This window comes from Arachis stenosperma, chromosome 4 (assembly GCF_014773155.1).
Source record: "Arachis stenosperma cultivar V10309 chromosome 4, arast.V10309.gnm1.PFL2, whole genome shotgun sequence".
NCBI classification, from domain to species: Eukaryota; Viridiplantae; Streptophyta; class Magnoliopsida; order Fabales; family Fabaceae; genus Arachis; species Arachis stenosperma.
This window is the reverse complement of record NC_080380.1, coordinates 5,544,996-5,614,219: the sequence shown is the minus strand read 5'-3', so window position 1 is coordinate 5,614,219 and position 69,224 is coordinate 5,544,996. Positions and strand designations below refer to the sequence as shown.

Here is a 69,224-nt window from a genome sequence, read left to right as displayed (position 1 = left end):
TATCTATAATTTTAGTGAGTCTACCTTCAGTTGCTGTCACACAATTATCTTTTCTCATAATGGCTTTTATCTTCAATTTCTATATGGAAAAATTACTCCCACTGAATTTTGGAATTTCATATTTTGCCGCCATTTTTTTAGACAACAACTCGCAGCAGAAAAAAATATATTAATCAGCAACCTTTGACTCTAATACCACTGTTAGGTACCAGACAAATGACACAGCAAAATATAGAGATGAAAATTAACGCCATAATTTGAGAATTGAATCGAAGGGACTCCTCAATCTTCTGTCCAATTTTTCGATGCAACAAGATAAGAACTCCTCAACCTCAATTGTCCACATCATAGTTTTATCACAAAAAAAAAAGAGTTTTCAAACCTCTAAATCATTCTGTATATATTACGACTACAATAATTAAGGAGGTCACTACAAAAAAAGGCCTATGGTTAGCTAGTGAAAAGGGTGACCATAGATCTATGGTCACGGTTTTTTTACCGTGGCCATAGGTTTATGGTCACAGTTTTTTTACCTATATCTATGGTCACGGTTACAATTTTCAAATTCTGACACTTTAGGCCATGGTTTTTAACCATGACCATAGCCTCTATGGTCACCCTTCCTTAAAACTGTGACCATAGCCTTATTTATGGTCACGGTTTTGGCCGTGACCATAGAGCCTATGGTCACCCCTCCTTAAAACCGTTACCATAGCCATATCTATGGTCAGGGTTTTGGCCGTGATCATAGCCTCTATGGTCACCCCTCCTCAAAACCGTGACCATAGTCTTATCTATGGTCACGGTTTTGGCCGTGACCATAGAACCTATGGTCACCCCTCCTTAAAACCGTGACCATAGCCATATCTATGGTCACGGTTTTGGCCGTGACTATAGCCTCTATGGTCACCCCTCCTCAAAACCGTGACCATAGCCTCTATGGTCATCCCTCCTTAAAACCGTGACCATAACCTTATCTATGGTCACGGTTTTGGCCGTGACCGTAGGTTATCTATGGTCACCCTATTTTAAAATGGTGACCATATCTTGTTTTGTTTTATGAGCTTTATTTTTTTAAAGCATAATCACATCTCAAAATAATGATAATCACAAAATAAATTTAAGAACAAGAAATGTAAATCATAAAAGTTTCATTATAAACTAGATATGTTTAATTTTTAGTCTAAACAACAGAAATCAAAATAGAGTGCAATGTATCCAATTATATATAATACCGAATAAAGTCTCTTTTCAAAGTAAGTAAAATTAATTTCATATCATCTATGAACTAACATTCTACGGTAAAAAGTAAGTAAAATTGAACAGCATGAATATGACAAAGAATTTATTACTATATACCCTTTGTTTTTGTTGAGTCTTGAAAACTTAAGACATGAATGTAAAACTTGACAATGATCTAGTTATACCTTTTATGTTGTTTGAACTGATATTAGAGGCCAAAAACTCACAATGTCCAACTTTGTTTCTCAATTTCTCTGTCCCTTTCATTCACCAATCTGCACATGGTGCTGTAATGTGGAACTGAGATAACTATTTTCAACAAAGACAAAGGACTAAGTGTGAAAACTGAAAAGTCAAAACCAAAATGGATCATCTAATCAGCATATCCAATTAATGGCTCTCAAATAAGTACTACCAATAATGTCATGGCCAAACACTTTTCCATAACTAACTAACTAACCTTGAGATACGAGACTTCGAGAACTTTCAAATAGAAGCACTTCTTGCAAAGAAGGTCAACGCCAAGATCAGAAATCTCAAAGCACCACTTCAAGTTGAGGCGCTCTAATCTGCTGCAACCAACAGTGATCCTGGCCAACCCAATATCAGTGACACCTAGGCACAAACAATTGAAAAAACTTAGCTAATTACAAAAATTAAACTAATTAAATTGAAAAAAAAAAGAAAAGCAAGAAAACAAACTTACTTGGAATACTCAATTAAATGAGTAACTGGGTGAGTCACGAAGAGCTTTGAGAGCTCCTGAAAAAACAAAAAAGGATAAAACAAAAGGAAAAAACGAAAAAAAAACACAAAACAAAAAATTCAATCCGAAGCAAAAGGACCATCCACAATCTCAGCTATTCATAACAAGTTAACAACAGAGAATTACTATCTACTAACAAATGAACCTTAAAAAATAATGAAACCGTGAAACCACACATGAATTTGAACAAAAAAAACCACAGTTATTATTAATTTTAAAAAAATGCCGAAACAATTGAAAAAGCGTGAAAAGAGATTAACCTTTTTTTTCAGGTAGTTGAACGCGATTGAGGTGAGGGATGCGGCAGTAAGGGGTTGAGAGAGAGAGACAGCCAGCGATGAGTGAGGGTTTGGGAGAGTGGGAGTTGAGAGAGTGCCAGATCACAGAGTGTTGAAAGCTTACTCCTTGCCCTAAAATAAGCCAGTTTTGAATCAGACTTGAAAACTTTCAAAGTCCAGGAGTTTCAAACTGAGATTTTATTTTCTAGTCAAAAGGGGTTTACCAGATCGAAAGAATCCTGTAGTAAACGGGATTGATTGCACTTCCTTGCTGTTAAGTACGTCCCTCTTATCTCTTGCCGATTCTGAACTCCAGGAGTTTGGTAATGCAGTTGATCTTCTTACAGCTGAGAGTCCATCAGATAGTGAGGGTTCAGAGAGGAAGAAATGTCGTTCAGAGAGGGATAGTGAAGGTGAAGAGTGGAACTTACGAGAGAAAGGGGTAATTTGGGGGGGGGGGGGTGGGGGATTTTTTTGGGACGACGTCGTTCTGGACTTCTGGGGTTAGGGATTGAAAAAAAATTTTAAAAATGTGATTTTTAAAAATGGGGGGTGGGAAACGACGCCGTTTTGGACAGGGTACTCCATGCCTCTATGGTCATCATTTTTTAAAAAACCGTGACCATAGATCCTTTTAGGTAACTCTTTCTAAAAACCGTGATCATAGACCCTTTTAGGCCACCGTTCAAAACCGTGACCATAGACCCCTTTAAGTTACTCTCTAAAACCGTGACCATAGACCCTTTTAGGCTACCCCCAAAAACCGTGACCATAGACCACTTTAGGCCACCCCCCAAAACCGTGACTATAGACCCTTTTAGGTCACCCTTTTTTGAAAAATCGTGACCGTAGACTCTTTTTTGTCACTGTAAAAAACCGTGACCATAGACTCCTTTAGGTCACTCCCCAAACCGTGACCATAGACCCTTTTAGGCCACTCTCTAAAACCGTGACCATAGACCACTTTAGGTCACCCCCAAAACCGTGACCATATACCCTTTTATGCCACCCCCCAAAGCCGTGACCATAGACCACTTTAGGCCACCCCCCAAAACCGTGACCATATACCCTTTTAGGTCACCCTTTTTTGAAAAACTGTGACCAGAGATCCTTTTTTGTCACTGTAAAAAATCGTGACCATAGACCCCTTTAGGTCACCCCCAAAACCATGACCAAAGACCTTTTTAGGCCACCCCCAAAACCGTGATCATAGACCACTTTAGGCCACCCCCCAAAACCGTGACCTAGACCATTTTAGGTCACCCTTTTTTGAAAAACCGTGACCATAGAATTTTTTGAAAAACCGTGACCATAGATACTCTATGGTCACACTTTTTCTAAAAACCGTGACCATATCTTTTTTTTGTCACAGTCTATAGTCACGGTTTTTTACTGTGACAAAAAAAACCGTAGCCATAGACCCAAAATGTTGTAGTGGGTATTTATAATGGAAAAGTCTAAGGAGCTAGCAGTTTTATTGAATTTTGGCCAGCATGTAACCAGCAGAGAAAGGTGAGCTATTGGATGAAATCTCACACCAATTTTACACCATCAAATCATCATTGATGGCTAGTTGACGGCTAACAATTACAAAAATTGATGGTCCCTAACATTGCTCATTTATAATCTCTTATTAGATTAAAACAAAGAAAATCTTAAAGCTCATAAACATAAGTCCCAATATAATAATTAAATAAACAAAAATAAAAATATATCAAATTAAATTAAAACATTCTAAATAATACTTGAACTCTCCATATCACAAATATTCGAAGAACTTCGACAATGAACTATTCCTTGCTCTTGGGCTTCCTCGTATTCCTCTTGTTCTCCAATTCCAATGCCTTCCTCTTCAGTGTTTCTGTTGGGTCATCACGCCGCCGAAACGTCCGCATCAATCTCTGTCTAATCACGTTCATTCTTCATCTAGTCAATCACAACAACGTACATCCAATTTCTTCTTCTTGCTCCTTTCTTTACAACTCCAAGTAAAAAGACAAGATTGCCCTTGGTTCTCTCAGATAATTACACTTTGCACCTTACAAACTTGCTTGTTTTTACTTGGATTGAGTTCGAATTTTTTATTTTTAATATTGGAGTGGTAGTGATATTTTTTTAAAATGTGGATTGTTGGGGTGTTATACTTAAATGCGGGATCGTTTAATTAGAGAAGCAGAAATCGGACCGTCCGATTTATTAGAGGTGTAGAAATCGGACCGTCCGATTTGCAGAGGCGCAGAAATCGGACCGTCCGATTTGCAGAGGCGCAGAAATCGGACCGTCCGATTTGCAGAGGCGCAGAAATCGGACCGTCCGATTTGGAGAGGTGCAGAAATCGGACCGTCCGATTTGTGGGAGGTGCAGAAATCGAACCGTCCGATTTGTGGTAAAAAAAAAATTTTAAGGTACAGAAATCAGACCCTCCCATTTCTGTACTTCTACAGTTTTGAAAAACACCAAAAATTACAATGTTAAAGTATATCACCACTTCTACTTCCATAACAAAAAAAATTAGCCATTGAGTTCATCATATTATGGGTATTTGAATAAATAACCATTTTGAACTTTGAAATATTACTATTTTGACAAATGATGAGTTTCAAAAGATGCAGAAGATAAAATCATTTGGTAAAACTAGATCCTGTTTGATAAACTAAACTAAATATTTAACGTACTTAATTTATGAAGTCGTAATAACGATTAAATATTATTATTATTATTATTATTATGAGAGGAAATTAAAGGCCCTCAAGAGGAGTGGTTGCTGGCGTGGTGGTGGTGGTCAGAGGAGAAGAGGTGAAGGAGGAGGTCAGCGAAGGCAGCGAGGATGTAGTTATGAGTGTGTGGGTGGTTGAGAGAAAGGTAGCACAATAGAAGCTGCTGCAGATACTCGCAGTCTTGTGTGTCCCTGGAATGAACCATTTCCTGCATGGAACGCCGGAAATCCATGTAGGGGTCGAGGGAGTGCTTGGTGACTCCCACTCCTCCCTCAATTACATGCTGATCAATGATGGAGTTGGATTGGCTTGGTGAAGAGAAGAAGAAGCGCTTTGAGGAGATCACGGATGGCAAGTGAGGTGGTAACTCATCATCACATGTGTCAGAGTCTGCTGAAGACGAGTAGAGCAAGTTGTCGTCTTCCTCCATGCTTGATTGGTGTTGTTGTTTGGTGAAGCAGAGGTGAAGGCGTCGTTTAGAGAAAAACTTGGACATTCTGATATTCATTATTTAAAGAGTCAGTTTCACAAAACCACGGATTTTGAACTTTAAAATTATGGAAGTCTTTACAGGGATTGTTGTTCAAGCTTGTATTATATTCCTTGTCGCATTAGCTCTATAGTGCTACCTGTTTAAAATGATGCTCCGTGTTGACTTGTTGTGTTAGAAATAGTGGTTATCCAAGTTTGTGAATCATGGTACGGTGTGCTGCATGCTTATGGTCGTTGAAACTTTAAAAGGGAGCTAGTGCAGTACCACTGTCCCTTTTATATTGCTGAGGAGACACAGCGGCAAACGCGTCTCTTCCAATTCCTTTGTCAATAATGTATCCATATCCATGCATATGAATCTGCAATTTGTGATGGTTGCCAACTTACTTGCAAGTCATCGTGCATATCACATCAATGCATTTGCGTTAGATATAGAGCTGGCATCAACCAACACTACCTTTCATTATGTAATACATCCTTTTAATCATTCTCACATAGTCACATATATTTGAAATGAGAAACTTTTGGCTTCAACCGTTTTTGGTATTTTTAGCCATTATTTGATACATTCCGTTAGGGAGACAATGAACTATTTGTACAATGTATACAATGACCTATTGAGTTACAAAATAAACATTCTCCATATTATCTAGAATAACCATTCGAGTACGGGATAATAAACATCTTCCCGAAAAATTAAATTGATTTTAGGGTTCACCAAAGAACAAATTATTGACCTTTCGGATCTAGCGCTCTAATACTATGTCATGATACCACTCATCCTAAAAGTTTTTGCTGATAAAAAAAGGTAACACAAATAATTATATCTCTAATATTCCATAAATCTCTATTGTACACATTGTATGAATATTCCATTGGCTCCTCATATTTACCCTTTATTAATTTATGTGTACAAATTTTAAAAAATGTAAATATAAACGGTATTGATTTATGTTTGAAAATTCTGATAAAATATAAGTGTAAACTATATGTTTTTTTTTTTTGCATAATCTTTTTAAATATGTGTGCAAATTATTACTAATCAAGTGTTGACAAAAAATAATAATATTTTTTTATTATATAGCATTTCATTTGAAAATTCATATACATTGTGAAATTGTGCTGGTCCTCACTAATTTTTTAACAAGTTAAAGATAATTCCTAAATGAGAGATATTTGTTGTTATATTTTTTTTATTAATATTAGCTAATGTTTTGGGTTAATATTTTATTTTTTATACTATCAAAATTTTATGTTTAAAATTTATGATTTAGAATTAAAAATTTAATATAAAAATATTTTTGTTAGACAAATATTAATTTAAAATAATAAATTTTGTTAATCACTACACTATTAGTCTTTTTTTTTTTGGACTTGATTATTAGTCATTAATTCCTTATACATTTCCAAGTATGTTTTCCCGGGTTGATGCCATCCTCTTTAACGAAAAAATAGCCCAAAATTGGATGGGTAGTAGAGAGAATTGGTTAGCATTGGCCTGAAAAAAAAAAGGGATTAAAAGGTAACCTGGAGCTGGAAGGGAACATGAACGGTGAACCAAATTACTAATTAGGGTTCAAAGGTGCCCCGTGCCTTAATAGTTAAATGGCGGTGGCGAGTGATGCAACGCAACGCAACGCAACGCAGGTATACATCTCCTTTTGATTTGATTCTGATCTGATAGAATGAGGCAGTGACGATGGTGTTGTGCATTTGAGCATTGAGTAGTGAGCGAGGAGGAACATGGTGGCGAGGCGTTGTTTTTGTTGACGCAGCCATCTTGTTTGGTGTATTGCCCCTCTCGGTGTGAATGCCAACCTGAGCCTCCCTTCGATCTTATCATTAGTTTAAGTATGAGGCTTCAGCTCTCGATGCCTATGATTACTTCCCCTCTCTCCATTCCATTTCCCAACATACAAGCATCAACAACAACAACAAAATTCAAACACACAAACCATTCCCTCTCTTTTTCTCTCTCTCTTTCCTTTCAACGTTAATGTTATTGCAACTGCTTCTGCTTGTACTCTCATCATACTATGTATAGTACTACACTACTGCTTTTTCTTCTTCATCTTCTTGTTATTATGACGAGGCAATGATGATGTTCTCTTCAATTGGAACAGACTATGAGTAGGGGGTTAAGAGGTGTGTGTGTGATGGCGAGGTGACTCAGTGCAGTGTTGACGCAGCCATGCATGCATGCCTTCCCCGATTTCTTCTTGTCTGACAAAAGGCGAATCTGAGCCTCCTCCTTCATTCCCAACACTCGCTTTTCCTTTCATTCTTAGCAATCATGGACAACCAAGCACCAACATTCCTAACTTTATTTATTTATGTATTTCAATTTTCAAACTACTTCTTTCATGAATGGTTTTCTTGTCTTTCTTACTGTTGTTCAACTATTACCATGCAAAATCATCATCATCAATTCATCATCATCATCATCATCATCATCATCAAATTCGAAGTTAGTATGAAATGAATAAAACAGTTGATTGAACCTATCAAGAGCGCAAACTTGAATTTTGAAGAGATTGGTGGCTACAAGAGACTGAACCAAAGCTCGCAAAACAATTGGTTAATCAAGTCATCAGTGGCGAGGTATGCTCCGCCAACATCTCTTTTTGTTGGATTTTGCCTTGGTTGGCAAGTTTTGCTTGCCATGTGCAAGTCCGATCCTATTTGAAAATATAGATTTTCAAGCGTTCTCCATATTAACTGTGATATATGCTAATCATTATGTGGGATGGATGATTTTGTTTTAACTTGATACATTTATGTTTGTGTATTGTCTTTGGTATGGATATATGAGAAATATGCCATTTAATTGCCAGATGAGGCCATATTAATTTGTTATGTCCTAAAACTTGAAAGAACTGATGATGCTGTAATTGTGCTTTTTTAAGTCTAGCATTTTTTTTAATAAAAAAAAGAAAGAAAAGAACACCACTGAGCATTGCAGGAATAAAATATACAATTTCCACTTTGGTAACGTCCAATTGTTTTGACTTCTGACATTGTTTGGCCTATGAAACTTTTAGGGTTAGGATTCTTTTCATGGATCTTGCCATTTTTTCATATTGTTTCTTAATGTGTAAAAACTGGAATGGTTATCCTGAAATGGGTTAGGCTGGATTAAGGTGGTGACTTTTTACTTGCCAAGACATTTTTGTCTCTAGCGTTTGGTATCTTTTTTGGGTATTTATTTATGGTACTTAACAGAAGGAGAAGACCATATGGTTTCATATCTTTCTTGGTTTGCAGTTCCATCTTAAATATATTACAGATGCATTCACAGAGATGGATGATACACTGAATTGATAATGTCCAGTAGTTATATTGATAATTCCTATATTGTAGCTCTGTTATCTTTGGCCCTTCTAATAAAATGTTTGCTTATCAAGTTGAATTTTGTCTTGGATAAAAATAGTTATATTCACTGTTCAATTGTTTTGGTATGTACAAGTATATATGAGAATTTCTGCAACATCTATTGTTCAAAAAAACCTCAAATGAACACATAGCCAAGACAACAAACAGAACATAACTTTCCTCTTGTCTTCCCCTTCTTCGAAAATCTTCTAGCTTCCAATCTTCATCAACGATCTGCATAGGGAGCTCAGCCTTGCCTTAAAAAATATGAGCGTTTCTAGCTTTCCATATTTGCCACAAAAGGTAGGCTGCTTGCAGAATCATCTTTTTTCCATCTCCATGGGTCTGTGTCTTGGTTCAAGTTGGGGATTGCTAATCCATCCAGAGTGCTGCCATATAAAAGAGGACTGAGGACAATTAATCAAGCAGTGTAAGGTATTCCCTCTGTTTTTTACACACTTTATTTTTTACAAAATCAAATTGTAACACTTTAATCCTTTCATATATGTTACAGTATCTATTGTTAATGCCATATTAGATTTTATATATATATATTTCTTAGGTTATTATTAGATCTTTTTCCTTTATGGCATTTACTTGATCATATTTTTCAGATGAAGATTCGATTAGAGCTAATATAAACTGAGTGTAAATGTTTATAGTTTAATAGTTAAGTATTGATGTGTAAAAATAAAATCTATGAATAGGAAATTGGAAGCAAAATATTGATGGCAGCGCATGAGAAGACAAAGGTGAAAGCTCTTCGCAAATAATTAGAATTTGGACTTTGCACTACATCTCAAATTTTATCGGAGACAAAGAAAGGAAGGCGAAAGTTTGAGGTTTTACAATCGCCAGTCTCAGTTTCGCGCAATTTCTGTCCCTGCATGCCAACTGTTCGGTGTTTTGCTACTTTGAGAGCTTTAACATTTTGGGTCGTGCTATTCTCATGTAAACAGAGCCATCCACTTCTGTATCCAAAACTCCGAAGATGGTGTTCTTCCTCTCAACAAGTGCGGCTTCCTTATACAACCAACGATTTCTGTTGAGAAAATCCAGTTTCTGGTTCAAGTATCTCACCACCATTCCCAATAAGGATGATGGCCATGGAGCTGCATCTGTGCCACCTTCTGAGAGCTCCACTACCCTTCATCTTTCACCATTTTTATCCAATTTTGATCACCCTCCAAGTGGATATAACATAGAGCTTGTAGATGGTGATGCTTGGGGTGTCTCATCTGGGGTGGCACAAGCCTGGCCAGGAAGGCATTCGACTACATCAGCAGCTACTACATTTGCACACCATGGTATTGATGAACCCGATGGTTGTAACCCTTCTCATGTTGAGGATGACATGGATTTGGAAGATATGGATAACATGAGGCTTTGCGGGAATCTGTTCTATAAGCTCGAGCTCAGTTCCAAGGAGTTTGAAGAGTATGATTTAGAGTTTCACCGCAAGAAATCTTCCAAGAAGAAAGACAAGAACAAGAAGGAAAACACTAAGGAAGCAAAGAAAGCTAAAGAGTGTCCAAATCCAAATGTGACTTCCAATTCCAAAGATAAGCTTCCCAAATATCATATCGCAACAAGAAGCAGAATTGTTATGCCCCGGTTGGATGAAATTAAAGATGTTTCTCCGGATAACAAGAGGCAGAGGACTCCCACTTTTAACCAGCTTACGGGTCCTTATCATGAACCATTTTGCTTGGACATTTACATATCTAAAGGCTCTGTTCGTGCTTGCATTGTTCATAGGGTAACTAGCAAGGCTGTTGCAGTGGCACATTCCATTTCTAAGGATATGAAGTTTGACATGGCTTCTACCAAGAACAAGACCACCTGTGCTGCTGTGGGTGCCATTCTGGCTCAGAGAGCACTGGCTGATGATATTCATGACGTTATTTACACTCCAAGAAAAGGAGAAAAGCTCGAGGGAAAACTTCATATTGTTCTCAAGTCTATCATTGGCAATGGCATTAATGTGAAGGTAAAGATTAAGCAAACATTCAGGAGATCAATTAACATTATCCACTGATTTTAAGCATTTTGCAACTGTGAAGTGCCATTTTTTTATCCCACCCCTTGTAACATGTGAACAAAGTTTAGTATCCCTTGTAACATGTGAACAAAGTTTAGTATTTAAATAAAATTGCGTGCACTTCAGTCTTGACCCTAGGTACACCACAATCATGGTTTCAACATTTGATTAGAGTCAGATCTATCTGTTTTATGCATCAAAGTAAATGCCGAAAAATTGGAATATACATTAAAGCAGTAATTATAAGGAAGACAGGAGCAAGAGAACTCAATGGCATTGAAGAAAATTCATTAGCAGGATAGAATTACATCTAAAAAAGTGAAAAGTAGATTAGTAATTTGAAGTGGCTAATATATTAAAATGATTTAGATATTAATATTCTTTTTATATGTGCCTTGTGAATAATTTTTCAAATATAACAACAAAAATGTAAAGTTCATGTAGAGTTTAATTTTTTATATGTAGTTTTTAAATAGTTTTTGAATATACCAACAAAAGAGTGGATTTAAATATATGAATTATTTCTCACTTATAAAATGAAATTTTAAATTTTATCAAACTAAGGTCACCTTTAAAAAGACAAAATGTCATTTTTTTAAGATTATTTTATCAAAAATTGATTTTTTTTAGAACCAAAATTATTGTTTAATCTAAAGAAACCCTATAGCTATAATAATGGTACAAAACTTACGAATAAGGAAAATGAAGTTGTATTAAAATCGTCATTGTATCAAAATCGTCATCGGTGATAGAAACCTTGACTTAGCTTGTGAACTTGTGTGTAAGTAAAGAATATGATCCAGTATGATTAGGGACTTAGCTTGTTATCCTTTTTGATGTGTCACATTTTAATTGGGTGTTGATTTTAACTTGAGTTATATTTTCTACTCATTGGGTGTTTTGTTTTCTCTTCTTAAATCATTCTTCTAGAAAATGTACTCCAATTATCTCTAATTACCTTTACTCCTCTCCATTGTACTCCTTCATCGCCGTTTTATTGGGTGTTCTATTCTCTTCTTCTGTCAGACCGTCACCATCTTCCAAAGATATTATTAACTCTCATCAGATTAAAGTAAAAATAATCACCCAATTAGAATATATCACTTCAGAAAATGTAACTTACATGTTATTTTAGAGAGGATAAGATAATATTTACCTTATTATAATGATATATTAATACTCGTCAGTTTAAAATTTAGAGATTCAGATGACTTAGTTTACATTATTAGTTTAGTAAAAATCCACATTTTGACATGATTTCATTTCATAAAGTTTTAAATCGAGGAGATTCATTTTCAATGTATATTTATCTATTGTCTATGTTACATTATTGTAACCAATAAAATAGTTCATCCATTTATATTGATTAAAATCGACTACCATATGAAATATTATTGCGTGATATTTATAGCACGTGATACACTAATATTAAATGTGCCATCTTTTTAGACTCTGAGCACTTTAATTTAGGAAATATATATAATTATTATCTAATTATGACATTATTATTATAATTTTTTTTGTCAGGAATTATGACATTATTAAAGATGTTACATATATGAGTGTGTGGTGTGAAATATGATGAATGCATGTGAACAGCCAAAAAATGATTGAAAAAGGTGGGAACACAAAGAAAACTAAGATTCAAAGCTGATAAATGATTGGGTGACACCGGTATACATATTGAATTTTTATGGCTCTGACTCAAATACTAGTCGGATACTATAATGAGTATAATTGGAACCATACCAAAACTATTAAATAATTAATGTTACCCTAAACCACTGAACCATTAGATTTTATCACTTTGTACTAGTTGAGTCTCACTTTTTTTTTTCTATGTTTTTGGAGGAATACTACAAATTATATGTACTTACTTATCTATAAATGTTTGAAATTAATGAGATCCGTTAAGCTTGGATTTTTTTCAGGAAGTAACACCTATCAAATGTTATAAAAAAAAAGATGAAGTTGAAATGAATTATTGGCACAATGAATATTTTACCAAGATTTTTGTGGTTATTTTTTTTATATAAAAAAATATTAGTATTTTTGTTGAAAAAGGGAGTATTTGATGTAATTACAGATCGGTGGATTTTTTAAGTAGAAAGTCAATACGTAGAAGATGTGTTGCAATATGTGGGAGCGTATTAAACACGTGGCAGTATCTTAACCAACACGTAGGGATGTGTTGCATTACGTGAAAGCGTATTAAATAATTTCTACAATACTATAATACATTTTAAATATCAATATTTAACTAAAACATCATCTTTCTTTCCATATTAAAAATAATTTCTAAATTTTTGTTTGTGGTTATAAATGAATTTCAACACAGGTAGTAAAATAAAGCACTAGCATTGACTGAGTAGTGAAGTTGAAATAAAATCAGGAGAGGCGTGAGAGGGAGAGAGTTGGTGGGTCCAATTCAAAGCCCCAAACGTAAAAGCATGCGTGCCACTTGTTAAATAATAGTGGTTAATTCATTAGTCCGTCTAAATAAAATTTGATGGTTTGAATCTCATTTTTTGCATGTACCAGCCATTAGTCGACAGTAAAATTTTTAAATAGAGATCTAATTTGTGACGAATTAGTTTTTGGTTTAACAAGTTGAAGAATATCGTGGAAACAAAAGTAAAAAATAAATAAATTACGTTAAATGTTTTATATATATAGCTGTACTTCTCAAAGAAAAACTGTGTGCTATACATGAACCCCGCTGCTCTGCATGTCCATTCAGATTCATACACACATATATATTACCTTATTTAAAAAAAAGGCAATTTACCAATTTAAAACAATTGGTTGAAAGCTTTACCAAATTACAACATTTGGAATTTGGTTACCATTTTGTGCAAAATCAATTTATATAGAAACCGTGGGAGGCAACCACGGATTCCAAATGTACATAAACCGTGGGAGGTAGGAAGGGTTTATGATCAAATCATGTTGTATGTAAACCGTGGTAGGCAGCCACGGTTTACGTGAAGAGAATGTAAAGCATAAACCGTGGTAGGCAGCCACGGTTTACGTGAGGAGAGAGCCATACATAAACCGTGGTAGGCAGCCACGGTTTATGAAGGATATAATTCGATGTTAAAACCCACGGTTTATAAATAATTAGAATTTAAATTATAAAATTTGTATTAGTTTGTAATTTGAAATTTAAATAGACATAATTTAAATTAATAATTTATAAAATTGTATGTATTCGTATTATTGTACTCATATGATTTATTTTTACTATTGTATTCATATGAATATTTGTAACTAACTATAACTAACTATAAGTTTACAAATATGATACTATAAATTTACAAATATGATACTATATAAATCAATGATATGTGTAAACTTATAGTTAGTTATTGTAATTGTGTAAAGTAAAGTACTTTATAAGGATATTTATTGAAACTAATATGTTAATTATTTATATACTTAATCTGGACACTATAATTTTGCATTAAGATAAAAAAAAAAACTATTAAAATTATAATGGCTTATTATAATCAACTACTATTAATATTATTGCACATCATTCAGCCACTATATTTATAATTCAATGATTATAATGTAATTTGAAGTATTCCAAAGTTAAAATACATGATATAAGACATCCAACATAATTACATTGTGAACTTTACATATATATGTACTAATATCTCAAAAACTCAGTCAAAGATCAATAGGCATATTTAACGATTGTCACTGAAGTTATTAAATATAATTCAAAAATTAAATTATACCACTCAATGGTATTATCATATGATAATTTAAAATGTTGAGGATAAATAAAAATAAAAGATGAAATTAGATGATAATTAAATACATTCATATTATTTTCAAATTAAAAGAATATACTTATTTAAAATAATATGATTACGTTTATTTAAATTTAAAAAATTTTAATAAGAATATGTTTATTTAAAATATTAAAATTTTAAATTTTAAATAAACCTGCTTATATTAATTTTAAATTTTATTTAAAATAATACAAATATATTTATTTAAATTTAAAATTTAAAATAATAAGAGTACATTTATTTAAAAAATTTTAATTTAAAAATAATATAAGTGTATTTATTTATTAGTTAAAAATTAGCAACTGTTATTTTTTAAAATAGAATAAATATAATTAATCATATGAATACAATAGTAAAATAAATCATATGAGTACAATAATACGAATACATATAATTTTATAAATTATTAATTTAAATTATGTCTATTTAAATTTTAAATTAGAAACTAATACAAATTTTATAATTTAAAATTCTAATTATTTATAAACCGTGGATTTTATGCACGAATTATATCCTTCATAAACCGTGGCTGCCTACCACGGTTTATGTATGGCTCTCTCCTCACGTAAACCGTGGCTGCTTACCACGGTTTATGCTTTACATTCTCTTCACGTAAACCGTGGCTGCCTACCACGGTTTACATACAACATGATTTGATCATAAACCCTTTCTACCTCTCACGGTTTATGTACATTTAGAATCCGTGGTTGCCTCCCACGGTTTCTATATAAATTGATTTTGCACAAAATGGTAACCAAATTCCAAATGTTGTAATTTGGTAAAGCTTTCAACCAATTATTTTAAATTGGTAAATTGCCCTAAAAAAAGGATCAATTAATTAATTGATGATACGTATTAGAAAGAATCCAATGAACATATATACATGAGCTAGTAGAATAGAACCTACTTTAATTCAATTAAAATGAAAGTGTTGAGAATTAAGTCAAGTCGAAATACTTTTGTTAATCCCACAATTATATGCTATTATATAATAAATCATAGAATAAGCATTGTATAATTAATAAACTTTTTTTAAATAAAAATTATATTATTTGTCACTGAAATCCTAGAGATATCATGCAATCACAGTATGTAGCTGGGTCAGTACGGTAAGTGTGTATAGGGGGAAGTGTGTTGGAAGAGTTGACTCATTTTTGCCAATAATTGTTCCCAATTAATGCCAGCACTTTCTTTCACACCAAGTTTCGGATTCCTTTTATATAAATATATTTTTTTTTAATAAAAAATCAACTTTGGATCTCAAAATACCAAGTCTGGAGGGAAGAAAGAACTTGATTAAATTAATTAAGTAATTAATCCTAAGTGAATATTCATACATAGTTATATAGAGTAGAGAATCAAACAGAATATATATAAAAATTTGCTCACTGCTAGTCAATAATGTCTTAAAATAATGTTACTGGAAAGATTATGCCTAAAAATATTTAATAACAAAAATTTTAACTAAAAACAGTCAAAATTTATCTGTTTTTTTATAATTAATTTTTTTTTTGTCTTCCTACTATTAAGGATGATTGTCTGGGTGTGGTGATATTATTGAAGTTCATCAATGGATACCAAAACATGGAAAGTGATGTTGAATTAATTACTTGTTTCAATAATTGTGTTGTTCAGATTAGACTGGGCATAATGATATTTATAGTAGCAGATCAGACATCACTTTTGATATGAAACTTAACCACTACACCGACCGCATGCAAGCATTGTCATCATCATGATCATGATTTGTTACATTGATCAGATCATCAAGAAGCACCTGACATTTCGATCATCTTTAATTAAACATCATTACTCTCCCTCTCCCTTATTATTAGTCACACTTAATTAATCAACACTTGTTTGATTAAGAGATCGTAGAAACTCAAGTGTAGTCAACTTTATGTGAAGTTGATAATTAGGATCCTTTAGATGATTTGACCAGTAGAGGGCTTAAAGTCGACTGCACCTGAGTTTTTACTTAAAAGATAGATTTATATACAAATAAAAAAAGAAAGAAAGAAAATAACGAAGCAAAGTAATGTTGAGGCATGCATGCATTTGAGTCTAAACAAAAAGTATGATTATGATTATGATTATGAGTATGAGAGATAATAAAGAGAAAGATGAAGTAGTTGTTGATTATAGATACAAGAAGAGAGAATCATTTGATGAAAGGAGGAAGTGCTGTAATAGTAGCACTACTACTTCCAATTGCAAAGAAGCGCTTCTTCCATGCTTTGAATCCATGGAATCCAGATAGGATTCTCTTCCTCAACCTCCTCAACCTGTTTCCGATCTTCACCTTGAGCTTGCAGATTCTGATTCTGCGAGAACAAGAAGAAGAATAAGAAGAATCAGCTTGCTGCAAGACCTTGTAGATCAAGAACTGTGCCCTCCTATGTATCATCTCTTCAGAATCCTCCTTTTCCATCTTCGAGTAACCATGGAACTGCTTCCTACTACAAACACCAGCCATTTCCTTAGAGAGAGAGAGAGAGAGAGAGAGATGTTGCAAATAAAGAGTGGTATTGAAAGAAGCATTTATAGTGCTTATTTTGGTGATGAACCATATGGCATGTGCATTATTAATTAATTAATCATTTTCTTTATTTAATTTAGATGATGAGTTTCCCTGAATTGGCATCTCATACAATTTCGTCCTGAATGGAAACCTCCCCAAAACAACACTTTATAATGAAAAATAATGGAAACACACTCTCATCTGTAAATCCAATTTGCCAATATTTTTAAATTAAGTTTTTTATAGATTTAAACAAATTTAAAAAGATATCAAATGACATTGGGGGGGGGGGAGGTTGGTTTTGTTTTGTTAAATAATCATATAGATTTCATTGCATTGTATTTAAAATTTGAAAAAAAAAGATAAATAGGTATCTGATTTTTTAATTCATGTAAGTTTTTAATTATAATAAATGATCATTTGTACTCATAAAAGATGAAAACACTGATATATGTATCAATACTAGATCAAAACTAAATTTGTATCTACGCAAGATGCTCTCAGTGACAAAAGTACCCTATGTGGCACTCTAACCCTCTAAAAACAAGGTACTTTTGTCACATGGAAGGCATCTTGCGTTTAGTTTCGATTTAGTTTGGATATATATGTCAGTGTTTTCATTTTTTATGGATACAAATGGCCATTAATTAAATGGCCATTAATTCTTTTTAATTAATTAAAAATATAAAAATACTTTTTAATTTTTAAAATGTGAGATATTTAATAGAATAATTTATATGTCTCACATTTTAAAAGGTAATTAATATTTTTATATATTTAAATAGTCGATGACTTATTTATCTTTAACATAAAAGATCAAAAACTTATTTGTAGTTTCCTTTTAAAATCCCTTCAAGTTTTTATTTCATTTTTTAAGTCTTGTGCCATCTTATTGCTAAGTAAACTCTACATGTCCAATTTATATTATGCTCTTAATTTTAATATCAAAGAATAACTCACATACAGCCACTGATATTTTTCATTAAATATTTTTTTTTCAGCTTGTATTAAGTAATAATAAGACAAACTCGAAGAGAAAAGTTGAAGTTGAATTGAACGCTAAAAACAAATGCACAAACAAAAAAGAAAGTTTAGGGTGGCATTTGGCAAAGTATTAGTTAAATTAATTAAAAAAGTGACTCTAATGGCGTCATTTGGCTAAGGTTTGGTAAACAGTAGAATAAGCACTATTATATTATGTATACAATAATACTAGTTTAAATAAGGCACGTTGACAACAATAATTGTTAGTTATTTGTTTTGGTATTTATATAATAATACCACTAACATAAAATATTGTTGAATAAGTATCTATTATACATATATTCAATAATTTTTTAACCTAATCATACATATTTAATTTTAGTAGAATAATATATAGAAGTAGAAAAATGGTTAGTTTCAACTTTCAACTTTATTTTAAACTAATGTATGTGTATGTACTCTCTTGACTTGAACTAAGTGCCTGATTAGCTACAAGGTTTACAAATGAGCTCGCAGATCAGCTAGTAGTGACTATTTTAGTATAATATAATAGGTAAGTATTTGTTTCGATCAAAATATATGATAGCAAAAAAGAATTATTAAAAACAACTAAGCTCTAAAAAAAATAGTTTAAATAATAAATATTTATATTAAAAATAATTTATAAATAAATTATTTTGTATTTAATTTTTTAATTTTAAAAATATTTATTTTAAAAGAAATATAATAAAAAAATTATTATGAGAGAAGTTAATTTTTTAATTTTTTTATAAGTATTTAAATAATTTATTAAAAAACTATAATTTAATTTTAAAAATTACACAATATTAATATTACTATTTTTCATAAGTCAAAAACTTAAAAAAATAATTTTTAAAATTTCTCAAATAAACTCTAAAAATTTGAATCCTCTAAATTTTGAACTTTTACTTAGAGGATAAAGTGTAATCTTTCACCATTTATTTTATAGGTGAGACCAAGAAAAAATGAGAGAAAAACTATTCAAGGGTGAGAGATCACACTTTACCCTTTAAAGTAAAATTCAAAATTTAGAGAATCCAAATCCAAACTCTAAAATTTATTTTATTTAATATTTATTAATTATTAATAAAATAAATTGACTATAAAATGGTGTTAAAGAAGAGTTCATTAATAAATGAGTTATGATTAGTTCAAAAGAGTATGAAACACTTCACTCACTTGGGAAAGAATAGAATGTACCGGTGATAAGCAAGATTAATTATAAGGTATGAGATATGAATTATGATATGATAATGTGTAGGTAGGTGTGTATATTAGGATCATACAAGATGTAGTGTGAAATGATGAGATGGCACACATTGTAATATACTTTGATTTTTGTGCTAGCTGCACTCTTGTTGTAAGATACTTAATGATTGACCCCCAAAAGTCAAACTGCAAAGTCACAATCCATGAGACTTGCACATTGTAGAACAGACCAAATTTCCACCGCCACCATGCAGGGATCTTTGAACTCTTGAAGAAATCAAAAATGGAAATTAAAGTCACCGTCTTCAGTATAGGGAGTATATAAAAGTTTACAAGGATTTACAGTTTTGCACTAATTTTTTTTATTAAGATGTCATATGATTAAGCCTAAAGTGTAAAATATTTTCTGTTAAAATAAATTAGAGTAGTGGTGCTACTGTTTTTTACTTATGATGTCATTTTACATATAATTTTTCCATGAATTTGTAAAAAGAAAATATTATTAAGATAAAAATGATAATATTTATTTCTAATAAATTATTTATATAGAATATAGGTTAAAATATATAATAATTAATTAGATGAATTTGATTTGACTGGCTAATAATTCATAATTAAAGAGAGTTAAACAATATGCGAATCTTGAAAGAATAGGATGACAACCAGCAGCACGCCAGTGACAGTGCGTGACATCTAACGGAAATTCGAGGCATGATTTGCATCACCTTCTTGCACCCTTAATAATTTATTATATTATTTCATCGTCAATTTTTCTCCTAGTAATAGCTTATATAAGTATAACAAGAATCTTCTTGACATTTTAATTCTAAAAATTAATTTTTTACATTAATTATTTGTCTATGTCTAACATTGGATTGAGAAGGCAGTGAGTGAGATCCAACGGTGTAGAGTGGAAAGAGAGGCAGAGGCAAGAAAGGAAGTAACAAAACATGCGATGGAGGAGGTGGTCTTGTTGGGTTTGGGAGAATGACAGGTGGGTTATACAAAGGAACATTTGGGGTAAAAAATATAGATTTGTATCTTCTAAAATTTGAATTTTATTTTAGAGAGTAAAATATAATCTCTCACCATTAATTTTATAGGTGAAACCAATAATAATTATAAAAAAAAAACTATTCAAGCGTAAAAAATCACACTTTACTTTCTAAAGTGAAATTCAAACTTTAAAAGATCCAAATCCAAAAAATGTCAATTATCAACTCAAAAAATTAGCAATTGGAATATAACTAAAACTATTTCAAATGTTAAACAAAATTAAACATCAAGAATAGTTTTAAAAATTTTCAAAAAATTAAGAAGACAAGACCTACTTTATCATAAAATAAACATGTTTAATCTCTGTACATTTTGTAAATAACTTGACGTAACACCGAGTTAAATCAGAACGCAAATTTAAAAGAAAACACGCATCATATCTGAACATTAAATAAGTACTGAGCAAACAACTCGTTATGCATACAGTAAGAGGGTTTGAGTGTTTGGGAGAAACATAAAAGGGGAAAGCAAAAAGGAGCAGAGACAGATTTCCACGAGACTCGAGGATAGATAAAACAACTCAACAAGTATCATAACATGACAATAGTAGATGACAGAAATGTAGTAGTAACTTCTCAACTATATCCTAATTGCTGCTGTTGCTGCGGAGGTTGGTAGTTAGGATACCCCGGATAACTGCCATACATGTTGGGGTCCTGTCCAGTAGCAGCATAACCATAATTTTCATAGCCTTGAGCGTATCCATAGTATCCGCCACTCCCGCCGGTACCACTCCCGCCACTCCACTGATTTGTTTCCGGCTGAGACTGAAAAAGCATCATCCAACTCATTCATCAAGATCCATAACTCATTTTTTGCAATTGCTGTGCTGTGCAGTTTCAATTACTGAAATTAATAAACTAGACATTGAATACCTGTTTGTTTGAAGGACTGCGGCCCCATGAGAGCCGTACATTTTGTCCACCCAACTGGGATCCATTCAAAACCCTTAGTGCCTCTTCTGCACAGCTCCTGTTGCAAGAAAACAAAAACAAGATCGGATGCTGCATTTTGATAGCACAACAGTGTCACAAGGTAAATATCAGATGTACAAGAGCTTATGTTACCTGTCTGCAAATTGGACAAACCCACATCGCTTGCCCGTTGGAATCTTCACATGAACTAACTCTCCGTACTGACCAAAAACTTGTCTCAGAAGATCATCAGTGACGTTGGGGTCCAAATTGCCCACAAAAATCTGCAAAAGAAATTCAGGTCAGAAAGAAACAAAAATAAAGCAGATTCTATATGCAGAGAGGTACCCACTGTTGTATTAGTTGGATCATTCTCGTTCTGTGCACCTTGAGGATTCTGATAAGATGCTGCACGATCAAAGTAGAAGTGAAGTGAAAGATGAATAAAAGTGAACATGAGTGTGAATCATATTAGAACAGTAGTAACCAACGAAAACGCCATAAGGACACCTCAACTTAAATATGGGCGCAACTTAATCATAGACTTGAATATTAACAAAAAAAAGAAAAGAAACCTCAAAGGTAAGTAGGTAACAAAATGACATGTTCCTTGCATGTACCACAGACCTTTGATTAAGTACTATATCACACTATCCAATCATTTTAAAAAATATATATAATTATACATATCCAAGAAGAGAAGACAGCAAAAACACAAATAGGCTAGGTGCAGAGCAAACAGAGAAGGAACAGAGTAGTCAGTGCCATACATACACCACACATCAAAAGCTAGACACAATCATCATAAATGAAGACAATAAAATCTAAACATATAATCAGATAAATCCTAGTAAACTCAACAGAAAAAAAACTGTCATTAATACATGGTGTTAAGTGAGAATATAGAGATCATACAGAAGGGATTTAAAAAAAAAGCACCGAAGTATACACACAGACAACACCTATAAACAGTATTGATCGGCTCTAGTGTGCTATATCTAACATTCTCATGCATTAAAGAGTTTCACAAGTTGCGACATCCGAAAGGAATGAGAAATATACAGTGAATTATTATAACTTTACTTTCATAGCACAGTTCTCAGCGATTCAGAAAGACAAAGGGAACAAAACCTATATCACAGAAATTAAAAAAGGATGATAAAAGAAACCACCCGGAACAAGTATAACTTCTAGAAGATAAAATCAACGAACACTGGGCTTTCTGTATAAACAAGCTAGAGATTGGTGAAATTAAAAGGCATCTACCAGAAGAACAGATGAAATGGGCTAAATAAATACATCTGATTTGGCAGAGGGGCCAGCTAATAAAAAATTAAAATATTCAGTTCTTATGGTAAACTAATTGGAACAAATTAATGGAGCAATGATTAAAGGATGGTGGACTGAAAAAATAAAGTAACTAGAAAAGTTACATAATGTAATTTGGGTAAAACTAAACCAATAAACGAAATGAAAACTGAAAAGAACAATCTAACATTGTAGGTGAAAAGAAAATGCCGCGAAAAATAACGGGCAAGACATAAACGGATAACTGACCTAACCAAGGCCATGCACTAAAATGGTAACCATTTCAGCTGAAATCAGTTCCAGGCTCCGAGATGACAGAGCCTCTTGACACCCTGCTTTGAGACAACATGAGTTCTATAAGATTTTACTACTATATATCATTTATTTTTGCCCAAATTTTTAAAGGAAATTGCAGGAAGAAATGACTTTGGACTGCAAAGCTTCAAGAACACAACTGAAAAAAATCATAACACAAATCTAGCATCTGCCACAAATATAATTAGGGACATAGAGCCCAGAATTCAACCAGCATCACTCAATAAGGCATATGACATTTGGAAGGCAATTCAAAGTTTCATAGCAAAAAGTGGCAGAACTGAAGAACCACAAAATTGACAAACCTTTCTGCTGAGTGGCAGGGTTTTTATTAGAGGCCGGTCCAATCCTCATGGGTCTAGTTGAACAAAGAACCCCTTGCATCTCAGTCATAGCCCTCATTTGTTCACTTTCATCCGCAAATCTTACAAAACCATAACCCTTAGTCCGGCCAGTGAGCCTATCAATCACAACTTTTGCCCCCTTCACCGAGCTATAACGAGTCCTAAATGTCTCCTGAAGGAGGTAATCAGTAACATCTGCAGCCAAATCACCAACGAATATGGTGTGATCTGGACTATCATCATGACGCTTCTCACCGGCACTAAATGTAGCCCAGTTCAATCTGAAGCTCTGCCCACCATTTGGCATAATCGCTCCATTATATGACTGGAGCACTCTCTCAGCTCCGGCCCGGCTACCAAACTCGATAAAACCATAACCCTCAGACTGACCAGTTTGCTTGTTCCGGATAACCTTTACTGAGGTCACCTGAAAACAAAACAATCCCTCACTTAATTAGCATGACAACAATATCATAAACCACCTTCAGGATCCGCAGCTAAATCAATACCCCAGTTCAAACAAAAATAAACGAGAAGTACTAAGGGGCAGCAACTTTTGTGTTTTGTAACCATCAATTGGTCATCAATAGTGTTTTTAATGGTGTGAGATTACATTCAATGGTGAAAGATCACTCTTTTCTTTTGATGGTTAAATGCTGGCCACAAAACACAAAAGTTGCTCGCTCCCTAGACTTTTCCAAAATAAACAGAGCACATCTCGGCAAATCCTAAATCCAGGATATAGACTTGATAAACCCTAATTTCACATATAATAAATCAGAAAATCCTATTCAGCTCGATAACAAACTCATAAATCATTGATACATCATCACAAAAGGTACCAAAATTTTATATATCACATAGATTAGAAGGGATTGAATACAAGTTCAAAAAATTTTCTTAATTCATACCTCGCCGGTGTGAGCGAAGCAGGTGTAGAGGTAGTTCTCGTCCATCCAGTACTGCAAGTCTCCGATCCAGAGGGTGCGGACCTCGTCGGCGCTGGTGGGCTGAGCCGATTGCTGCGGCTGAGCAACCTGCTGAGGCGGCGCCTGGGCGGAAGGAGCCCACATGGGTGGAGGCGCCTGAGGCTGAGGCGGCATCATCATGTATGGCGGTTGCTGCTGCGGCGGCTGCTGTTGGTACTGCTGTGGTGGCTGCTGGCCCATGTTTGTTGGAGGCATTCCGGGTCCTGGCTGCATCATCTTCTTCTTCTCTCGGAGAATATCTGAAGTTCCAAAGAGAAAGTGAAGCGCGGAAGAGAGAGAAAATAAAGAGGGTGTGCGAGTCCTTTAAAAGAGAGGAGAGGGGAAGAGTGGAACCCTAACCCTAAAAAAAGGAAAGGGGGAAAAAGGTGCGTGCTTGCGTCTTGCGTGGTAATTGAGGATAGATTAGATATTTTATATTTTATTTCAGAGTATATAAGCTGCGTTTGTTTAGCCTGAGACACAAACACACAAAATATAGTCTTTCACATAAAAGATATGGATAAAGATATTAAGTTTAAAAATATTAAATAAGTATATTTTATATTTATTTTAATAAAAGAGATATAAATATATAATTAAAAATTATTATTTATTATTTATTATTTATTATTTATTATTTTATTAATTTATATATTTTTTAATATAAAATATTAATTTTTGTATTTTTATCTTTTATATTTTGTTCTAACGTTTTATCACAAGAATTAGAATTTTAAATCAAATTAAATCTTTGTACCTAAAATATATATTTTTTCAAGTAATAAACAAACTACTATTATTATTTGAATATAAGTAATGAGTAGGTTTATTATAATTAAAGTTGTTATATTACTTGGTTGAGATCAATATAATCTTTTATACATGAAATTACGATTTAGTAAAAATAAAAAAATTAAAAAAAGTAGAAAAAAGAAATAACTTTTTTTATATCTAAATAATTATGATTCAATTCTTATGGATTGACCGCAGCTTCCAAAAATAATTAAAGGTGGTGATTATTCATTTTTATTATGAGGAGAATCGAAAAAAAGAATAATTTTACAAGATTTTGGAGATTATTCACTTTTCGGATCAATATTCTATGGTGATAGGAGATTTTAACGCCATTTTATAATACCACAAAAAAGAAGGAGTTGTATGAAGACGAGAAGCTCTATTCAGACGTTCAATAATTTCATTAATAAAAGTGAGTTGGTGGACTTGAGACATATTAGAAGCAAATTTACTTGGAGCAACAAATAAGTTGGTGAAAATTTTGTTAGAGAAAAGCTAGATAGATGTTTGACCTTAACACACTTGAGGTTAACGTACCCGAAAGCAACGGTCACCCACATGGAAGATACCGAATCAGATCATTGTCCACTTCTATTACGTTCCAACAGCGAAGGAAGAAGAACTAAAAGGAGATTTCGGTTCTAAAAAAGATGATGTGACAGCGAGGACGTATCAAACATTGTGAAAAAGGCGTAGTAGACCTAAATAAATGGATCTCTTATGTATAAATTATTTTGCAAACTGAAAAAATGTCGCTATATGCTTGTGGAGTGGCAGAAAAGTAGCAGAAGCAACTCAAAGGCGCTCATTACTAATCTTAAAAACAAGCTAGAACAAGAGAAGGAGAAAGGAAATGGTGCGGATAGGAGACAGATTCTAAATCTAGAGGCTGATCTAACAGATGCGTACGAGAAAGAAGAGCGGTATTGGCGAAAAAAGTCATGAGTTCAATGGCTAAAATGTGGGGACCAAAATACCAAAATTTTTCATGCAAAATTTTATAATAGAGCCAGAAAAAAATAAGATTCAAAAGCTGCTAGACGACTCGGGTAACTACAAATATGATCAGGAAGGAATAGCTCAGATTGCACAACAGTACTTCACTGAAATCTTCTCAACCTCAAACCCAAGTTCGGCTATAGAGAGTATAAAGGACATGGAGATAAGGGTCGATGGCACAACTAATAGAAGATTAGTGCGGAGAGTTACAGAAGAAGGGGTTAAAACAGTAACCTTTTCCATTAATCCCTTTTCGGCCTAGGTGATGACGGATTCACAGGTAAATTCTTTCAACATTACTGAGGGATCATCAAAAGGGATGTAACGGAGGCAGCCATAAGTTTCTTTGCAGGAGGAAAGATGTTGCGAAGTTTTAACCACACATATTTGTTTGATACCAAAGATTTAGCAGGCAAAAAATATAGCCCAAATCAAACTCATTAGTTTGAGTAGTGTTTCCTATAAAATCATCTCAAAGATACTGGTTCACGGGATGCAAAGACTGTTGAAAAATATGATTAGTAAAAATCAGAGCGTATTCATCAAAGGAAGGCTTATTAGTGACAATACCCTAATAGTTCATGAGCTCATACATTTTTAGAAGAATAAAATTTGTGGTGATCACAAAGTGGCCATGAAGCTTGATAGGAGCAAAGCCCAATTTTTTTTGTTTGGAAAAAAAAATAGTTGTACTAGATGGACAAATCCATTTCAATTCTAAAATAATTAATATTACTTTTGTTTCTGTTTGAACAAAAAATATATATATTTGTTTGAAAAATGGCATATATCAATAATTATTTTTATGTATGGACAATTCAAGATTTTAGACACTATTTTTTTAATTATTTTCTAAGAATTAAGACAAAATATTGTATATTTATCTTTTCTTTGGTAATTTTAGCAGGCGTTTAAACTAACAAAAAAATATAAAATCATTTTTAGGTACAAATATAGCTATTTCAATTCAACAATATATAAAATATATTGATAAATTTCAACAAATAACAATGTTGGTCATATACTATTTTAATTCTAAGAATGAATATGATACTAGAATATAAAACAGTTATAAGTAAATTTTAATAAAAATAGTTCTCCGTAATAGTTTCTTTTACTACGATAATAAAAAAAGTAATCCAAGAATAAATTTTATTTTATGCTAGATTGAATTTACTCAAATCGATTTTAACATATCGAGTAATATGATTTAAAAATTTTACTCATGAATCATGAAAAATTGTTTACAAAATCAATAATTAATATTATTTAAAAAATTTTGAAAAGATAAAATTTTAGTATAAATATTCTAATTTAATCATAAACTATATATTACTATTAATGAGTAATTGTTATAGTTTAAAAATAAGTAAAATTATTACTCATTAATTTCATCATTTTTAATATTAAAAATAGTTAAATTTTAAATTTAATTAACTTTATAAATTATTTATTATAAAAATTACTTTCATTTAAAAAATTCAAATTTTTTTTATATATTTTTATATATTATCTGTGTATGACAAAGGTACATATACTAATTCTAATTAGGAGTGTCAAAAATTCTCAAGAGGTGGGGATCCCTGCGGGGACCGCCTTGAATGGGGCTCGTGGAGAATTTTTTCCATAGAGATGGGGATGGGAACAAAATTCCGTCGAGACAGACGCTCGGGATCCCCGATAATTCCCCAAATTTTTTAATTTACTTAATAACTCTTACTTTATTTCTAATATAAGGGTTCTTTTAGTAATTTCACTCATTGAAAAGCCCTAACCGTATTGTTCAAAATTTTATTTTATGAACTATGATTTGCTATGTTATATTTCTGGACTTATAATATTAAATAAGATATGTTTGTGTGTTTGTAATTATATTTTGCAGTTTTTTTTTGTTTTTTTATATTTTTTATTATAATTTCCATATAAATGTTAAATATAAAAAGATGGAGAATGAGACCCGCAAAAATTACGGAAAACACAGAAAACGGAAATAGAGACAATTATTATTCCCTCATAGCAGGAAACTGAGAATTAATTTTAGGGTGAAAATGGAGAGCAGGAGGACATCTTCTGGCTCGCCTCATTGACATCTCTAATTCTAATAATACAAAAGAGTTTAAATAACCAATAATTTTGAACTGAGAGTTTTATTTTTCATTGTCCTTTCTTCACAAATAAAAAAAAAAAAGAGATAGTAAATTAGTTAATCTTTTTTATATTAACCACATATTGATATAGCAACTTGGCTACTTGACCTCTGAAAAAGGCCAACCAACTAACCTTTCCTTTTCTTGATTCCCATTAAATCTATGATTCATGATTCATAACTCATAACCAACAATGGAGTTCTCAGCATCCCACTCTGTACCATGGCAATTCCTTCTCCCTTCCCATCTCCTCTTCCCATATGACTTCATCCCTGAAAACTATGTTCACTGGACTGAGACCCCTGATTCTCACATTTTCTCAGCTGATATTCCTGGTAAGCAAGCAAAGCAGCCCTTCACATCTCTTTTTCTCTGTCTTCTTGTTTATTTCTTAATCATTTTCTGTTTAATGGCTTAAATGTAATCATGATTAGTAATAAAAGAATATTACTCTATTTGATCTATGTAGTTGATTCCATAACGTGAAATGAGTGCTACTTGTTATTGTTATATATTGTATCTGTCTTGGGGTACTTGTTTGAAGTTCTAAATACCTTTTTGTATATTTGTATCATGCTTTTTACTACCAAATGCAACCTTAGTCTTTATTATAGTATCTTAGAATTGGGTCTTTTTTTTTCTCATTCTTCGTATGGTAGGTGTGAGAAAAGAAGAACTGAGAGTGGAGGTTGAGGACTCAAGGTACCTTATAATAAGAACAGAAGCAGTGGATGAATTCTCAAGTGAGCCAGCAAGGAAGTTCAGGAGGAAGTTTAGGCTTCCAGGGAGGGTTGATCTTGATGCAATCTCTGCTGGCTATGAAGACGGTGTCTTAACCATCACAGTTCCAAGGTCACTTAGGAGAGGCTTCTACATTGACCCCAATGATATTCCTCGTACATTGGATAATGTTCTTGCAAGAGCTGCTTAATTGATTTATCAGCTGCTGCCACTATAGGCTTAATTAATTAACTAATCAATTCTGTGTTCTTGGGGAGATTATTAATTTATTAGACATTGGTTAATGCCTAATGACTGTGTTATGTAATTTTGCATGATTATTTAGGTATCTTGCTATTTCTCAATGGTTGTTATGTACAAAATTGTTTGAAGTGACATCCAAAATTTGAGTTTTATGGATATGGACATGGAACTCAAATAATTGTCACCTAATGTTCCTAATTTTACTAGCATTATTTATCATGTGGGTTAGTCTTTTTCACTTGACCCTCTGTAATCACTACTTGATGGCATATTGGGGCTGATTTTTTATATGAAAAAAATATTGGTGTATTTTTTAGAGATGAGATTATTTTGTGTAATTATAGATGAGTGAATTTTGTAGGTGAGAAGTCAATACGTAAAGAGCATGTTGTAATACGTGAGGGACGTGCAGGACACGTGGTAGCATCCTGGCCAACACGTGAGGGACGTATTGGATACGTGGCAATATATTAACCAACACGTGGGAAATTTGTAGCCATCAATAATAATTTTAATAGTGTTAGATTAGTGTGAAATTTTATTCAATAACTCACTTTTTTTTATTAGTCACATACTAGTCAAAATTTTATTTAATAAAATTGCTGATGGTAGACTTTTCTTTAATATTATTGTTGGGCCAAAAAGGAAGCAATTTGACTAACTAGTTTCCAAGGACAATCTTAAAAGAGATGTTGGTGTCAATGGAATCTCTTAATGAGAGGCAGAGTGGGTATGGAAAATTTGGATGCGCATGATAATAATCAATTTGCCTCCCCCTTTGGATCTTCTGTAAGGAGCGAACTCCAAATAATAATATTAAGAAATTCCTATCACTGAAAAAGTGAAAATATCTGCTTACCACACATGCAACTTGCAAGTGGCCGCAGATATTTTTTACGGCTTTTCCAACTTGGTTTCAAAGAATAATTGAGGCGTTTTTAAATATTATTAGTATGAGATGAGGTATTTCAATAGCAACTTATAAATAATTAAAATAATAAAAATGGAGGATAATTTAAAAAATTAGCATTATATTTTAGGGGTGATAAAATCACTCATCTATTTCATTCGTCTTTTATTTTTGCCCCCCTGATAGCGTTCTTTTCACCAAAATAGAATACTGGTAGTGTAATTGGTATTTTATTTTCTTCGAATATTATAAGAAAAGTTGGTGTGTTTTTTATGACCTTACTAATAATTAGTTGTATATTAAAATTAATTATTGAATACAATACCTATTAAAATATAAAATATATATTAAAAATAAATTTTAAATTAAATATATATTTATATATAAATATATAATAATTAATTTTTATAATTAATTTTAGTGTGTTAATAATATTTTTGGCTAACAAGATAGCCAAAGTCCTTGGAAACGTATTCATTTTGGAAAAATTCTAGTCGTCTCTATTACGAGAGAAAAAAAAGAAGATAAAACATATGTCACAGAAAATTTTAGAAGGTTAAATTTAATTGTGTTTGTATAATTTTTTGGAATATTTGAAAATGCTTTAGATGATTTTGGAATGTTTTAAAATGTTCTAGAAGGTCTTGAAATACCTTAGAAAGTTTTAGAAGACTCTAGAAGGTTATAGAGTATTCTAGAAAAGTCTTGATGTATATAGAAGTATGAAGAGTAATATGGAATAATCTATAAGCATTTAGAAAGTTGTGTTATGATAGATATTTGTAATAAAGGTTCTGAATTATTAATCTAAACCGTTGATTAGATTTAATCCTAACTATCTATTAAGGAAATGGATGGCTATAAGTAGGAGGAGAGAGTTAGAGTTTGAGTGTATGAGTCATTTGTAACAAACACTTAAGTAATAAAGTGTTCTTTTCACCAAAACTTTATTTCTCTTGTATTTTCTTGTGTTCTTAGCTTTCTTGCTAAATGTTGAGGGTTAGGCTAACTTGGTTTCATCTCAAGAGGTTGAGTAAGTTCGAGTGCCGGCACGGTAGCATTGGAGTGTGTCCAAGACCGTGACAATTTGGCATTAGAGTAAGGTTTGAGAGGGAGCACAATGGGTTTGTGGGTATGGCTTCTAGTATGAGTGTTCATGGGTCGGGTAAAATCGGGTGTGATTTGACATAGATCCGGCCCGAAATATATAACGGACTTATTTGTTAGATCCAAACCCGGCCCTAAACCAGATGAAACCTAAACACTTTCGGGTCACGATTATACCGGGTGAAAATTGGGCCGTTAAAATTACATTACCTTCATATCTTCTTGTAAGCTAGCATGTGAAAATATCCAAATTTCCAAAACTCCAACCATTATTTGACATGGTAAAATTCACATAGAAAAATATAACAAAAACCAACCATTCTCTAAAATTAAAGCATAACCACAATCAATATCAATATTGTATAATAACGCCAAATATTTAAATCAATACAAATAACACAATATTATACATTAGTCTAAAGTCTTATGCATTTTAAACATAAAAAATTAACTTATAGTATTATAATGACTAATAATACAAAATAATTAAGATTTACAATACTTAAATTTCACATAAGAATAGCCATCATCCATCACTAATAACACAAAATATTAATTGTGTATGAGGACCGGACCACTGGGCCGGGTTCAGGTGACCCGACCCGAAATAATGACCAAGTTTATTTTTGAGATCCTTACTCGGCCCTAGACCCGATAAAATCACACCAAATTAGCCCCTAAAATGTTCGGGGTCGGGCCAGGCCAGGCCATGCACACCTCTAGCTTCTAGTGTAACCATGAAGCATATTGAGTCTCAAAGGGGAATGGATGCTATTCCTTCTCAATGGGGAGGTAAGAAGGCCCGTTTTTCAAGTGAGTCTAGAGGTAAGGATTCTAACTTCTTAGAAGAGATAGTTTCTATGTTGGAGAATGTTCTATCCTCTATGAATGAGCGCTTCCAAAGGATATAACATGACAAGGAGACCCTTGAGACTCACGTGATAGGAGAACTAAATGCTTTCAAAGAAAACATGCTCCAAAATTGAAGAGAAGCTTGAGAATTCCTTGAAGCTATTTGAGGAACTTCGAGTTTGGTTCAAGAAGGCAAAATCTCGACCAACTATTATAAGGGAGACGACAAAGATTGATCTCCCAAAGTCAAAGGAGTTCAAGGGTATGAAGGACGCTCGAGAGGTGGAGAACTTTCTATGACAAATGGAGAGGTACTTTGAAGGCCAAGGAGTGGTTGAAGAAGCAATAAAGGTACGCACTGTATCTCTTTACCTTTCTGATAATGCTACTTTGTGCTAGAGGAGAAAGTGTGCATATATAGAAAATGGTACTTGCAACATAGCCACATGGAATGATTTTAAAAGGGAGTTGAAAAGACAATTCTTCCCTGAGAATGTGGTTTATGAAGTAAGGAAGAAGTTGAGGGAGTTGAAGTACAAGAGTATGATTAGCAACTACGTAAAGGAGTTTACTACTCTCATGTTTCAAATTCTCAACTTAGCATCAGAGGATGCATTGTTCTTCTTCATGGATGGACTCCAATCTTGGGTAAAGCAAGAACTACAAAGAAGAAATGTTAAGGATGTCGACGAAAAATCATCGTGGTGGCCAAATCACTCACTGAGTATCATAGGAGAGACTATAAACCCAAGTCTTCCTCCAAGCCTAGTTCTACTAAAGGTGGGGGAGACAAGGGAAATAGTTTCTCAACCAAAAAAGATGAAAAATACTCTTCAAAGAAAGAGTACGAGAAAAATAAGAAGGCTTTCATGCCCAAAGGGGGATGCTTCGTGTGCAAGGGACCACACCAAATGAAGGACTGTCCCAAGCTAGGGACTCTAGTATCTATCGCCGAGGAACGAGAGGTTCAATCTCAAGTAACTGAGTGTGTTGGATCTATCCAACTCATGAATGCTATGAAGGGCAAAGAGGCAAGAACTGCAAAAAAGAAAGGCTTGATGTATGTCAAAGTCTTTATCAATGAAAAATCTATCATGGCTATGATCGACACTGGTGCTACACACAATTTCATCACACTTGATGAAGCAAAGAGGCTTAGGTTAAAGGTCACCGAAAAGAATGGCTAGTTCAAACCCAATACCAAGGGTGAATCCCTTAAGGGAGTAGCTAAATGGGTTGAGATGACTCTTGATTCTTGGAAGGGCCTTATGGATTTCTCAGTAGCACCCATGGACGATTTCAAAATAGTCATCGAACTCGATTTGTAAAGGAAGGCAAATATAATACTTATGCCATACTATAGCATAGCATGCGTCATGGAGAAAGCGTCTCCATGTATGGTCCTTACAATTTCTAAAGTTGGAAGACTACCGATGCTTTCTGCTATGCAACTCATGAAAGGGTTCAAGAAGAGAGATATTACACATTTGGCTCTATTACAAGAGGAGTTAACATCTGAAAGAGAAGACATTTTTCCCAAAATCAAGGAAGTCTTTGAAGAAAATAAGGATGTGATGCCTCCCGAGTTGCCAAAACATACCCTCTAGGAGGAAGGTGGACTACAAGATTGAATTGGAGTCAGCAGCAAAGCCGCCTGCTTTAACACCTTAAAGGATGGCACTGCCAAAACTTAAAGAGTTGAAGAAGCAACTCAAGAATTTGCTAGATGCTGGGTTCATCTGTCCATCAAAGGCACCTTATGGTGCACCAGTCTATTCCAAAAGAAGCATGATGGCTCGTTGAGATTATGCATCAACTATTGAGCACTTAACAAGGTAACCATTAAGAACAAATACCCTATTCCTTTGATAGCCGATTTATTTGATCAACTTGGTAGAGCAAAGTGGCTCTCAAAGCTGGATTTAAGGTCAGGATATCACCAAGTGAGGATTGTCGATGGTGATGAGTCTAAGACCACGTGTGTCACAAGGTATGGATCGTATGAATGGTTGGTGATATCTTTTGGCTTAACCAATGCTCCTACGACCTTTTGTACCTTGATGGATGAGAACTTTCGTCCTTGTTTTGATCGGTTTGTAGTGGTCTACTTGAATGATATTGTTGTCTATAACAATACCTTGGAAGAACATGTAGAATACTTACGAACCGTGTTCAAGATCCTACAAGAGAATAACCTATATGTAAAAAAGGAAAAGTGTTTGTTTGCAAGGGATGAAGTCCACTTCTTGGGACACATCATTAAAGATGAAACTCTCTGCATGGATTAAGAAAAGGTAAAGGTTATCAAATAGTAGGAGCCGCCAAATAAGGTATCTGAATTGAGGTCATTTCTTGGGTTGGCTAATTACTATCGAATGTTTATCAAGGGATACTCTGCTAAGGCTGTATCATTAACTGATTTTCTCAAGAAAAATTACTCTTGAAGATGGTCAAAAGAGTGTCAAAAGGCCTTTGATGAGTTGAAGGCTGCTATCACAGAAGGACCAGTACTAGCACTGTCCGACTACTCAAAGGTGTTTGAAGTCCACACTGATGCTTTTGACTACGCTATTAGAGGGATTCTGATGCAAGAAGGTCATCCTATTGCCTTTGAAAGTCGCAAGTTGAATGATACAGATAGGCGATACACTGTTCAAGAGAAGGAGATGATCGCAGTGGTGCATTGTCCGAGAACTTGGCATCCCTACTTATTTGGTTCACACTTCATCGTCAAGACAGACAATGTGGCAACAAGCTACTTTCATAATCAGAAGAAGTTAAGCCCCAAATAAGCTAGGTGGCAAGATTTCTTAGCTGAGTTTGATTTCGAATTTGAATACAAGCCTGACAAGATTAATGTGGTAGCAGATGCGCTGAGTCACAAGGCTGAGTTGGCAGCCATTTCCATGGTCGAAGGAGATATTTTGCATACCACCAAGGAAGGATTGCATCATGATCCATTAGCTAAGAAATTGGTGGAATTGGCTAGAGAAGGTAAGACCAAACGATTTTGGCTAGAAGATGACATTCTCTACACCAAAGGGAGAAGACTATACATCCTTAAGTGGAAAAATTTAAGGAGAAAGCTAGTGAAAGAATGCCACGACACCAAATGGGATGGTCATTAAGGCCAATGAAGGACTTTGGCACTTATTAAATCTCCCTATTATTGGCCTCAAATGAGGGATGAAGTGGAGAGTTATGTGAAGACTTGTCTTGTGTGCCAACAAGATAAGATTGAAACAAGACACCAAGTGGATTGTTGGAACCTCTGTCGCCACCAAAGAGACCGTGAAAAAGTATGTCTTTAGATTTCATCTATGCCTTATCGAAGTTCGAGGGGTTTGGATCTATTCTTGTGGTAGTAGATCGATTTTCGAAGTATGCTACCTTTATACTTGCCCCTTATGACTGCACTGCAGAGGAAGCAACACGACTATTCTTCAAGAATGTGGTAAAGTACTGGGGATTGCCTAAGAGTATCATTAGTGATCGAGATCCATGCTTCACAGGATGACTATGGACAGAGTCGTTCAAACTCCTTGGGTTGGAGCTTCATTTCTCAACAAGCTTCCATCCTCAAACCAATAGACAGACTGAAAGAGTGAATGCCTTACTCGAGTATTACTTGAGACATTTTATAAGCGCTAATCAGAAGGATTGGATAAAACTCCTAGACATTGCTCAATTTTCATACAATCTACAAAAGAGCGAGTCCACAAGGAAGAGTCCATTCGAGATCGTGACCGGACAACAGCCGCTTACACCACACTCTCTTTTTTTCTCTTACTCAGGGAAGAGCCCTGGAGCTTATCATATGATTAAGTCATGTGAAGAACAAGCAGATGTCGCTCGTTCCTACCTCGACAAAGCTACAAAGAGGATGATGAAATGGGCAGATAAGAAGAGGAGGCATGCAAGCTATCAAGTGGGAGACAAGGTAATGATTAAACTTCTTCCACAACAATTCAAAGCCTTTTGCAAGGTTCATAAGGGCTTAATCCGCAAATACGAAAGGCCATTTGAGATCATTGAACGTGTTGGGGAGGTTGCTTACAAAGTACAACTTCCTCCCTCTATGAAGATCCACCCGGTCTTTTATGTGAGTATGCTTAAACCATATCATGAAAACTAAGATGAATTCAGTAGAGGTGACTCAGTCGTGCTCCGCCTGTGGTGATTAGATCCTTTGATAAAGAAATTGAAGAGATCTTAGCTAATCGCGTCGTGCGACGAAGATGAGTACCACTAAATATCCAATACTTGATCAAGTGGAAAGGACTTCGGATAACCAAAGCTAGCTGGGAAGCTCGTGAAGATCTGTGGCAATTCCAAGAACACTTAGAGTGCTATCATGAACAGAACGCGACAAGGACGTTTGCGCATTAGGTGGGGGAGAATGTCATAGTAAATTTTAGAAGGTTAGATTTAACGTTGTTTGTATAATTTTCTGGAGTGTTTGAGAATGCTCTAGATGGTTCCGGAACGTTCTAGAAGGCCGCATAATACCTTAGAAAGTTCTAGAAGACTCTAGGAGGTCATAGAGTATTTTAGAAAAGTATTGATGTACATAAAAGTATGTAGAGTAGTATGAAATAATCTAGAAGTATTTAGAAAGTTGTGGAAGGATAGATATTTGTAATGAAGATTCTGAATAATTAATTTGGACCGTTGATTAGATTAATCCTAACTATCTATTAAGGAGATGGATGACTATAAATAGGAGGAGAGAGTTAGAGTTTGAATATGTGATTCATTTGTAACACTTGAGTAATAAAGTGTTCTTTCTACCAAAGCTTCCTTTCTCTTGTGTTCTTAACTTTTTTGTTAAATATTGAGAGTTAAACTGATTTAGTCTTAGATCAAGAGGTTGAGCAAATTCAAATGGCGACATAATATCATTGGAGTATATCCAAAATCATAACACATAACTTTAGAATGAGACAAAACAAAACTTCAGTTTCCATTAATATCTTCTTATGGGATGCTGTGAAACAATTAATTGGTAATTTAAAATTTCTGTGACACTAATACAAAATACAAAAACTTTTTATAGTTTTTTTAATAGAGATTTATAATTAAAAATTTATCTATTATGTGTTTTAAGTACATAAGTTAAAATTATAAATTAAAATTTTTTTATTAGAAGTATATAAATTTCAAGTTTTTAATGTATTTATTTATATTTATTAAATAAAAAAAATTAAAATTATCTATTAATAATAAATTTATTATATATTTTTAGAGCTCATGCTAGCTAAAGCTTATAGTTAAATAGCCACGGGTAGCCAACAAAGTATGACATTTTTTATTTTTCTCGTAGTTTGCCTTGCTTTTAAGATTCACAACATGTGCAATTGTGCATCATGCATGCCTTGGGTATCACTTATTCGCCATCCAGTATTTAATTTCCAGGTGAATTGAATTTGTAATTTCATTTTACTTAGTTTAGAAAATAGAATTGGTATACGTAGCAAACTTAACCTCACTCTTGTATTAGGAAAATTCATTAGCATTCCAGTTTGTTTATTTCTAATAGTAAAGTGATTTTTCTGTTCATACAAATTTAAAATAATGACAAATTTAATTATAAATAAATGAAATTAGTTTTGTATTTATAATTTTTTTATATAACAAAAATATCTAAATATTAATTTTATTATAAATATTTTATTAATATTTTAAACTTTTATAGACAGAATAATAATTTATTTATTGTTTGAATATAAAATTAATTTAAATTTGTTAATATTTTAATTTTGTATGAATAAAAATAATAGTTATTTTGATTTTTGAAGACAAACTTAAAAATTTATTCTTTTTTTTTTTTGTCATGAAAAATCTATTCTATATATAAAAGAAAATAAGTAAATGATTAAATTAGTCTAAAAATATCATTTATTTTTTAAATTGGTCTCCAAATTTTTTTTTAACCAAATTCGTTTTTTAAAAATTTTAAATTAGTCATGTTAGTTGATATGTGTTAAAGAGGGCATTTTTGTCATTTTAGAGACAAAATATAATGATAATCTTGTCACGTTCAAAAATTTGAATACTAGAAGAATTATACCATACCGATTTTGGACCTCAAGGAGACCAAAAGTTCGTCTCACTAGTGTTGAAATGACGATAACTCATAAGGTCCATTTGGCTAAGTCAAGATAGTAAGAGGCCCACTAATTTTTTTCTAAGTCTAGTAGAAATACACAAATTTAATATTAATTTTCGAAATTATTAGGCCTATATTTTAGTTTGTTTTGTTGTTAAGGTTTGTTAAAGATTTGATTTAATTTTTATTTGTTTATTAGAATATTAGTATTTTTAGAAATTTTAATTTTAAATAAAAATATGATCTAATCTAATAAGATCAAATCTGATTTAAATTCGTTATCATATCTTTAAGATTTTAAATTTAAATCAAATTTGATCTAATCCAATAAGATCAAAGTTGATTTAAATTTGTTATATTATCTTATTTTTTATTTAGTTAGGGCCTATTTTGAACATTTTTGAGAGTAGTTGAAGCCTAGTTCAATTAATAATATCATATATCTTTTAATAATTAATATGCTGCACTCGGATTCAAATCTTTCAATATCAGCCCTTTAGTGTTGTGTGTAGTGGGGGTAAAAAAATAAAAAAAAAAATTGGTGAGACAATTTGTACAACTTTAATAAATAAAATTTTTAGTTGAAGAGTGAATTGACCATTTGACCAACCCAAATTAATTACTAATTTAACAATTTTTTTTTGGTTTCTACTAATTTAACAATTTATTCAAAAGAAAATGTATTTAGGGTTTTCTTTTGGGCTTAATACATTTGGGCTTTAAGAGGATTCCACATAGCCGCCTCCATTTTAAGGCCCAAAAGCATTGACCATAATAAAAGTCTCCAAAAAGCAAAAACACTGTAAACAAAGTACAACAACATGATTGGTCCGTGAAGAGCACGCGCTTCGTGATTGGTTCAGTCTCTGTCATTCATCGTGTTTCTCTGCATCTGAATATCTCTCTGATCGGTGCTCCTTCGTCGCCATCTTCTCCTCCTTCTTTCTCTTGTGCACAATTTCCACAATAATCTCTTTCCAACTCACCTTCCGGTTTTCTCTCTCTTCATTCCGATTTCTCAGAGCATACCTAAACCCTATTCAAGATTTCACCTGTTTATTTTCCTTATTGTTTCGTGTTTTTCCCTCTTTGGCGGCAATTACGAAGAAGAAATTAGGAGAAAGGAACAATGGCGCAAGCGGTTGAAGAATGGTATAAGCAGATGCCAGTTATCACGCGCTCTTACCTCACTGCTGCTGTCGTCACCACCATCGGTTGTTCCCTCGATGTAAGGCAGTTCCTTTCATCCAAAGTTCGGTTTTTTTCCATTTGGGTTTCTGGGTCTCCAATTTGATTTTTTGTGCTCCCTAACGATAATTGTTCTTCTTCTGATTTCTTGATTTGGGCATTCTTTTCCGGCGATTTGAAAAGCAAAGCCTTAATATTCGTTATAAGTTTTGATTTTTCTATTTATTTTTCTTTTTGAAAAATGAAAATATTTGATTGGGTCATTCTTGTCTTAGTTGAAATGCTTATACTTTGATTGTGGGATAAGGCTTTAGTTTCCAATTATTGTGCTGTGAAGGATTAATTAGCTTGCGATTTGACTGGTTTGGAAGCTGGAATTAGCTAAATCTTTGTGATTTTGCAGATAATTTCACCTTATCATTTGTACTTAAACCCTAGATTGGTGGTGAAGCAATATCAGTTCTGGCGTCTAATTACTAATTTCTTGTACTTCAGGAAAATGGGTAAGATTCTTTCTGTTCAAAGTGTTCACCTTTCTTGATTTTTTTTTTCTTTTTCTTTTTTGCTTTCTTAGATACTCCTTAAGCTTCAACTTTAATGCGACATCATTTAAATTCTTTATGTTGCTGCCACACTATCGTAACTCATTTGTTATCTACTGATGGCTGATGCCTCTTTTTCTCTGTGGTCAATCACATATGTAATGTGAATGCTATCAAGTAGTGGTTGTTGATTATGTCAATCCTTCCATTTATCATTTGACATGAGAGCAATTTCATGAAAGAAATTTTAACTATCATGGAATAATGTTAGAGAAGAAATGTTAGGATAGATAATGATTCGTGACCTACAGTATTTTGGACAAGGGCCTGAATCTCCTGATCAAATCACAAGCAAAAGCTGTTATTGCTTGCATACCATTGCATAGTTCATGGTTCATATTTGCATATGAAATTTTCTGATCCCCCCAACCCCCTCCTTTCTTTCATGTTGTCCGATGTTGTAGGCCATTCAGCTTCACAAATGCATCTAGATTTATTATGGCTATCTACTCTATTCAGTTCTTGACATACCCTAGTCAATTTCCATGACTACTATAGCACCAAGCTAATTCCCTATCTAACCCCATATATTTAAGAGTAATTTTGTGTTTGGATTCAAAACATGCTAAGCTCTCGTCTTCGCTCCTTTCTTCTTTTAATGGTGGCCTTTAGTGCCTGCATATTGACATATTCTTTACTCATCTGTTTCTCATTAATCTGAAACTTATGAATGTGGACGTCTAACTTTTACTTGCTCTTTTCTTATGCAATGGGCAGACTTGGATTTCTTGTTTCACATGTTTTTTCTTGCTCGGTACTGCAAGCTTCTGGAGGAGAACTCCTTTAGGGGAAGGACTGCTGATTTCTTTTATATGCTCTTGTTCGGTGCCACGGTGTTGACTGGAATCGTTCTTCTTGGAGGGATGATACCTTATTTGTCGGAGTCATTTGCGAAAATTATTTTTCTTAGCAACTCTCTGACATTTATGATGGTAAGCTTTCAGTTATTGATTGTTGACTACTCATGTTTAACCATGTCCCAGTGTTTTGAGAGCATAATTTATCTATTTCCAGGTTTATGTATGGAGCAAACAGAACCCCTTTATTCACATGAGTTTCCTAGGACTCTTTACCTTCACAGCTGCCTACCTGCCATGGGTGCGTAAGCTTTTCTATTGTTACCTGATACACTCAACTACCTTAATGCTTTTTGTATCCAGAATTGGTCTTTTTATCCTTCTCTTCAGTTCTAACTACCAATCAAGCAACCAACCTGATCTTAAAAGTTGTATGAATGTTAGGTTCTCTTGGGATTCTCGGTCCTTGTTGGTGCTAGTGCTTGGGTGGATCTACTGGTATGTCTCGTTAGTCCTTTCAATCCATGCATGCAATATGTTTGTCTAAGCAACTGCTAATGCAAATTCTAACGACATTATGCAGGGGATGATTGCTGGCCATGCATACTATTTTCTTGAAGATGTGTATCCTAGGATGACTGGTCGTCGCCCGCTAAAAACGCCGGCATTCATCAAAGCTCTATTTGCGGATGATACAGTAGTTGTGGCACGGCCTGCCAATGTCAGATTTGCTGCTCCACCAGTAGATGAACGTCATCAAGATTGAATAACCCCAGGGGAGTACAATAGCCAGAGAACACTAATGGTGGTTGATCCTGTAATATATAATAGCGAGAGAGAACATTTGGTGTTTGTAAATTTTTTGAAGCGTGCATTTGGTAATTATAATTATTAATGTGCACTATTTAGAAGATCCAAGGTTTTTACTGGAATATTGAGATAACAAGATTCCCCTTCTCAATTTCGTTTATCAGCCACCATTTTGTAGATAATAATACTCTTCTTTTACCACGTTTGTGATCAGTAATTCAGTAAAAGGTTGAATATGGGCACCTAACCATAAAATAAAGTAAGAGTTTTCAACAACCTCATCTAATCTCACAGGCTCAATTCATTCAAACCACACAAATTAAGCAATAAGCTCAACTTTTGTGTTGTATACATGTATTATTTTGTCATACATGAGACGTCCTATGACGTATTTAAGGAAGAAAAAAATGGCTAAAACACTGCAAGTCTGTTTCGAACAGGGAAAAAGTAGCAAAATAGGAACTCAGAGAAGTAAACTGCAACAACAAACTAACAAAACATAAAAATCCCTATATTTGTTTACTCCTCTGCGACTCTGCGTCAAGACCATACAACCCCGCTCTCACCAGCCTTTTTCCTTTTCTTTGGACTCATGTCAAACCCACCTTGACTCTTGAAGAAAAATCTAAATTATCCTTCCCAAGCAGCAACTGCTGAGTAATATCTACAAAGAACTGCTGAACAAGACTATATTTCATGGGCAAAAGAGCAAAAGAATATCATCAACACACGTGCCATGAAATCATAATTGGTCGACAAAAGAACAAAACAATGATTCAAGATGCACTGAAATTAACGGATAGGGTGATATTGTGCTGATATCCTCTTTGGGGGCAATTTGCGTAGGATGAAGAGGACTAAAGCTGAAGGCAGAATCTCAACAAGCTGTATTTGAAAAATGAAAGGTTAAGTTAGGATATGAATGAGAGTGAAATCAAGAAAATAAAAAGGAATACTCGGGAGAATACCATGTAGTATATTAAGTCCAAAATAGGGTGATCCAAAACTTCAAGAGATGCATCTGAATCAAATGCAGACAGAAAAACCTGCATTGAATCAAGAAGCTCATTGCTTGAATTGCACGGGGATTAATTCAAATACTTTACCTGATATTTTTAAATAGAGCATATAGAAATATAAACAAATAATGAGAAAGTGGAAGTTACCATGATGCATCTTATCAAAAAACATGTGAAACAGATGGCTGTGACAAATCCGACCTGCAATACAAAACCCGCGTGATGTTGGGATAAACAATAATAAACAAATATTTGTTTTTCATTTAGCATTATTCTACATTTGGAACAGAACGGGAGATCAAAAGATTGAAGAGGTGCAACCAAGGGCACTCAGAATTTATACCTTATTGATAAAAACAAAGATATAGAAAATGGACTCGATTGCTCCAAGATATTCACAGGAAATATGGCAAAAGACCAATATTATCAAATCTTTTCCTAAGAATTTTTCAATTGAATTGATGTACTAAGAAGAAAATTGGCATACCTCATGAAGCTTCTTCCTTCTACCCTTTGATTCGATTGGGAAACGCCTCAACATGAAAAATAATCTAGAAATGTGTAGCAGGTAGGCAGGCAAACACCATGAATAAAAAATGAGTAAACAAACTGAGGGTGCAGAGGTATTTCATAGAAGATTGAATCAAATGCAAAACAGCAAAAGCCTCACCTTCCTCCATATATAAGGAACCCTAATGCAGCCATAAATGACACAGCTGCACAGAAGAAAAATAATCACATAAGAGAAAAGGCCACGCATATAGCAAGATATTGTATTCTGGTGGCAAAAACGCATTCTTAATGTGGGTATGAAATACAAATTGATATTTGCTTTAAAAACTAACCTGCAATGAATATATTTCCAACGAGCTCAATAACACTATTGTGATCTATCCAGAGGTACAGCCAAATACAAACCTGAATCCAAACCACGCTTTAATCATTACGATAATCGATATCATGTATCAAAGGAGAAATTTGTTTTCTTCTATTTAGCTCTGGGAGAAACTTATACCATCTTGAAATGCTTCTTGTGGCAACTAAATACAAGTATAAATCAAATAGTAGAAATCTATAACCGGATTTTCGCACAGCAATCGAAATTCTTAACTAGTCTAGTAGCTTGTGATTGAAGTAAAGGTAGCAGGAAAGCACAATACCTGGATGAAATAGACGGCAGCATTGATAGAGATATAAACAAGCCTGAAATTATCAGTGGACAAACTCCTTGCCTGCTGAGTGAGTCAGTTAGAATGGATTGTAAGAGTAATTGTAAAAGAAGAAAAGGGGGAGGCATACGGCATACCTGACGATAAATTTCAGCCCAGAAAAGGACCAGAAGTGTGTAAGTAGAGAAAAAGAGGATGCCAGGAAGATCCAAGAGCACCAAAATCAACACCTTGGGATGGAGGAGGAAGACTTGGGAGTGAAATCCAAAGACGAGGGCGCGTAGAGCGTTGACGAGGAAGTTCATGAGATGGAAGATCTTCTGGGTGGTCCAACCATATTCGGGGACTCTCAGCTCGATTCTAATCAATTGAATCTGAAGAAATCAAAGATGGTGAGGGAATTGATTTCGAAATAGAAATAGAGAGAGAGGGAAACAGGAAGAGAGAGGAGACCAGGGCGACGGAGGAGACGAGGGCGTAGGCGGCGCAGAGGAAGTAGAAGATGGCCTTCTGCCAGTCAGAGTTGTTGTTGACGCGGTCCCACCAGCTCCACTCGTTCAACACTGCAACTGCACCTGGAACCTCCATCTCTCTCGCCAGCTCCTTCTTCTTCTTCTTCACTCTTCACTCTTTTGCTGTACACACTTACCCCTCCTCTTTGCTGCTTACGTTTGACTATTCACATTTTTTAAACAATTATTCTTATTGAGTTATTTATTGGTCGGCACTAAAATCACTTCCTCGCTATCTGAAATCGACTGTTTCTGCTTGTCATCTTCCCTTTTTTATGCACAACTACTCCATTGGCATTAACTATAAAGAAAAACTTTAGTTTTGAATGTTACTGTTTATGCATTTTCTGGTAAATAAAGAAAAAGAATTACAAAACAATTACCATTTACCAAGCAGCATTGGGAAGGAGACCATAAACATTGCAGCCAATACAAATCAAGATCACAACCTCGACGGGATATAATAATAAGACGGAAGTAGCTGGGTTTTGGTTATTAAAACGTTTATGAAAAAAGGAAGCAGCGAGTGGATCCGTGGCGCAATGGTAGCGCGTATGACTCCAGATCAGAAGGTTGCGTGTTCGATTCACGTCGGGTTCAAATCCCTTACCTCATCCACGTTTTTTACGTTTTATTTTTAGCAAATCAAAACGCAGCGTTTTACTCACTGCTGGTTCCAGCTTCAAACACTGGCTGCTGCTTCATCGAAACTCCCTCCATTTTCTGCGCAGAAAAACCCTACCTAAAACCCCCCACAGCTGCAATCATGTCGATACCTTCTCGCCTCCGCCACATCCACCTTCATCACCACCATCGCCACAACTTCTCCACCTCCATCCTCTCCCCAGATTCCTCCACTCCTCTCACATCGAAGCAGAAGACCCGCGCCGCTCTCAACCTCCTCAAGATCGAGAAGAACCCCGAGCGTGTCCTCGAGATCTGCGCCGCCGCATCCCTCACTCCGGAAAATCACCTCGACCGCGTTACTCTCTCAGAAGCCGTCAAGAAGCTCTCCGCCGCCGGCCACCTCGATGGCCTCCGCCGCCTCATCGAGGAAGACCTTAAACCCCGATCGGACCTCCGCAATGGGCGGTTTCTTTCCCATGCCATGGTCCTCTACGGCCAGGCAAACATGCTCGACGACGCGATCCGAACCTTCGATCGAATGGAAGAAGAACAGCGAGTCCCTCGCACCGTGAAATCCCTAAACTCACTCCTCTTCGCTTGCATTGTCGCGAAAAACTACAAGGAGGTAAAACGAATCTACCTCGAATTCCCGAAGATTTATTCCATTATTCCCAATATTGATACCTATAACCTAGTGATTAAGGCATTTTGTGAATCTGGGAGTTCTAGCTCTGTGTACTCGGTTTTGGATGAGATGGATAGAAATTCGGTTAAGCCCAATGCGACGACGATGAAGACTATGCTATCTGGTTTCTACAAGGAGGAGAAGTTTGAGGAGGTAGGGAAGGTGCTGAAGCTGATGGAGGAGAGGTATAAGATGCACCCTTCGTTGAGTACTTACAATGTGAGGATTGTTAGCTTGTGCAAGTTGAAGAGGTCGGCGGAGGCAAAGGCACTGATGGAAGGGATGATTTGCAGGGGTAGGAAGCCGAATTCAGTTACCTACATGCATTTGATATTTGGCTTTTGTAGGGAAGGGAATGTTGAGGAGGGTGAGAGGCTGTTCCAGGAGATGAAGAAGAAGGGGTATACGCCAAATAGTGACTGTTACTTCACCTTGATTCACTTCCTATCCGAGGCTGGCAAGTTCGAGTCTGCATTGTCTTTCGCTAAGGAGAGTATGGCCAAAGCCTGGTTTCCTAATTTCACAACCATGAAGAATCTTGTGAATGGGCTTGCTAGTGTTTCCAGGGTTGATGATGCTAAGGAGCTCATTAAGGAGATTAAAGAAAAGTTTTCCGCGAGCAGCGACAAGTGGGATGAAATCGAAGCAGGTTTGACTCAGGAATGAGGGGTGTGGTCTGCTTAAGTGATTCATTTTTTGGAGGAAACCTGGAAAATTAGATTCTTGCAAGAACATTTGCTTAAGCAATAGAGATGGCTCCATTTCATTTTTTTATTTTACCATTTCCTCTGAGACTTGGCTGCTTACTCAAATTAACATTAGCTGCTGGTAATATGCCAAATAAGTTTTGTATGTGGAGGTATCTATGGTTGCTTGGGTAATAAAGTATTAGGTTCTCATGTGCTTCCCTCTAAACCTAATTATTTTTGTTTGAAGCTGATACCCTTGCAGACATGTATACTACACGAGGTTTGCTTGCTTTATTCTTTAGCTTTCTCAATAGTTTGCAAGAGCTGGTAACTCTTGTTGTCATGTGTTGTGCTACTGCCGAGTAATTCAATATTGATTGTTAACTACTTAACTGAATCCAACTATGTTATATCTCTGCTTACTCTAAATGAAGGTTTGCAATAAATGCTGTTGATGACTTGCAAAACAAATAATTGAAAACATGTATAAAATCGTGATATATATTCAGTAAAATCCTTCACAATATGATATAAATAACATTTTGCAAATAAAGATTCAAACTGAATATATATTAGGCATCCTTAGACGAAAGAGTGGTCTTTCTTATCACCTCCCACATATCTTATACGCAATGTCAAAGCTAATCGAAAGCCCTTCTCCCTATATGCAAGATATGAATTATTTGTTACTGTCTTCGATTCACAATGTTATTTTCTTAATATATAGTTGAAGATGATAGATAGTTTAATCCCTTATTTCCTCTTATTATTAGTTACAAAAATTATACAATATTAGAAAGAGGTATCTATTTTTCAAACTTATAAATCATAAAAAACGGGTATGCACCTGTAGTCTGTAGCATTTTAAGGCATGACATTCCAATAATGGATTTCATCCGTTTGTGATCAATGACTAAGGATAGCATGAATATTATCAATGTTGCATCTTTTTCTCAAATTATTGTTTTACTTTACTAAATATCTGGTTTCAAGTCTAATAAGTCAAAGTAGCAAAGAAGAGAAAGAAGTGATTAAGGTTGTCCACGTCATTTTCCACAACCAAAATAGAACAACTATGTATCTTGTCACATCCACCATGCAAAATATAACCTTTATCTCTCCCTATACATGTCACAAATTAAAAACCAGCTAAGTTTAACCATCAAAGGGAAAATCCATTTCGATGCCATAAACTAAAATAAGCAAATCATATCACCCTCAGAAACACAAATACTATAAAACAACTTTGACAAATCTTAGGACCTTGCACAACGTTTTGTAGTTTCAAAATCTGCCCAAAAAAAAAAAAAACACAACGTTGTGCCAATATAGACTTATTCTGGTTTTCTTCCAAGGCCTATTGCATGCATGCATATGCATGCAATTTGCTTCTGGGGGGTTGCTTGGTTAGTTATTTGGGTTGATCAAGAACTTTGTTCTTCACTGTTTGAAATAACAACCCCTACCCAATCACCAACAACAAATAAGGTTTCGAGAAAATGAGTTGCCTCAATTGCTGCAAGACTGCTGAGGTCGAATCGCCGTCTTACCGGGAAGCGTTGGCAGAGAGTGCAAAACGGAGAATGTCCAGAGGCTATATAACATTCAAATCATTAGCAGCCGCTGTGTCACTCAAAACAGGTATTTTGATCTGCCCTGTTGCATTTACTTCTTGTTTAATATATTAAAGAGCAGGTTAGAGGTTTGAAAATCAAGAAGTGGGGTGGTTCATGAAAATTTTGAAAGGAATTATATAATTATAATAAATTGATACTGCATGGTATTTAATGAATTTGATTTCAGAAGCCAGAGAGATTATTCCATGATAGCTTTTGAAGAAAATTTTTGCATAGAGTTTGAGTTATATAAGCATAATCCATGAAATGTCATGCTTCAAATGGAAATGTTGATGATCATTAATATAAATTACATGGACTAAAACTGCAGGTAGCAGCAAGCATAGACAAATCAATGAACAGATTAAAAAATATGGAGAAGTGAAGAATGATATCAAGGTGTTCACTTACAATCAAATTGCTGAAGCAACAGAAAATTTCAATTCTGATAACCTTCTTGGAGAAGGAGGATTTGGTTCTGTCTACAAAGGTTACATATGTGATAAGGTATGTATGATGTATCACTCTCTCAAACAGGCCTACAATTAATTGCATAATACAGGTCCTGAGAATCTCATGTTGAATATTTTGTTGTTCAGCATGTAGCAATGAAGCAACTGAACAGGCAAGGAGCACAAGGAACAAGAGAATTTTATGCAGAGGTTTTGATGCTAAGTTTGGTGAAGCATCCAAACCTTGTACAGCTAGTTGGTTATTGTACAGAAGATGAACATAGGGTTTTGGTCTATGAGTACATGGCCAAAGGAAGCTTGGAAAATCACCTCCTAGGTATGTATGTTGTGACCAGAAAGATAATAATTTTGTATCTTTTTCTCTTAACATGAACAAATAGGTTGCAGTACTGACAAGACTTAAATTATTGCAGACCTAGGCGAGGGTAAGAAGCCTTTGGATTGGCACACAAGGATGAAAATTGCTGAGGGAGCAGCCAGAGGGCTTGAGTATTTGCATAGCTCTGCAGATCCTCCGGTTATATATCGTGATTTCAAGTCATCTAATATACTATTAGACGAAGATTTCAATGCAAAACTTTCCGATTTTGGACTAGCTAAGATTGCTCCAAATGGTCAGGGAACTATCACATCCAGGGTGATGGGAACCTTTGGCTACTGTGCACCAGAATATGCTTCTGGTGGTCAATTAACCACAAAATCAGATGTTTACAGTTTTGGTGTGGTGTTCTTGGAAATAATCACTGGCAGGAGAGTAATTGACACTACAAGAGATATTGAGGAGCAAAACTTGATTGAATGGGTATGTAAATGCAATTTTCCTCTTCAAAAATCACATGTGATATTAATTAGGAGTCTTGGAACATGAAGCTTAATGGTTGCACTTGTTTTGAATATGGCAGGCACAACCTCTTCTCAAGGATAAGAAGCAGTTCAGTCTAATTGCTGATCCTTTGCTTAATGGCCAGTTCCCTGCAAAGGGTCTATTTCAAGCACTTGCAGTGGCAGCAATGTGTCTCCAAGAGGATCCTGAGAAACGACCTGACATGGACGATGTTGTAACGGCTCTAGCAATTCTATCAGCGACCAAGACCGACGAAAAAGATGGTGCTGGCGAAGCAGTAAAAAGTGGCAGGCATGTCGAATCTTTCAGAGCAGCAGAATCATTCAACAAGGAAGAGCAAAGGGGTTAGCTTCATTTACCACAAAGTAGGATTCACTATAACATTTGAGAAAACAAAGAAGAAGTTGCTGTACAAATATGAACTTCTTTAGGAATGCTTCTGTTTCTGTACCAAAATTCTAGGCTGTCCTTTTTTCTGTTCCTTCTTTTTTATGGGGATTGAATGAGGATATCCATTGGATTCAGAATTTTTCTTTTTTAAGTTCCCCCAAGTATTCATGTTTCTATTACATTTCAACCTTTGAATATCTGTTATTGAAATCCGAAATACAAAATGTAAGCTCCCGAATTACAAGATATTTGAAATTGATAATGAAAATTGACCATGCCATTCTTTTATTGTTTACTGTCCCATCCTTTCACACTGCTTACTCTTATCTGTAGAACACTCAGATTTTATATTAAATCTTGAATATGTAAAGCTAGCAGTACATTGAAGGCATGAAATAAAACACACAGGATCTAACAGTGAACATGGAAAGTAATAAGAGATAAGTTGCCAGAGTCTGGCAACACAATTTTGAAAGTTAACATGAATATGCTGCATTGCCACACACTATAAGAAAGTGAGGAACTCTTAAGAGAATCAGAGGCTCAGAGGTGAAAGTTGTTGAAGTCATTCCTCAGAATCCTGTAGCTGTAACCAGGAATTCTGTTCAATTGATTGCTATCAGCTACTTCTGATACAGAACAGATTTTGGGGAGGAAGAAACCACTTGTGCCTCTTCTCTTCTTCCTCTTCCATGTTGGTAGCAAGTCCCAGAGACTTGACCTGCTGGGCATGGAAAAGCTTCTGCAAGAAGCCATGTTCATGTCCAGAAAGTGTTGCTGAGGTTTCTGTGCTAACTCAAACTTGGTGAAGTATTCAATTTCCTTCCTCACTAGAGATCCAATGGTGCCCCTTGTGCCTATGGCAACTGGAGCAGGAAAAGCCATTTCCTTTTGGAATGGTAGTTAGTTATTGCACTTCATTCTGCATTGCTCCTTGTAATGCATAGATATATAGTTTGAAAGTGAGTGAGGCTTCTAAATGAAGCAAAGTGTGGTGATGGTTCTGCAACTAATTAATTTTCAATGTGGGAGCATCTTACCTTTGGATCTTGATATTATAAATATTGCATACTGAAGTGCTTTATGAAAAAGTAAAAGCATGAAATTTTCCATAATGGAGACATTAAAAAGTTGATACAGTCATCATATCCAAGTTTCTGCAACGAAAAAAGAAAACCAGCATGTTTTCAGGGCATGTGCTTTAACCCTTGAAACTTTTTATATGATTCTCATGGACACTGATAAGTGGTAGCTAGGAATTTTATTGGTTAGTGGTCACCATACATAATCCTCATATGAAAGAGGTTTTATTCTTTTGTATATTCCATAAATTCCTCTGAAATTAATGTACAGACAAATTTGAAAAAAATAAGAGCGCTCTGTGGTTCACTTTATTCTTAATCTGTCAAGTCATAGTCAAAGTTATTCTCCGCCTTTCATGCCTTGGCTACTGGAAAAAAAGCTCATCTTTCATAATCATCATCATCATCAACATTTTGGGTATCAATTCTATTGGTTTTATTGCTGTTGGTATCTTCGCTCCATTACTAGATAATCATATTAATCGATCACTAATATAAAATAACAAGAACCCAAAATATCTTTTAAAGTGAAGAGGTACATAAGTAAGGAAATAATGACCTTAAATTAATAACGATTATGGAAGTTTGACTTCTTATTGCATTTTCTTTTCTTCCTGCCATCAGGTGGACAAGTAGCTAACGAAAAATGTTATATTTGCCCTTCCTCAATTTCTTACGTTTTTATTTTTATTTTTTTTAATATTCTATAATATTTCTTCGATCACATGAATCTGAATAGAATCCAAAGGAAAGTAAAATTTAGTATCCTGATCCATAAGCGGAGGAATATCAATCAGCTTGGATTGTTTTGTAAAATATAAATACAAGTAGTTTGGTATAAAGTTCCATATACTAAAAAAAAAAGGTACCTCCAACTCCAATGAACACAGATTATACAGAAAATACAATTCCAGCATTTAAATTCGAAAAAAAAAAAAACCTCTCTGAAACTTAAAAATGCTTTATCTAATTATCTAGACACACACTTCCATTCCTAAACCATTTTTTACCCTCTTTTAACTCTAGAGTACAGTACAGTGAACTTTACAGATTTCAGTACAAGGCCATCATCCACAAGATGGTTAAGGTGGGGATAAATTATTTCTCCAAAACAACTTGTCAGGGAGCAATCAGATTCCCCGCATTCAGCTGAGATCAAATCTTAATACCATAACAACAGAACAAAGGAAAAAATGATACATACTACATCCCTATCTCATGGAGTAAAGAATAGACGATGCACATCCTCTACAACCCTCAAAATCCTCAGAATAGGACATCCGTTGTAATTCTATAAGAACAAGTGTTTTTTTGGTTTTTTCTCTCCCTTTTTTCAGGCGAAAGAGTTATTGTATGTGAGGGAGATGGCACACGTACCGTAATCTCCTATGCGAGGCGAGAGCATGTTCCAAAGCAAGATGGATACCAGCACCCTCCCTGAACAATGAATCATACAGATGGCAAACAAATTGAGACAGTTCCACTTCATCGTCATTCCAAAAAGGCAAAGGGCGGTCACCATTTTTCTCAGCATCACTATCTTCCCAGTCACTTAAGGGACTGTCAGGTGCAGTGTCATCATCTGCTTCATCCTCTCCAATTTCGAACTTGCCATTATTTTCCATCACAAACAATTCCCCAGTGCCATCAAATGTAGCCAACTGACTTTCAGGGGGTTCATTTGAAGGGCATATGACCGCTTTTGCACCAGAGTCCAAAACGCCTTAATAAGAGCCTGAGTGGGTCCATATGTACCTGTGCAAATGATGATCCTGTCCCTCCAAGCTCCAACCTAGGTTATTTAAGGCGTCGGTTAAAGAATGAAATCAGGAATGTCATATATTACATTTCTTTGAATGAAACAAGATCTCCACACAGCTTGCAAACTCTTTCCCACCCCCATGGAAAAAGTAAAATGCTTTGGCGCAAGGGATAGAAGATATTTCGTTTTTCTTTTATATTAATATAAAAGATATGAAATTTACAGAAACTCTTCTGCATGAAACCGCAAATATGGGAAGCAAAATTCTGGTTATAATTGATGCTAAGAACATCTACATGCTACAACAAAAGGGAAGTTGTCACTGTTGCTTCTCTTCAATCAAAAACAGTGTTTCAAAATTAGAAGATCAATTATTTGAAAAAAATAAACTCACAAAAACAAAAAAGGAGGCCAAAAGAAAGGTTTTGAGTAAAATAAACCGGACCATATCTCACATTGATAGTAATATATTATCATAAAATCATACTATAACCAAACTTCTTAAGCAGTAGAACATAGATTCTATTATAAATCTCTAAAACACCAAGATGATGGAAAGACAGATCTGTACAATATGTAATCACATACCATCCATCGAACATCCTCAGGTGTTAAATGCATAGAAGGGACTGTCCTGCGGAACATGTAGGAACTTATTTCTTGTTCATCTTCCAAAACCTTCAACGAAGATAACCAAACAGCTTTTAAATACATGTAACTATTTGAATAATAAAGTTGTGAAGAATATAAGGGGAAGAAGACATACCATGGTTTGGCGGCTTAAGTATCTATGGACAATGTCTCCAATTTGGAAATGGGGCTTAAAGGCAACCAACTCCGATATGGTAGAAATATTGGACAAGAGAGATGCACCCTTTCTGCGGTGGCTCCTCATTGTAGATAACAAACTGCATTTAACACTTTGTAGAAATTTCTCCGCATGTTCTCCAGGTTCAGCCACCACGAATACATCATTTTGCCAACTGAACAAATAGTCACCACTCACAACATCACCTTCCATCTAATTGAATATAAATATATATAAGCAAATATATATAAGCAAATACCTCACAATTAAGCCATCTAAGTCATTTTGAAGGGCCAAATGTATAACGCCCAATTGTGGTGAATTCTGCAATCTCTCATGCAATGATTTGACAGGTGCCGACAGCTGTCTAAGTCCTCGGGGAGACGCTGGAGGTGATGAAGCTATTTTCCCTGATGGGCCATCTAAACTTAAGGGTGGAACCAGATCAATCCGTCCAATCCTCTGACCAATATCAGGACTATATACAAGTGGACTTGAAGGGAAGCTTCCTGTAAACAGAGGTGACACAAATGGAGTAGCAAATGTTGTTGTCAACCCTGTCCTTACAATATGAGACAAACCCTGCATGAGTGATAATCGTATCCCGCTCCGAGCACAAAATGACTCGAGCTCTCGAGCATGGTGCACTGATCTTCCTGCATCAGGATTATGTAAAGCTTCCACAAGTAGTACATTTCGCCTCCACCCCAAAGCAGGGCCACTAGCACCTGACAAAGAAAAGTGAAAAGAATCTTAATTTCGGAAATGAGAGATCAGTACCAATAGTGAAACCTCGCATGATAGAAAGCAAGTCAACCACAATACCTTCATTTGATTCCCCAGTCTTGGATACTTTAGATCTTATATTCTCGAAAAGCTTCTCTTCATGCTGGAAAGGCAGAATCAATCTCTCAGAGAGATTTTCAAATGCCAGATGATTCTTTTGTATATATTCATCAACTGCAGACTCCAGTTTCATCCAGACAGTTGGATCCGTCTCATCAAGTTCCATATCACAACGTTCATCAACTGCAAGACAAAGCACAGACAACTAAATTTCTTCTGAGAATATAATGATACTTCACTATCAAATAAGGAGAAGAAAGTTACACTTCAACGGTAAAAAGAAATTTGTAGCAACTTGATTCAAATAGAAATAGCTGAAGAGAAAAAGAAATATTTTTCAAATTCCTCAATGAAAAAAAATGAAGTACCAGGATTGAAACGAAAATACTGTATCTCAGGAAGCATAGGCAGCAGTGTACTTAAAACTTCCTCAACCCGCTCAACAGAGCATGCACTCTCGATCAATACCTGTCCTGTATCCAGATACCGCCAACCCCCTTTCCGCACCTACCAAAGCAAATACATATGATAATATTCTAACTTGAGCTTCAAAGCCAATCACATATCTCCTGTATTCAATATTACTAGACTATGTTAAAATTTTCACATGACCTTAATAATGTGTAGGTTTTCACTAAGGTGCGCCTAACTTAGGTGACACCCAAGGATCTAATTAATGGTGAAAATTTTCACATGACATTTTAATGTTAAATTGTCGAATGAGACAATCCAGTCCCCTATAATACATAGACCAAACTATAAAGTCCAGTGTAACCTGACATTTAAAAAAATAAAAAATAAAATCAAATAAAATCAAAGAAGTAATGTTATTTAAAAGAAGAGTATGACATTACAAAGGGCATGGAAGGAGAGGAGAACCTCAAAACAAGATATAAGAATCGACAACTACATCAAAAAAACACAACAACAATAATAATAATAAAAGACATTTCTAGATAATTACACAACATGAATGTGGAACTAGCATACAGAAATGAGTAGTTACCTTTGTTGGAATAGAACCACACCCTAATGAAACCAGGCAATCAATTTTTGTGTCAGGCCACAGAAGCTGGGCTTCTCGTATGGCAAAAACTGTTGGATTGTTTGCCACTATTGCACCATCTTGCCAGCGATTAATATCTTAAGGCACGATGCAAGATGAAAAGATTAAAAAGTTAATAATGGAACAAATATTTTTGTAATGGAATGTAAACAATAGCAATGCAGTTGGTACCATCTGAAAAATCATCAAGATAATAAGGCGCAGCAGATGAAGCTCTGATAGCCTGCCACACTTGATGCTTACAGCTTCCAATGAACGCACTGCGCTTAGAGCCAACTGGTGCACCTGTTGAAGAAGGAGCCAACAAGGTTACCCCTGAACTTTCTGATGTCGTAAGAGCCACCTCTGGTGTACCAGCAGGATACTGCATTCAGATAATAAAATTGTACATGTACACGAATGTTTATGGTGAGAGAGAGTGAGAAATAATATATTAGTAAAACATACATGAACAAGCTGTAATTTTATGATCATCCAGCAAAACCATGGAAAAGAAAAAATATTAGCCTCCCACCTGATAATTGCGGAATATGAAGGGCTGTCCAGGCATGACGCTCACCAGGGTTGATACAACAAAAACTTTTGGCACATTTTTTACAGCAGAATCTATCATTAGATCCCCATCCTCATCATCACACAATTCTTTCAATAGACTCTCAAACTGTTCGGCACTGTGCTGCAAAATAATAATTCATAATTCAAATTTTACAATATCTTTTTTCTAAAGAATATAACAAACCGATAATGGAAAGCATAAAACTTAATCCTAAACTATACCATGTCATCTCAGAATTTCCAAGATACATGCTGCTATCGAGAAAAAATAGAGGAAGTTACAAAAGCATACGTTGAATATAACAAGAGAAGATGGCATACATACTTTTGATCCATGAACAACGACTCTAAAACTCTGTGATGAACTCTTATATAGTTGATCTAACTTTTCTTTCCAGGTAGCAGCTTCATTATCCTTGGGCACAGGTTCAGCAAAAACAACCTTCCCTGGTTCAAATGCCAGTCAATATTTCACTTAATATTGAAGGGGAATTTATAGATCAATATGTAATATTCATGAGAGTCCTAAGGAGCATCCTCACCAAGATTTTTGTATATATCTTCACATTGTTCCAAAGTCATCAACTTAATCCCAAGGGCAACAGCCAGCATTCCACCCGTTGATGTGCCACATATTAAATCAAACAACTCATGTATTTGTTTTCCAGTTCCCCTTTCAATTTCCTTAAGCATTCTCACAGTTGCCAGACCTTTCATCCCCCCTCCATCCATTGAGAGTATGCGGAGTCCTTGCTTCGGCACTTGTCTCCCTCTTATTGCACGTCGCAGATTCTCATTTTCTCCTACAAAGGCATAAAATTAAAAGAGCTGCCCAATAATCACATAAAACTTTTGGGAAAACACAGATACATCATAGAGACAGACCAAGAATTGCCAAAGCACGAGCAGCAGCTTTATAAACACGTGGCTCAACTGCAACAGTCAGTCGTAAGAGAAATTCTCGCAAGCTCTCAGAAGTAACAAGTATACGACGATTCTCTGGACAGAAAGCCAAGTTGCCAACAGCTAACAGAGCTAACCGTTGTACCTATAGAAAGACAAACATAAAAAATTAATGGACGTGAAATTAATCCATTAGACTGCTGGCTATGACCAGATGCTAGAAAACTTGCCTCTGGATCTTTATGGGCACACAAATTTTTCAAAGATTTCAGAACATCCTTGTTCAACATCTTCTCAGCTACAGCATCAGATGCGAAAGCCAACTTCACCACAACTTGCAATACAGATATTACCTCTTCCCGACCCATAGATTTCATAACTGTTCCAATGGGTTGCATGATATCTGCTTTGATCAGCTGCAGTGCAACAGACACATCGGAGGCAAGAGCTGAAAGAGCATAGCAGGCTTGTTCAACCTGTAATATAATAAGGATGGTCACAATCCTAAAAATGGCAAGATATTATTAACATATTCTGATGTCTAGAACCATTGAAATATACCACATGATGGTTGTCACTACTTATCATGCTAATAAGCTGTCTCACTGCATTCTCATCTTTGCCAACAACCACTCTATTTCCTACATCTTGCATTATCTTTGCAAGTGCAGAGGCTAATAAAGGGTGATGACAAGAAGAAAAACGGAATATAAGAGAAAAGAAGGCACTGAGTTTATGCCTAGATGCAAAATACGAATTGTTTTCCATCTGCAATGACCAGAAAAGTACATTAGCTGAATATTCAAAGGGTTTCAAGAGAATAGTCCAGTTATTTGTTATAAAAAAAGCCACCTCTATTTGCACATTGATTGATCTCAAATTATCATCTGCCACAATCCTAATATTTGCAACTGAAAGGTGGCGAAGTTTGACGAGGGGCAAAATTTCAGGAAGAAACTCCAGAGGATTTCCAAATAGCCTGAGCACCCGTAGTTCCGCCATAGCCCTGTCATAACCATAGGTAACAATAAGGTCTGCAGAATATAAGGAGTGTAAAGTATTTTTATATTAAATGGTCATGTCCAAAAACCTGAAGTCAAGAAGTGGTCGAACTAGCTTGTTGTGTTCCAATGACAACTCCTCCAACTTAACACACTGTCTCAGTTCAACTGCTCAAAAAACTAAAAAATCAGATACATCACCCAAAGGTCTCAGTTACTTAAAGGAAATATCTAACCAGCATAGAGGCCACATTGAACAGTAAACAGTACAAGCTACGCTTTCCCAGTTAGAAGCATCTAATTATCTAGTATATCTAGTGCAGTAGTAGAAGCATGGCTTGTTACTTTATGCTAGTCTTGTCACCCCGTGATTACTTGCTATACTTATTAGGAATTTACAACCCACACACACTGGCAATTCTCACATGAAAGCTTACCAGGCACAGAAATAAGCATGTTGTTGTCAACTCTGAGCACTCTTAAGCTTCTCTGCTGACCAAGATCAGGAGGCAAAACTGTCAGTTTGTTGTTGTCAAGAATAAGTTTTTCAAGATGTGGCAACTGAGTAAGCTGTACTGGAAGCACCTGTGCAAAAGCATGCATTGATCCAACTCAAGTGAGTTCAACTTCCAACCAACTCAAAAAAATTGAATCACAACTAAAATACCAGGAAAATAAAGAAGCAACAAACAGAATCACACAATTCAAGTCTTCCATAGAGAATTCCTACAATTTGGAAATCATCCTCCATACCACATTAGCATCTTAAGCTACCAGGTTCACAAAATTCCCTTGTCAGAAGTTACCAGTCCACAATACGATGGGACTGTATATCTTCTTAATCCCAGGGAAAACAAAATCACAAGCCACAAAAATATCAAAGCACTCGATACCTTACGACCAAAGAAAAGCTACAACTGAATTTTCTCTTACACAATATCACATAGGTTGCGAAAATTCATTCCACAAAAAATACAAAAGCTCACCGACAAACCACAGCCGCAGAGACTAAGCACCGATACACTACTCCAATGGTCGCCACATCCAGCAACCCCCTCGGCCACCGCCGGCGGCGCAGAGGAGGCCAAATTAGACCGCAGAAGCCGAATCAGAACACTGGTGCCATCGCTGTGCTGCCCCGAGGCAACAGCCTTGCTCATCGTGATGGCCCTGAGCGGTTCCCTCCTCTTCAAAACCTCCATGTTCAAATTCACGCCATCGTCGTGCTCCTTCGGCCTCAGCTCCACAACCACGGTGTCCTGCGGCAACGGCAGAGCCACCATTAGCTGCGACTGGAGCTTGAGCGCCGTCTGATCCTCATCCTCCGACGCCGACCATTCCAGCTCGATACGGAACCCTAGCTCCTGCTCCTGCGGTATCAGTGAAGAAGCCGACGCAGATGACGTGCGATTGAGAGCTTCTCGCAGATCGTCGGTGCCGTAGTTGAGAGTGAGGTGGAAGATCTCGGAGGGCCTCTTCCACCCCAATCCCCAAGACATTGTTTCGAATCTTCAGCTATGGTGTCATCGAAGTATCGACATTCAGGTTCTGCCAAGGATCACGCTCCCTGAAGAACCGAGAATGAATCGAATGGAGTGAAATCAGGAAGCAGGGACTCGGAGATTGAACTGGGATTCGAAGTGCGAATGCGATCGAAGCTATTGCTGTGGAAATGTGAAGATATAGAAACTGCAAGCTTTGTAAGGTTTAGACGGAGATCGAGGAGGAGGAAGAAGAAGAAAGAAGACGACGGTAAACGCGTTGTCGTTTTCTTTGTTTGAAGTAGACGGCGGCGTCGTATTTACTTTGCTTATATGAAATTCAGAAATTGTGCTAATGTTTTCCAAATCATCATATCGTTATTGCAAAATTAATTTCGAGTCTATATACATATCTAAATTAAAATTTAAATATAATTATTCAACTCCAAATAATTTAAGTTAAATAAGCTTATTATTAAGGCGATCAAGTTTTTTAATGTCAATTTATCAAAGTCGAGATTTAAAAGAAAAAGGGTGTTATCCCACTTGTAAAAAAATTATGGGACTTTGAAGTGTATTTTTTATTTTTGGTAAATTAACAGAGTATATAAAATTATACTACCTAAAAAATAATTATAATTATATTTGACTAATCTGATGTGATTAGAATGATATTGTGTTTTTAGTGATTTAGGTAGATTGACATATTTGAAGGATGCAGCCATGGTTTCCGTCTTTGACTCATTGGCCACCATCCACCGACATTGGTTGAATTTTTTTTTTTAATAAAAAGAATAATTTAGAGAATCTCAATTTGAATTAGGTTGATCACAAACTATGATTAACGTTTAATAATCTCGATTTTCCAATTGAAGCTGCATAATGTTCTAAATTGTGAATGAAGACTTTGACCACCTTGGTAAAATTTTTAAGAAAGAAAAATTATGAATATATTACATGTTATATGATTTTGGAATATGATTACAATAATATAAGTATCATAAAACTTGCACTGAATTCGTTGACAAAAAGAAGGGAAGGGTTGTGATCAATTTATGGTTGTCTTCTTCAATGTTACTTTAACCATTTATTTACCCGTGTGAAACCTTAAATATTGCTTCTTTATTAATATTCTTATTCAATAAATCCCACTTATAGAATTAAAAGTGGGAGATTACACTTTATTCTCTTCAATGACAAAAAAAATAGAGAAGATCTATTTCCTATAGTTAAGCCCTTTAATTTTCTTTCCACATTCCAAAGAAACAATTGAGAAAGAAATGCTATTCATTAATAATCCACGTTTGGCTGTGGCTATGCTGTTTTATGGTCTGGGTTCTCCATCTTTCATTCTCAACATAAATGTATTTCATGATTAACTTTGATACAGGAAAAATAAATATAACATTATAATAATCATTTTACTGAAAATATAACTATAGTGGTTGTATTAGATTCTTTTTTCTTCTTTTTTGGGCTGGGATTTTTTTTCCGTTCATGCTCATGATATGTTTTTGACGGCCCAATCCACAAAGGTTGGCCCTTCTTTAGGCCCAATATATGTTAGCAAAAACATCAAATCTATATCAAAATCATGACAAAAAAAGATATTGCCAGAATATATCTTATCTCTAATGACATGATTGAATAGTGATCACTTTAACAATGAATCATTAATTTATTATCGTAAAGGACTAATTTTAATATCTACGTCAGAATAACTAAATCATGGTAATTGTATTAACCTATAATTCATAAGAATGGATTTTGTTCTTATAGACTCCCATAGTTTTTGCAACTGAATCGAAATATTTTGTTAAATCTTCCTTAACTTGCCTCTCTGCAAATATTAACTCCACAGCATTTCTTGATAATTCAAACGATTCCCTCTTTCCCAGCCCTGTAAAGACTTGCACGTGCAAGTTATCAAAGAATAATTAAAAAAAAACAAAGTCAAAAGATAACTTTATCTGAAATTAATAACTTGAGATTTGATAATTTGACTAAATTGCCATATAACAATTCTCATTTACAGTTTCTGAAAACCTACCGAATGCATCGGCAGCAATCTTATATTCCTCCGAGAGACTGGTGGAAAACACGCCGGAGTCATCGGTGCAGAGGACTACGGGATGTTTTGTCTTGTACAAACCAACTGCATCATTATATATGTTAATTGCAACATAATTTTATATTAAGAAAGTTGATAATTAAAAACAGTTATATGATAATTTAGTTAAATTTATCAAATTATTTAGTAATTATCTAACTATCAACTTTATATAAAGTGAACTATCCATTAATTTTCATCTTATTATATAAAAAATTTCATGGTTCACTAACCACCTACCAAAATGGTGAACTTGTATTGATCGAACCGTCAATGTCCTAATGTTTGACGTCAGACAGATTTCAACCTGAATAAAAAAATTCAAGACAATAATAATCTTCATAGTGGCAATATGCTATACAGAAGAAAATAAAAGGTTTTTCCAAAGTCGTAACTACCGGAATCTTGGAAGACTTGAGGATTTCCCAGTGTTCCTTTTCGAAGCAAATTGCATGGCCAATTCTCTCAGGCTTAAAATCAAGCATCTGGTGAATCTCCTTAGGATTCGGTATCTGAAAACAAAAGCATACATTGCAGGTGAATATAACAGTTAAAACTTAAAGGAATCACAATTATGATCTTCAAGAGTGAAGCTCACCTCGCCACAATGAAGAGATACATAAAGGCCTTGATTGCGAGCGAATTTTAGTGCCGGCAAATAAGTATTCCTAAAAATAAAAAATACAAATTTTAAAGGCATCACCTCTTATGTATAAAATTAATAGTTGAGAATCGTTAAATAATTTAACTAAATTATCATTTAATAACTCTCGCCTATCAATTACCAGTCACCAACAAGTGGATTTCCGGAAAGGTCGATTCCGACGACGCCAAACTGCTTCATTTCAAGTGCAAGCTTGACGGTTTCCATGGCTGCTTCCGTTGTCTCCCTCCGATCAATGCTCAGCAGAAGCCGAACATATATTCTTTTTCTAGAACTTCCATTGTTAGGACTGAAAAGAGTTCTAGAATCTTCTTTGTCTTGTGGAATAAAATTCACATCTACCGAAGTAACCGACCTTAGACCTTCTAATACTGCCTCAAAATAGGAACCTTTGGTCATTCCTATGGCATCATTCCTCTGCATAGAATCAACAAAACATTTTCAGTTACCAAAATTAATTAATATCAATAACTGAAATTAAGTTATTTTAATTACCTTTGGAGTAGTTCGTAACTCCAGGTACACCACATTCTCTGACGCAAAATCTTCAATCACCTTTTTTTTTTTTTTCAAAACATTCATAAATCAGTATCTTATCATTTTTTATATGGAATAGAAATAATATATATACCTCTCTGGTGATTCTTGTAAGAATAGCATGATCGGTGGTAAGAATGCGTATGAGGTCAAATAACTGGAATACTTCTTTAACGGAGCGATTATCTACAAAGGCATGATAATTAATAATTAAAAAAACTGAATTTTCAGGGAACCAAAAAAGGGACACAAAAAGCACAAAAATGAAAGCAGTTAAGTTGTCATGTCATGTTTTAATTTTCTCTTGAAAGATATAAATAATTTAAAATAGATTCCAATAATGCAACATGCAAGAATGTTAATAACTAACTCGGAGATATGCCTTTTTGTCTCTCACTATGGATGCTCTTGTCAACAAAATTGAGCTAAAAGGCTTACACACAATGCATCAAGAATCAAAATCAAGTAGGAACATAAAGAGGTTGTGCTTGTCTTTTAGGAGCCAAAAAGATAAACAATAATAATAATAAAAAAAGGTTATTAATTAATTATATATATACATACACTTCATGATGATATGCTCCACTTGAGAGAAATTTATAACACCCTTTTCACCTAAGGCCTTTGTGAGTTCTCTGCAAAATAAATGAATATAGATAATAATAAAAAAATAAAATAAAAGGATGATGATGAACAATTTAGAACATGAGATTTTCTTCATATACATACAGGAGTGTGGAGTCTCTAATGGATCCATTGAGATGAGCATGCAACTCCACCTTTGGCATTGACACCCACCACTCCATGTTCTTGTTTGTTAATTAATGAATCTCACAGTAAGAACAAGAATGGAGAGAATAATAAATGAAAGTGCAGAAAGAGATGGAGTAATATGTATATTGAAACGGGGCTAACACTATATATATTTATAGAAAAGCATCTGTACTAATTAACAGCTAACACCCACTACTAATAAACTCTTGTAACTATATATCTTTAGCCTAATCAGTAATTATCATTTATTTTCTTATTCTTTCTTCTTAACGCCTGCTTCAAATTTTAGTAATACAAAAAGTTTAATTATTATTTAATAATTCTTAATTTATATTTTTAATATTAAAATATTTAATTTTATTTTATTTATTTAATTATTAGATTGAATTTTATATCAATGAGTTTAGTATTTTTATTTTGATATAATAAAAAATTATAAATATCTTATAAATTATTAAAATTATTATAAATAAAGTGATAAAAAGTGAGAAAATTTTTTTAGTTTTGTGATAAAATCATGATAGAAACAAGTGAAGTTAGGTGATTTTACTTTTTATTATATAAAAAATTAAATAAAAATTTGAATGATTTTTTTGATTCAATTTTTAAATTATAATTCGAGCAAATTAGATTGAGTGAGTCTATTTTTTGTTATATCAAAAAATTGGATAAAAAATAAAATAATTCTCTTTATATTTCATTTAAATTTATATTTTTATTTTTATTTTTATTTTAATTTATCTTTTTTACTCCATTTTAATTCTCGTCTTTTGTTTATTTCTTTTTCTTATCACTTCTTTCAAATGTTGTTGATATAATCATTTGTTATTTACCACTTCTCTTGATATCTGTTCTCCAAGTTGGATCAATTATTTCTTTCTGAAATCAAATAAAAATTTCTATATTTGAACAAAAAAAAAGTCATAGTAGTATATATGTGACTAATGATGCCTGCTATTTTATGGTGCATGCGGATTTAGTTTGTCGTATATTTAAAAGATATAATGATAACTTAATGTATTAAAATGTAAGAACTTAGTTATTTAATATAATGTTTTCTTTTATTTACTATGATACTTTTAGAAACATATTTTATTAGTAAAAATTATATATATAAAATTTTGTTAACATGTATTTTAAAGTCATTTATTAAGATTATTATTATTAGTATTAGTATTTAATTAGTATCGTTTTTACAATATTTTCTCTTAATAAATACACAATATATATGTATCTAAAACTTAAGTTTTGTAATTTTTATATGTAGATTTTTTTATTATTAATTTTAATATGTATTCCTATAAAAAAAATGTTAACAAACTTATATCTTTTATAGCATAAAAACCATTTTTTTAAATTTTTCTTTCGCCTTTCATCAACTGTTTTTATTGTAAAAATAAAAAATAAAAAAATCACATAATATCATAATTTTTTTTAATTTTTAAATTATTTTTGTAATTTATGTTTTTTTTTAGATTTATCTATCTTATGTTTCAATAATACATTTTAAAAAATAATAATATAATTTTTTATATTGTTAATGTATTAAATACATTTAACATTTAAAATAATTGTTTAATAACTTTTGATAATTATTTTTATAGTATTTTTAAAATATATGTTTAAAACACATGTTGCCAGATTTTTTTTTATGTTTATCCTAGGGTATCTAGCACAAAAGAATAGGTTGATACAGGAAGATTGTGTCATTATTTATTGTGTCATTGTATTGACTTGGAATCTCAGACTCTGTGGGGAACCGAGTGAATGTTTAGTGGGTTCTAATGTCTATTGTCTCATGGGGGGGCCCTCTCTTCTTTTCATCTCTCATTAATTATTATTAACCATTCTTTAATCTTATAGTTATAGACCATACACTACAATAGTCTTTTTTGGAAAGCTATAGTTCTTGTAGGATTACACATTTACATGTTCAAATTTAACAAAACTTTGTCATCAAGTCATCAACAGAGTGTGTTATGGTCTTTCCCAGAGATTCGTATCTTATTATTTGACTAATTTTTATGGAGCTTAATTTATTACAATTGAATTTAACAATTAAGTTATTGGATTCGTTTAGAGATTATTAGTTTATTAGTTCACTTAAGTAAGTGTCAGATGCAGTAATTTATTTGGTTAATAATAAATTCTTAAATGAATTTTCGAACCATAATAAATTAATTTTTGACATGTCAAGTTAGAGAATATTATAAAAACAAAACAAAAAATAATTGTACAATATAAAATAATGTCTAGTAACTCTTATTTTTGATAGTATGATAAGAGAAGTGTATGAAAAATGTTGTGAATCGATCGAAGCAACTATACACTCACAATGGCGAATCGAAACGCTTGGCAAGGCTCAAAGAAGAAGAAGAGGTCATTTATGTTTGATTCACTTTTTGAACCATCTCTTCATCTACATATATTAACTTTTTAAACTATATTATTACAGTTGGAACGGCAAGGGAAGAGAGTTGGTAGAGAAGAGTTGTAGACCTTAACACACAAATGACCTAATGGTTCCTATCTCCATGATGCAGCTCGAGCTAATGATGTAAGTAATGTGTTGAGAATCGTTAAGTTGTGTTCTCATAGGTTTTAGTTTTTAAAATTGTGTTGAAAATCTATGCGGTTAGCAACTAGCTAATAAATACTTATGTTTGCTTATCCATGTGTGTAGGAAAGAATTATGAAGATTGAGCAACATGATGAATCCTATATACTGTTGTCTCAAAATGATTCGCTTGCTCAAACTTTCGGAAAGGAGCACTCAAGTAGAGTGCGTGGCATGGGTTTCGGACCGACTTCTAGTCAAATCTTCGGTATAAATTTCCATCAACTAAGCAACGTAGCTCAAATAGGGGAGACCCAAAAGATACTGCTTGAACTACAAATTGAGCTAGCGGCCAAAAAATTAAAAAGAAAGGCAGTGAATGATGAAGTAGTAGTTGAGAAGACAAAAGGCAGGCAATAGAGGATGAGGTAGCAGTCGAGAAGACAAAAAGACAGGTAATAGAGGATGAAGTAACAGCCAGAAAGATAAAGATGTAGGCAATGTAGAGTACTCTGAGATATATCATTCAAGGACAAGGTAGAAAATTGCCACTAGTTAGACGTCGCTGCATTGATGAATTCATTGGAGGGACAAAGTGAAAAGTAGATCTTAGGATTGATTTTTTTTAAATATACAATTTTTTATTGTTGACTATGCAACTCTTAGTAAGAAATACATTTTATTAATATTTGGATAAATATATGAATTTGCTTTAAAATTTTGTTAATGTCTTTTACCCATCAATTTATTTTTTTAGATACAAAATAAATAAAATTTGTGATATTAAGAGAAATTCAAAAAATAACAAATAAACAAAAAGCAATACCTAATACATTCAAATTAAAAAAAACGTTGATTGTTGGTAAAATATAATATTTTTGTGGCCATTTAGCCGGAAAAATAGCGGCGATTACAAAGTGACAAAAATAAATTCAAAAATACTGAATATTAGATAGAGGCGGTTAGAGCCAAATAAATTTAAAAAACACAATGGTTCTTAAATAACAGCGGTTCATGATTGTTGGTAAAATGACGTCGAATTTAAGGTTGGTCATATAAAATTGTCGCTAAATCAACTAACACTCTTTCTTAAATTTGCTGAGATTATGTCAGCGATTCATTACCACAAAATCAAATCTCTACATCCTAAATTGTAATATTTGTAAAACTGTTAGTATGTCGTTTTATAACAGTTAAAAATCACTGCAAATCTATATAAAAAAAAAATGCCGCAAATTTTTGGTTCCCTTTGAGCGTGTCAATTGTACTAGTAAATTAATTATCATATTAGATTATTGAAGATCGGCTCATTAATTAGAATATGGAAAAAAGTTTGGTGTATTATGAGAAAATGGAGTTATAGTGTGTATTACAAATATGTGGACGTGTCAGATGAAGGGGTAACACGCAGGGGGCGTGGTGCCTTCAACACGCAGGGGGCGTGGAGGCTACGTGGCACGCTCTGATTGAGCCACGTAAGCAGCACGCAGGGGGCGTGCTGAGTCAGCACGCAGGGGGCGTGCTGAGTCAGCACGCAGGGGGCGTGCTGACGTGGCGGAAGCTGGTTGGCCCGTTTGCTGCACGCACGGATGAAGCGAGTATGCAGAATATGTTTCAAATTCACCGGCAGACTTATATGAGACACCCACAGATTGAGTTGTATGTTGAGTTTGAAGCTGAGGAGCTAGAAGCGGTCCAAAATGATATAGATGTAAATGATGATATAGCTGCAGTGTACGAAGGTATGAATAGTGACAGCGAAGAGGACTTCGAAGCCACTTATGAAGCCGGCGATGAAGATGAGGATGGTGATGTGGAGTGGGCAGCAGTGGAGAATGTAGTGGTTCGTCCCTCGAGCAGTCAACCGATGGCGTTCCACCTTTTATGTGTGAGTTGGATCTCGACGCCATGCATGCCCCCGAGTTTCCGGAATATGCAAACAGAGGTACGTTTGACTAAATACGAAGTTTTTGTTACTTTATACTTGGAGTGTGCAATAAACGATGATTTTGGCTTTCTGTAGGTATTGCTGATCCTGAGGACGGAGAGTTCCGAATTGGAATGGAATACAGCTCTAGAAAGTCGGTCGTTGCAGCAATTAGAAGTTTCACTATCTAGAGGAGTTGACTATGATGTGTTTGAGTCTGAGCCACAGACGTTCTATGCAAATGCAAGATGTACGGGCGTGGATGACTGGCTTATCCGAGCCAGCTTGATACGGAGAAAGGTTGTTGGGAGATACGCAGATACAACGGTAGGCACACGTGCACCATCGGCTCGATTTCACAAGATCATTCAAAGTTGGACTCAGATACGTTGCTGAGGCTATAAGGCCCTTGGTCGAGTCGGACCCGTCCATCAAGGTGAAATCTATAATTGCAGAAGTCCAGTCAAGGTTCAACTATACCATCAGTTATCGAAAGGCTTGGTTGGCAAAGCAGAAGTCAGTTGCGCTCGTTTTCGGTGATTGGAGGAATCCTACCAAGCATTGCCGTGGTGGCTCTCGGTCATGGTGCAGAAGATTCCTGGTTCAGTTGTCCAAATAGAAACACCACTCTACAACGGAACGAGGACACAATGTAAAAATACTTCATCGTGTATTTTGGAGTTTCAATCCATGCATTAGGGCATTCAGGCATTGCAAGCCCCTGGTTCAGGTGACGGCACACCCTATACGGAAACAAAGGTACACTTCTAGTCGCTGTTGCACAAGATGGGAACCAGAACATTGTGCCTATCGCCTTTGCCTTGGTGGAAGGTGAGAGCTGATGCGTGGCACTTCTTCCTCAGGATCTGCGAACGTATGTTGTTAGAAGACGGTGTGGGTATGATCTCAGACGGCATGAGTCAATACGGGCAGCATTAATCGTTCCGGTGGTGACTGGCAACCTCCAAGAGCATGGTGGATGTTTTGTATAAGACACATCGGCAGTAACTTCTTAAGGGCATTCAAAGTCCCTCACTTGCAGAAGCTTGTTGTCAATATAGGTATTCAAGAACGGTGGAGGAGTACAATACCAACTATAAGAGGTTGGAAGAGCGAGGCGAGGCATATGCCAGGTGGTGCGATGCCATCGGACTCAGACATTGGGTATTGGCATTCGACGAGGGACATCGATGGGCCATATGACAACAAACCTTGTGGAGTGTATTAACTCAGTGTTGAAGGGTGCCCGTAATCTACCTGTTGGCGCTGGTACGAGCAACATATATAGGTTAAATGAACTCTTTACGCGGAAGAGTGCGGAGTCTCACGAACGCAAGCGTGCCGGATTTACGTACTCCGCATTTGCGCAACAGCGGATAGAAGCAAGTATGCAACAGGCTGGGAACATAGTTGTGCACCGCTTTGATAGAAGAAATGAGGTGTTTGAGGTGCGCGAAATGACTACTGGAAGGTGTT

The 69,224-nt window shown here is 34.6% G+C and overlaps 11 protein-coding genes and 1 non-coding gene across 14 annotated transcripts; 6 read left to right on the top strand and 6 right to left on the bottom strand.

Moving 5' to 3' along the window:
* The first annotated feature begins 6,996 nt into the window (after window positions 1-6,996).
* Window positions 6,997-11,028, top strand: LOC130976327 (uncharacterized). 2 transcript variants are annotated; one of them, XM_057901169.1, is made up of 4 exons: window positions 6,997-7,142; window positions 7,964-8,096; window positions 9,081-9,302; window positions 9,575-11,028. In XM_057901169.1, the coding sequence occupies exon 4, from the start codon at window positions 9,859-9,861 to the stop codon at window positions 10,903-10,905; it is 1,047 nt and encodes a 348-aa protein (XP_057757152.1). In that variant the 5' UTR covers window positions 6,997-7,142; window positions 7,964-8,096; window positions 9,081-9,302; window positions 9,575-9,858; the 3' UTR covers window positions 10,906-11,028. The 2 variants fall into 2 exon arrangements, with proteins under 2 accessions (XP_057757152.1, XP_057757151.1); XM_057901168.1 differs by lacking the exon at window positions 6,997-7,142 and having other exon boundaries at window positions 7,199-8,096.
* Window positions 11,029-16,776: 5,748 nt separating this feature from the next.
* Window positions 16,777-17,218, bottom strand: LOC130976893 (uncharacterized). The gene has a single exon (XM_057901852.1). The coding sequence runs from the start codon at window positions 17,185-17,187 to the stop codon at window positions 16,873-16,875; it is 315 nt and encodes a 104-aa protein (XP_057757835.1). The 5' UTR covers window positions 17,188-17,218; the 3' UTR covers window positions 16,777-16,872.
* A 3,640-nt stretch (window positions 17,219-20,858) lies between these two features.
* LOC130974049 (polyadenylate-binding protein RBP45-like) lies at window positions 20,859-24,724 on the bottom strand. Its single transcript, XM_057898787.1, has 6 exons — window positions 24,295-24,724; window positions 23,345-23,810; window positions 21,769-21,824; window positions 21,570-21,700; window positions 21,378-21,474; window positions 20,859-21,269 (listed from the first exon to the last, which is right to left on the bottom strand). The coding sequence occupies exons 1-6, from the start codon at window positions 24,586-24,588 to the stop codon at window positions 21,078-21,080; spliced, it is 1,236 nt and encodes a 411-aa protein (XP_057754770.1). The 5' UTR covers window positions 24,589-24,724; the 3' UTR covers window positions 20,859-21,077.
* Window positions 24,725-28,403: 3,679 nt separating this feature from the next.
* LOC130976580 (15.4 kDa class V heat shock protein) lies at window positions 28,404-29,665 on the top strand. Its single transcript, XM_057901480.1, has 2 exons — window positions 28,404-28,627; window positions 28,952-29,665. The coding sequence occupies exons 1-2, from the start codon at window positions 28,486-28,488 to the stop codon at window positions 29,221-29,223; spliced, it is 414 nt and encodes a 137-aa protein (XP_057757463.1). The 5' UTR covers window positions 28,404-28,485; the 3' UTR covers window positions 29,224-29,665.
* A 9,441-nt stretch (window positions 29,666-39,106) lies between these two features.
* On the top strand, window positions 39,107-41,754 carry LOC130974040 (derlin-2.2). The gene is made up of 6 exons (XM_057898771.1): window positions 39,107-39,482; window positions 39,846-39,945; window positions 40,762-40,976; window positions 41,059-41,142; window positions 41,286-41,339; window positions 41,425-41,754. The coding sequence occupies exons 1-6, from the start codon at window positions 39,384-39,386 to the stop codon at window positions 41,605-41,607; spliced, it is 735 nt and encodes a 244-aa protein (XP_057754754.1). The 5' UTR covers window positions 39,107-39,383; the 3' UTR covers window positions 41,608-41,754.
* Window positions 41,755-41,951: 197 nt separating this feature from the next.
* LOC130974039 (tobamovirus multiplication protein 1) lies at window positions 41,952-44,790 on the bottom strand. The gene is made up of 10 exons (XM_057898770.1): window positions 44,735-44,790; window positions 44,293-44,652; window positions 43,977-44,213; window positions 43,831-43,902; window positions 43,516-43,588; window positions 43,341-43,386; window positions 43,158-43,221; window positions 42,818-42,871; window positions 42,620-42,697; window positions 41,952-42,536 (listed from the first exon to the last, which is right to left on the bottom strand). Exons 2-10 carry the CDS (start codon window positions 44,425-44,427, stop codon window positions 42,444-42,446), a joined length of 852 nt encoding a protein of 283 aa, XP_057754753.1. The 5' UTR covers window positions 44,428-44,652; window positions 44,735-44,790; the 3' UTR covers window positions 41,952-42,443.
* An 89-nt stretch (window positions 44,791-44,879) lies between these two features.
* TRNAW-CCA (transfer RNA tryptophan (anticodon CCA)) lies at window positions 44,880-44,951 on the top strand. The gene has a single exon. It is a non-coding gene; the product is annotated as a tRNA-Trp (tRNA).
* Window positions 44,952-45,036: 85 nt separating this feature from the next.
* LOC130973172 (pentatricopeptide repeat-containing protein At1g61870, mitochondrial) lies at window positions 45,037-46,744 on the top strand. The gene has a single exon (XM_057897607.1). The coding sequence runs from the start codon at window positions 45,118-45,120 to the stop codon at window positions 46,327-46,329; it is 1,212 nt and encodes a 403-aa protein (XP_057753590.1). The 5' UTR covers window positions 45,037-45,117; the 3' UTR covers window positions 46,330-46,744.
* Window positions 46,745-47,815: 1,071 nt separating this feature from the next.
* On the top strand, window positions 47,816-49,670 carry LOC130976128 (probable serine/threonine-protein kinase PBL23). The gene is made up of 5 exons (XM_057900894.1): window positions 47,816-47,993; window positions 48,300-48,475; window positions 48,568-48,757; window positions 48,855-49,243; window positions 49,344-49,670. The coding sequence occupies exons 1-5, from the start codon at window positions 47,852-47,854 to the stop codon at window positions 49,632-49,634; spliced, it is 1,188 nt and encodes a 395-aa protein (XP_057756877.1). The 5' UTR covers window positions 47,816-47,851; the 3' UTR covers window positions 49,635-49,670.
* A 252-nt stretch (window positions 49,671-49,922) lies between these two features.
* LOC130976129 (uncharacterized) lies at window positions 49,923-50,771 on the bottom strand. Its single transcript, XM_057900895.1, has one exon. It carries the CDS (start codon window positions 50,558-50,560, stop codon window positions 50,219-50,221), a length of 342 nt encoding a protein of 113 aa, XP_057756878.1. The 5' UTR covers window positions 50,561-50,771; the 3' UTR covers window positions 49,923-50,218.
* Window positions 50,772-51,537: 766 nt separating this feature from the next.
* On the bottom strand, window positions 51,538-59,541 carry LOC130976126 (phospholipase A I-like). Its single transcript, XM_057900893.1, is given in 19 exon segments — window positions 51,538-52,474; window positions 52,477-52,549; window positions 53,108-53,197; window positions 53,286-53,502; window positions 53,587-54,055; window positions 54,153-54,356; window positions 54,542-54,680; window positions 55,180-55,316; window positions 55,411-55,603; window positions 55,754-55,915; window positions 56,120-56,241; window positions 56,337-56,597; window positions 56,680-56,842; window positions 56,928-57,173; window positions 57,259-57,465; window positions 57,550-57,703; window positions 57,788-57,866; window positions 58,136-58,283; window positions 58,685-59,541. Coding segments are annotated over 19 exon segments (3,948 nt in total). The 5' UTR covers window positions 59,198-59,541; the 3' UTR covers window positions 51,538-52,103.
* Window positions 59,542-60,371: 830 nt separating this feature from the next.
* On the bottom strand, window positions 60,372-63,372 carry LOC130976488 (N6-mAMP deaminase-like). 2 transcript variants are annotated; one of them, XM_057901360.1, is made up of 10 exons: window positions 63,220-63,372; window positions 63,055-63,125; window positions 62,585-62,676; window positions 62,449-62,508; window positions 62,075-62,370; window positions 61,888-61,957; window positions 61,688-61,801; window positions 61,530-61,596; window positions 61,230-61,334; window positions 60,372-61,088 (listed from the first exon to the last, which is right to left on the bottom strand). In XM_057901360.1, exons 1-10 carry the CDS (start codon window positions 63,294-63,296, stop codon window positions 60,925-60,927), a joined length of 1,116 nt encoding a protein of 371 aa, XP_057757343.1. In that variant the 5' UTR covers window positions 63,297-63,372; the 3' UTR covers window positions 60,372-60,924. The 2 variants fall into 2 exon arrangements, with proteins under 2 accessions (XP_057757343.1, XP_057757344.1); XM_057901361.1 differs by having other exon boundaries at window positions 60,372-61,079.
* Between the last annotated feature and the right edge of the window lie 5,852 nt (window positions 63,373-69,224).

Excerpts from the sequence above, each read along its gene's own strand:
- LOC130976327 (XM_057901169.1), top strand. The coding sequence starts at position 9,859 with ATGGTGTTCTTCCTCTCAACAAGTGCGGCTTCCTTATACAACCAACGA.
- LOC130976893 (XM_057901852.1), bottom strand. The coding sequence starts at position 17,187 with ATGGCTGGTGTTTGTAGTAGGAAGCAGTTCCATGGTTACTCGAAGATG.
- LOC130974049 (XM_057898787.1), bottom strand. The coding sequence starts at position 24,588 with ATGATGCAGCCAGGACCCGGAATGCCTCCAACAAACATGGGCCAGCAG. Across the intron at positions 23,811-24,294 it reads GCTTCGCTCACACCGGCGAG|GTGACCTCAGTAAAGGTTAT; the intron begins GTATGAATTAAG and ends TTTTGTTTTCAG. Across the intron at positions 21,270-21,377 it reads GCAGTCCTTCAAACAAACAG|TCTCAGCCGGAAACAAATCA; the intron begins GTATTCAATGTC and ends ATGCTTTTTCAG.
- LOC130976580 (XM_057901480.1), top strand. The coding sequence starts at position 28,486 with ATGGAGTTCTCAGCATCCCACTCTGTACCATGGCAATTCCTTCTCCCT. Across the intron at positions 28,628-28,951 it reads TTTCTCAGCTGATATTCCTG|GTGTGAGAAAAGAAGAACTG; the intron begins GTAAGCAAGCAA and ends TTCGTATGGTAG.
- LOC130974040 (XM_057898771.1), top strand. The coding sequence starts at position 39,384 with ATGGCGCAAGCGGTTGAAGAATGGTATAAGCAGATGCCAGTTATCACG. Across the intron at positions 39,946-40,761 it reads CTTGTACTTCAGGAAAATGG|ACTTGGATTTCTTGTTTCAC; the intron begins GTAAGATTCTTT and ends TGCAATGGGCAG. Across the intron at positions 40,977-41,058 it reads ACTCTCTGACATTTATGATG|GTTTATGTATGGAGCAAACA; the intron begins GTAAGCTTTCAG and ends ATCTATTTCCAG.
- LOC130974039 (XM_057898770.1), bottom strand. The coding sequence starts at position 44,427 with ATGGAGGTTCCAGGTGCAGTTGCAGTGTTGAACGAGTGGAGCTGGTGG. Across the intron at positions 44,214-44,292 it reads TCGTCTCCTCCGTCGCCCTG|ATTCAATTGATTAGAATCGA; the intron begins GTCTCCTCTCTC and ends TGATTTCTTCAG. Across the intron at positions 43,903-43,976 it reads GGGCTGAAATTTATCGTCAG|GCAAGGAGTTTGTCCACTGA; the intron begins GTATGCCGTATG and ends CTCACTCAGCAG.
- LOC130973172 (XM_057897607.1), top strand. The coding sequence starts at position 45,118 with ATGTCGATACCTTCTCGCCTCCGCCACATCCACCTTCATCACCACCAT.
- LOC130976128 (XM_057900894.1), top strand. The coding sequence starts at position 47,852 with ATGAGTTGCCTCAATTGCTGCAAGACTGCTGAGGTCGAATCGCCGTCT. Across the intron at positions 47,994-48,299 it reads CGCTGTGTCACTCAAAACAG|GTAGCAGCAAGCATAGACAA; the intron begins GTATTTTGATCT and ends CTAAAACTGCAG. Across the intron at positions 48,476-48,567 it reads AAGGTTACATATGTGATAAG|CATGTAGCAATGAAGCAACT; the intron begins GTATGTATGATG and ends TTTGTTGTTCAG.
- LOC130976129 (XM_057900895.1), bottom strand. The coding sequence starts at position 50,560 with ATGGCTTTTCCTGCTCCAGTTGCCATAGGCACAAGGGGCACCATTGGA.
- LOC130976488 (XM_057901360.1), bottom strand. The coding sequence starts at position 63,296 with ATGGAGTGGTGGGTGTCAATGCCAAAGGTGGAGTTGCATGCTCATCTC. Across the intron at positions 61,802-61,887 it reads TATCTCTTCATTGTGGCGAG|ATACCGAATCCTAAGGAGAT; the intron begins GTGAGCTTCACT and ends TTTTGTTTTCAG. Across the intron at positions 61,597-61,687 it reads TCAAGTCTTCCAAGATTCCG|GTTGAAATCTGTCTGACGTC; the intron begins GTAGTTACGACT and ends TTTTTTATTCAG.